General features: G+C 44.8%; 2 protein-coding genes across 2 annotated transcripts; one reads left to right on the forward strand and one right to left on the reverse strand.

Moving 5' to 3' along the window:
* The first annotated feature begins 13,388 nt into the window (after positions 1–13,388).
* On the forward strand, positions 13,389–40,768 carry LOC131295008 (RING finger protein nhl-1). The gene is made up of 10 exons (XM_058323068.1): positions 13,389–13,523; positions 16,539–16,674; positions 16,745–18,174; positions 21,003–21,757; positions 21,881–22,123; positions 22,953–23,678; positions 23,762–23,921; positions 25,098–25,238; positions 25,787–25,863; positions 40,555–40,768. The coding sequence occupies exons 1-10, from the start codon at positions 13,389–13,391 to the stop codon at positions 40,766–40,768; spliced, it is 4,017 nt and encodes a 1,338-aa protein (XP_058179051.1).
* A 7,283-nt stretch (positions 40,769–48,051) lies between these two features.
* On the reverse strand, positions 48,052–59,186 carry LOC131294455 (elongation of very long chain fatty acids protein 7-like). Its single transcript, XM_058322502.1, has 6 exons — positions 59,045–59,186; positions 50,731–50,921; positions 50,584–50,664; positions 50,338–50,500; positions 49,590–49,726; positions 48,052–48,609 (listed from the first exon to the last, which is right to left on the reverse strand). Exons 1-6 carry the CDS (start codon positions 59,184–59,186, stop codon positions 48,052–48,054), a joined length of 1,272 nt encoding a protein of 423 aa, XP_058178485.1.
* Positions 59,187–69,990: the final 10,804 nt, after the last annotated feature.

Consider the following 69,990-nt stretch of genomic DNA (forward strand, 5'->3'; position numbering starts at 1 on the left):
GGTGATAAAACCCGATTACACAGCCAGCGCACCATTTATCACAAACCTTTACGTACTGTTTCTCTTGCTGGTTGTTGTTATTTTATTTTGTTTCTATCTTCCCGAACGTGTGTTCTGTCTCTCGCTCACTCTTTCCTTTAGTTCTCTCTATCTCCCACTTGGTTGACACATCGTTCAATTGAAATTGATCGCCTTCGTTACGGCACTTGGCTGATGGTTTTTCCGTATCGATTCGTCTCCCATAAATCGTCTTGCTTTCCCGGGGATGGTACCGGGGTGCGGTTTTCGGGCATGTGTGTGCATGTGTGCCGTCGGTGGCGTGAAGAAAAATCGAAATTTACTTCAACCTTCACCTTAATCGTTAATGGCATCGCAGCTGGGGGCCGTCGGCGTATGTTTCAAGCGGGAGTTCCGGCACTGGAATGGCCAAACAGCAAATTCATCCACACACGCACATGCCTTTCGGGTCAAACGCTCGGGGTTTTGGGGTGACTTTTCCCTTCCCCTTGTCCGTGGTGGTCATCCGTGGGAGGGGGGAGGGTAAACGGGATTGGTGTTTGTTCGGTGAAATGTTTCCCGCCGAGCGCCAACGTAACGATAGACTTCGGTCAGCACGGTGACAGTTAATCGATTCGATTCATCTTCTTAATTGTTGTTGTTATCGTTGTCACCGGTCTTCCATGATTTTGTTTTTTTGCTTTATATTCACTCCCGCCCACAATACACACATACAGTCACACCCAATAGTGGAGTGGAAGCACGAAAGATTGAATAGGTGCGCGGTTAGATTTAGTGTGCGGCCATAGACAAACAGACACTAACGACACTCCACCATCGATATCCGGTGTCCTGCGTTCGTCGTGTCCGGGACGTCCATCGGGTTGTTCCGGCGTGTGACATCGATGGTGTGGCTTATCGATGGCTTCCAATCACGGTGCGGCATACAAAAGAGACTCCCGCTGAACAAAAGGGAACCCGTCCGCCCTCGGTTAGGGCCGCACTTTACCGCAATCTTCATGCGCCCAGTTCTGCCTGCATATCCCTATGCTAATGTAATTCTCATGGTATGTTTTATTTTCCACTTCCCCCAACACACGTGAACATGGAACGTACAAAAGCATAAACGGATTCCATCACGTCCTTGGCGCGGGAACGGGTGAATCGAAAAGACAGATGTGCATTGCAACCTCTCTCTAACACACACATCAACCAACATTTTTTACGACCTCAATGTGGTTGTGTTCAAGTCCTTCGGCGTGCTTCACGGTGTGAAAAATAATTGTGAAAAAGGAAAAGGAAAAAAGCGCATCCAAAAATCAACGAACTGAATTTTCATCGAAATAAAATCAACCCCAGGACAGCCCATGTAAAGGAACGCTGACAGAATATGGAAAACGGGACAAAAGGGGATCTAGGGAGGGTGTGGAAAGCCCCTTCCTCTTCCGGGTTAAGTGTTGGCAACACTTTGATAGAGACGATAAACGGTAACCGATTGTGATGAGCGAATGTGTCCATCGCGTTGATGGATGACTCGGGGACAGGTTGTATGTATGCAATGTGTGTGACGATGTGGGTGCGTGTGTGTGTTGTCGCAAAATGATTGAAGGCTGACCTTCATGGTCCATCATCATTACCATAATGTTTAACGACGGCAACCTGTCCCGTATGCGTCTGTGTGTGCGGGTGTGATGGTTGTGGCATGTTATGTTTTGAATCGATTAAAATTTGTGCTTTTTTAACATTAAGTAAAAAAGTTAACAAAAAGAGGAAAATTTATTGCAATCTTTTTTAACCTTTTCCATCAAAATGTTGAATTCATTCTTTTTTTTTTATTCTTGTTAAATCGGACACATTAAGCCTTCGGTATTGGTTGCTACAAAATTATTTGCAGCTCAAACAAACCAATAAAGTTTACATACTTAAACCATGCTTCCTGACCCCCCGTTGCGACAGTTTCCGCTCCATTCCTGCCGCTCCGATGGACACAATAACGATAAAAACAATTTATGGCGCAAAGTTTATTGCATGTTGGACTTAAAATTGGCCACAATCAGCTTGTAGTTGGGCGTAAATGTCAGCTCGTGAACATTGATTCAATCATGCTAAACATCGGGCTCCTTCGCCAGTTGGAAATTCATTTTACGACCGCCTCGGGGCGCGACTGGCATGCCACGTTGTCTGATTTGCTCCACACGCCAACCACTTCCATTCCATTCCAAGCGTTTGGCACTACAGAAAACTCCCAAACCCGAGATCCGCAGGTGTTCGGCGCAATCGTTCGTCGTCGAATTATCCGGAATCCGGATCGAATAATCGATTTTCCACACGCACACGCAAAGTTTCCGATTTGGTTGATTTATCGGCCATGCCGGTCTGCAGACCCGACAGCCTGGAGTGTGCAGGGCTTTCACTTTTTTACGGCCACACCAATTGGCATTGGCAGCAGTGGAAAAGTTTTCCGGTTCGGCGACAAAAATACGGAGCGAAAAATCCGAGGAAAACCATCCGCCAAAGTAAACCGTCGACGTCAACAAAGAATTTTACGATCGTGGCTGTAATTACATGGCTTCTTTAAACGGTCGAACGTGGTTTGCAATGAAGCATGGCCTTTTTCGGGCTCGAATCACGGGGTTCCTGATCGTTTTTTTTTGTCTTGGCGAAGAACCGTGTTTTCGCCGGAGAATCCATTCTGGATCGCTACGGTGACTACGGAAAGTGCAAAACTACCACCGAAACGAGCCGAACCAGTCGCGAAATGGCAGTCAGGCGGAATGTACAAAGTTTGCCGTTTTATATGCGCAATTATCCTTCGGCGCAAAGCGTCTCCATTAAATGACTTTTCTTCGACTTTAATGGGGCGCAGCAATGGGCGGACCGAACGGGGGTCGAGGCACGGAATCGAAGCAGGAATGCAAACAACCAAAAAAAGAAACAAAACCCCATAGGACAACCTTCCTCCACTGGGAGCTTTACCGAACAAAGGTTTTAGCGATCTTGGTTCTCGGCGAAGCTTCGAAAGCGCGGAGCCATGAAGGCGGGGGGGCCGTTTGTTTGGGCGAACAAAGTTGTCTTTTTCTGTACCTCCTTTCATGTGCACCCCCCCCCCCCCTCCCTGCTCCACCTTCTCAGTATCCCAGACAACAAGCAGGAACGAAAGAGAACATGCTTTCTATAATGCTCAAATATATTCGTGAATGAAATGGATCCGGTGAGGATTCAGATTTGCACGCTTCCCTTGCAGCGCAAGCCATAAAGTAAGAGAAAACATTGCTTCGATGTTTTATGCTAGAGATAATAATATAGGGAAGAAAATGCTATAGAAACCGAATGTTCGACGAGTGCATCGAACGATGGGAGACTATTTTCCTCAGTAGCAGGAAAGTATGTTAAGCCAAGAAAAACAAACCTTCCGCTTGCTGGCTTGGTTTGCAACACTTTTATTTGCACAAGAAAATATTTGGATCAAACGGAGCAAGCAACTCAAAACCGTCTGTTCCCGTGGATCTTTAGTAATTTATTCAGTTCATTCGAAATACTCCTTCACACTGGCTAACAGCTCTTCTTGTAATCATTTGTGTTGCTAAGTTTCCTTTATCGAAGAACGCATTACGTGCGATGCACAAACCATGGCGAAAACAATCCTGCTGTACCAATCCTTGGCTGCTAAAACCATAGCATCAAACCAAGAGAGGAAAACGCCGTCTGGCGCTTGATCAATCCCGATGGACACGGCGTCTGCTTCACATACTCCAGACTCTGCTCAAGGTCTTCTTTTGGATGCTTTTCGCTACATACCACGCGGCAACGACACGTGGAAAACCCGTGCAAAAGAGTGCGTGCTCGATCGGGGAACTGTACCACACCGAAACATTCCCATGTGGGAAAAGGCAAAGGGCAAAGAGGGGAGCACAAAATGTGTGACGAGATGGTAGGACGACACGATCCTGCGCTCCGTTCGTTCCGGCCCGCATTGGCAGAAAAACAAAGTCATAAATTTTTATCGTCATAAATAATAATGTATCACATTTCGTAGACGCGGCAAACAAGCCCAAGCTCAGGGCAATGTGAGGAGCCGGAGAGAGCTAGGAGGGAGTGGAGTAGAACGGGTTCGGCACGTAACGAACGCAACCTGACTGCTGGAGGGAAACAGGATTCCAACACATCCCACGTTCACTCGACCAGCTAAAGTAAACGGTAAAAATCAAAACCGAACTGGCGAAAGGAAAAAAAGGTCGACGTTCCCGACCGTGGCGCAATACTTTTGGCAAACGGAAACGGCAACATACGTGAAAAGTTCCGCGGGAAAAGAAGGAAAGCCGTCGTCCCTGGAAACAAAAAATAAACATCAAGCACACACACACGCATCGCACACGAGATCTGTCGGACCGTATTGACGTTCGTTCCATCTGGAGAGTGGTTTTTTCCACCTTGGTCGAGTGATGAAGTGGCTTTTCCCTACGTCCGTGGGTTTGAAGCGTGGCGCACGTGAGGCGCATCTTTTCCGCCACAGTGGGTGAGATCAGCGTTTGCCAGGTGTGCCACGCGGGAAGTTCTCGGAACAGCGGGCGCCTAAAATAAGAATCGGTAGCGGAAATGGACGCCAACTTTGTTGGCCGATGTGACATACTTTATTTATTTTATTGTCGTTCCAGCCAGCTCATGTCAAGGGTGCGCAGGAAGACACAGACAGGAACTTCGTTTGTTGGTGGAGTTCGGTTCAAATGAATTCGTTTGCTTGCTTGGTGTTGTCATCTAGTAGTCTTCTCATTTTTTGAAGTGTTTTTAAAACGTTAGCTTCGTTTGTAGCCCGTTTGTGCTGTGATTATTTCAGTAGGGTCAGTGAGGGTATTTAGGCCCATGTATGTAATTTTCGCCCACTAGAAAGTAAATCAATTGTTACAATGATTTCAAATAAAAATGTGCCCTAAAATTTTATTTAGTATTGAAGTCAATTTATTCTAGTTAAATAACACATTTAGGGGCGATAGAAACAATATTTTTCGAGAAAATCGCTTAAAATTACGAAGCTGTCGCTTTTTCAAAAAATCATGCTGTAGGCACTTTGAGATATAAGCAACCACTGCGTAAAAAAATCGGAAGTAATGGTTTTCTTAAGTTTTGAGTGGTTTTAGGGATTATCAAAACGTTACTTGAATTTTTTGAGCACGAGAAATAATTTTAATTACAATATAAAGGTGGGCCAAAAGAGATGCCAGCCCGGTTGACGAAAAATGTCAGCTCATCCTGGTTTTGGGTCCCCGCATCCAAAAATCTGTACTTCTCCCCCCCTCAACTCTATGATTAGAAATGAGAATGTGTGCGTTGGTCGTTTTGTTAGGGAGAGAGAGAGTGCGAATGCTTCCTATGCATATTCTATCCTTTGCAACCATGCAACGCTAAACTATCCCCAATATGCTTACTGCAGTAATCATGTGTCGTTATTAGCGTATACGCACGTACTAACGTACGAAACCTATTTGAGATATGTGAGTGTGTTCCTTGTTGGAGCAACTACAGCATCATGTATTTGCGCAGTCTAGTCGTAGCAATTTCAGAGTGCAGGCGCAAGTGCATTGAGCAGCAAGTGTTATTATTGTGCCATTAAAACTGTTTTAACTTACTAAAAGGTAAGTAAAAACTAATAAACTTATGAAAATGATGGAAATCTTGGTAATTTAAATCAGTAACATTCTAACTTTTTTTACTTTTAAGAATGAAAAGCAAAGCTAAAGAATGCGTCGAATGATGCATGAGGTGGATCGCATATTCTAATAAGAATTGGATCTTTCTGAGACGGCAAGTCCAATGCAGAGGCTGGATCTCTACACTGGTAAGTCAGAAAACAGCATGATCGCAAATATCCGAATAATAAACTTCCGATGACTTAATTCTCAAAAAGCAAATGTTTTGATTTCACCGCAGCATTCTGCGGGTAGAAGAAAATATCACATTCATAGAATATACCATACACACACACCTACACGCGAGCTAGCCTCACGCACACCACCAAGCAAACCAATGCTAATGTGTGCGGCAATACATGGGCGATCCGTCAAATTTTGACTTGCTGGGAGGTTGCTGGGACTCTTGCTGGAACTACATGACAGCAGCAGAAAATTTGAATTTCCGTCAACCGGGAGGAAATCTGGTTTCGATTGAAATAAAATTTGTATGCATTTTGACACTGACAGCTGGCTGTCAAAAATTGTCTAAACGAAAATCTGATCATCCTGCAAAAAAGTGGAAATTAAAATATCAAACTAAACATTTAATCTCACTAATTTAATAAAGGTTAAAGCAAATAGCAGCTTTTCAATTATTTTAGAGATTATTAAAACCATAAAACACATAAAATAGGCATTCTTCCATGTGGGCGAAAACTGGTTTATTTTGTTTTGAAGCGTGTTTACATGTTAGGGTTAAGAGCTTAGTGATTAGAGGCGATTTTTCATATCGTTATCAATAAGTTACCCTCGCACTATCAGAAGCTCAGTTTTCTATCGTCGTTGGATTTATGTTAGTGTGCGTAATGAGGCCACCGATACGGATAAGCATTTTAAATCTCTCTCTTCTTCGTCAGCTCCCGCGTTGGTAGGACGTTACAAGGTTCGGTTGTTCGTTCTGCAATGTAACTAAAATTTATGCACTTAATGATAAAATAAAAATAAGTCACGATTAATAAAAAAGACATAACGTAGGGATATTTCTTCAACAAACTGTTTGAAAGCAGGGTTTATTTTTAGAGTGGATGTTTGTTTCCTCTAAATATTTTCCCCTTATCGTGTAATTTTCAACCAATCTCAGAGCTTCCACAAACATTAACTGCACGATGGCGCGCTCCAGTCTAATCGCAGCCAAACGTTGTACCGATTGTCAACTTCCGATAAGTAAAGTGAAAAGTTAAGCATTCGATTTCTGACAGGCAGAGGCTTTGTTCGGGAACCTACAATACCATCCAATATTAACTGCTGACGAGCGGGTTTTCCGATTCATGCCTAAGTTATCTGCTTTCCGATCGGGGCCAGCCTACCCGCGGTCAAAAGACGACATCGTTGCTGCAAGCTTTAGTTTCCTCCCCTGGCCACTTTCCTCCCCTCCCCATCCCTTCGGGGGAAGAAAAGTGACACAATGCGTACCCACTCTCCGAGGCACCGGGAAAATCAGCACGCCGTCTAATCGAACGGATCGGAGGCCGGTAAAAGTTTGTCTATCGAGGGACGAGTTCCGATCGCCGAGCCCGACGTTGGCTACCCGTTCGCGCCAGTGTAGGCACTGTCGATAGTCTCCGATGGCAAACTTTGTACCACAATGGCCGTTTGTTTTATCAGTTCCTTTCGAGCTTCATTACGTTCTTTGGCGGTGTGATTAAATCCTGCAACGATTGCTTCCCTCGCTCGGGGAGATTAATGATGCATCAATTATGGATCGTTGGTGTGATCAAGCAAGCCGACACAAATTGGAATGTCATTGAAAAAGGAACACTGTATTACACTACCCAACATTCGGTATTAATGATGGCTGAATACTTTCCTGTTTATTCTGTAGAATAAAAATTTGTTCTTTTTTGGGATGCTCTGATGATGATACCTCTTCATCGTTTCCCCAACATTGGTAGGTAATACTCTGCCGGTTAGCAATCACCTTCAGCACAGCTCATTCCAGTTGATTACAGTAATGGGCTCATCATCGGAAACGTTCATTCCTTGATGCTAAATTATGCAACTCTTCAACGTTCATTCATCTCAACTATTCCAAACGGATTTCATAAAAAGAACATCAAAGAAAAAATTTCCCCGATGCATAAGCAGGTAAGTGCATGGTTCTCCAGGCGATCAGTCAGCATTTCCTCGCTATACGCAAAGTCTAACTTCGAACCGGTCTCGGTATGTGAAATAGTTTTTCCCAACTCGTTCCGTTCGTGCCGGTTTCAGGCACGGCTGGACGTTTGGTTGTGATATGAAATGACATTTATCGTGCAGTTATCGTTTGAAATTTTAATGTCACATCTCCGTCGGCGAATGCGAAAGTTGTGACGCAAACGGCGTGCTCCGTCGCTAATCACCCGGTGGAAAGCAGCCGGTCGCCCTTTGATGTATGCGAGCTGAATCGCGCCCCGTGTCATTTCCTCTTCTTCGGGCAGACCATGATGATGATGACGATAATGATGGTGAACGGAACGCAAAGGAGGAGGGAGAGGTTGCGATGCATATGATATTTTTACTTCCATCCTCTCCGCGTGCCGTGTCGTGGCAACGCGAGTGGGGGAGGCGGGTTCGTGCTCAAGGAAAACGAAGCGAAACGGAAAAAGGGTCTCAGCATCTGCATCTTCATCATCTCTCGGCCGACCACGCCGTTGGGAGGTGCATCTGAACAAACAACACGAAACCAACGGCACGGCACCAGCTCGGCCGCTCGGCTACAGGAAGCGCACTCGTCGGCTGAAGCGAATGACCTAATTCTCTGATGAGCCCGGTCAATCAACCACGTACGAGTATGTGCCTCGCGGTAAAGGGGATAGAAAGAAAAACCCCCCATTTTCCCGTTCAAATCACACCCGAGTGGATTATGTGATTAGAAGAAGTGCCCGTTGGTGGGAAATCAATCAGCAGATATGACGTTTTGCCGATCGTAACGTTACAGGAGCGTTACGAGGCGTTACTGGGCAGCGTAAGAACGTGGCATTCTCGGTGGAAAACTACTCAAACCGCAACGGGCACTCGCTTGAGGCAACAAAGACACAACGGTTAAGGGTGGGAAAAAAAATGTCAATCAACTCCCATGCAGATCAGCCCACCCTAACCCACACGAACGTGCTCGTGCGTGGTGGTCAGTCCAAAATGTACGTCGTCCCGTATCGCGCACCGTGCGATGCTATTAATACCCAAACGGTGCTGGTTGGGAGGCACAAACTGGGTGGATGGGGGTGCGGGTGGGGCTCTCTACGCCCCATTGAACCCGGCTCCGCTCAACCTACTTCCACAAGGGGAGGGAGAAGGAGGTTGGAATTTGTAGTGTACTATTTATAAAACCCGGCGCACTCGGGTCTACTACTGCCAGGCCGATGGAGAGCGTTAAAGCCGCGGAGAGTCTGGCTGCCAAACGGCTGGCAAACTCCGGTTGTAGAATGATCTCGGCTGCCTCGGTGTTGCCCTAGGCGATGGCAACGCGGGCGCATTTGGAGCATCCTTCCCGAGAGCTACATCCTTAGCTGCTTGAGTTTGAGGAATCGAACCCAAGAGAGAGAGAGACAAAGAGTGCTGCAAAATTGGATACCGAAACCGACGATCGCCGGAGACCGGAGTACCAACACCACCGGGAGAACGGTCCCTGTATATGTGTGGGTGTCTATGCGATCGCGGAAAATCCCGATCTCGGCGCTTGGAGCTCACCGGTGGGCCAGTTGATCTTAGTCCGCGCACGGCTGCCGATCGGGAAGGAAAAATTCGGGAAAAGAAGCGTTGCACAATTGCCAAATTTTTCACACAGCGAATGCAGCTTAACTCCTCTGCCCATTCCATTCAGTGGTCGTAGAGCTGAGTGTGAAAGTTTAGCGATTACAAAGTTTACAGCCCCTCAAGTGACTGCATACAACGAAGCCGAAGTGGATTATTTTCCACCACATACCGTGGGCGTGGAAACCCCGAAAGAAAAAAAAATCCGACCAACTACAAGTACGTTCCATTCGTTCGCCGTGGAGGGTGATGATGAGGCAGGAATCGGAGCGGTTCGGTGCTTGAGTGTGGAGTGTATATTAATCGAAAAACCATCACCAAACGCTGTGTAGTACAATTTAAAACATACCATCACCAGTTTGTGCTTGCCGTAGAGTGTGTAATGTTAACTGAGTGTTTGCTTCGCAAGTGTTGCTTTCAACATTCATCGTGCTGGTGTTCTTGCTGCTACCGCCGCTTCCTGTCGTGATAGTTGTGGCCCCAGAGTGGTGCTTCTGCCAGGAGTGTCTTTTGCGTACCCCGTTTCGAAGCGAAAAAACAATCCGAACTTTGAGCGAAGCAGAAACGAACATCTTTGCATCGCGCAAAAAAAAAGAAAGTGGAAAATCGGATCGGAAAACTACACCAACACACGCGCGCTCTTCACTTAGTGCCACGGCACTCGCTGCTGCTTTTTGCTGTTTCTTTTTTTTTTTTTGTTCCTTTTCCACAACCCACAAAGTACTATTACACTGTGCAGGTACGTCTTGGTGCATCTTGGCAAACGGGGTGCAGTGAAGGATCTTCCGGTTTTTTATTTCCCGGGAGATTGTCGGCCTGGGTTCCTCATACCATCCCCCCGAGGTTCGGCAGGAGCGCATACAGCAGATACTAACTCTTGATTGTCCCACCAACCACCGCTTCATATTCTATTCAAACGAATTTCTTCCTCATTGTGGTGAAAAGAAAACGTTTGAACGGAGTGTTTGAATATGGCTTCCACGCGAAGACGTACTTCTATCGTTCCGCTTCTGAGTAAGGGCTGAAGTTTCCGATATGAAAGCAGTGCCTCATCGCTTTGATGTCACTGTACAGGTACCTTTGTTTAATTTCAGTGGGTTTCGATTCACTTTTTCATGCTTACGGCTAACGACATATCGTCTTAACACACACACACACATACACCGGTCGCTCGAGCAAAAGTGTCGACGATTTATTCGAAAGCGTGACTAATGCTTACCGTTTGCTATTAATAGTGCCGGTGCTCAGCAGTCGTGGAGTGTCGTTTTAGGTGTCTCTTTCAAATAAACAACATCCAAACGAAGCAGAACCTGTGGCCATGGTGCTAAGGTGACTTATGACGTTTGTCTTTTAGGACGGAACTGGCTATTGATTTGTTTTGCGTTGTGTTTAATTCGTCGTTCGTTCTTCAATTTATTACTTCTACATAATTGTTTTCCACTTCTTTAGTATACATATCCATACACGTTAGCCATCTTCAATTTCTTCACTTACTGCAAGCAAAGAGACCGCTAGATCTCGTTTTGAAATCTGTCATTCTGGTTGGCAACCTTCACCCGGTTGTACATAAAATCTTCGTTGACGGCTCTCTTTTCGGCGCAGCTTCCTACCTTGAACCCAATCCACGAATCCTTGTGCAAAATCAGCAGCTCAAACCCACAACACCCAGCGGGCAGGGGGGGCACGTGGGCCAGGGCACGTCGAAACCAAAAACAATCAACCCGAACGGAAATATATCGCACCGTTTCGAACGGAAATAGTTCAAAGACCTTCGCCCGAAAGGAAAAATAAAAAAAAACCCCGGTGTACCGAGCGCGAACGCGATATTGTCAAACTTTGTTTCACATTCGATGTTTGCCACGGGTTTGTTTGCCACCGTGGAAAAGAAAAAGGTCGAGGAAAGGCAAAGGCGTCCGGAAAAAAAGCGCAAAATGGAACCGCGCTCTTGAAATCTCGAGGCAGTGACGCATGCGGCGGGCGGAAAATGACCGCTTTTCGGGTTTATTTTCACGCCGGATCCGCACGACGCTCGGTTTGGAGTTCGGTTTGCGCCGATACCGCGTTTGACCGTGAACGTCATCGATCTCGATTGGGAATTATTTATAGAACACACCAGATGCGTGCAACGCTCGCCAAATGTACGGTCCAGTCAATATCGTAAAATTGCCAAGAACATCCCCTCCCCGACCCTGGTGGAGCTGGTTGCACTTTTCTTCCCGAAAACTCCCGATCGAAAAATGTCCGCTCCGTGCTCGGGATGCGATCAACCAGCGCCAGCCTGGAGCGTCCTTGTCCGGCGAAATGATAGCAACGGGTTGGGTTTGTATTCCGGACACGCTTTCCGTTACGATGCATGATGCATGCAGAAACGTGCATCTGCGCGTGCACTCGGTGGGAAAAATTCGATTGCAAATGACGGTACTGGCTGGGAAAGGCGGGGAAAAAAAACAGAGAAAACCCAACTACAATCTCTTTCCATTCCGGCGTCAGCGATGCACATGTGCATCCAACGATGCACTTCCACTTTTGGCCGCCTACGTTCAACCGAATGGAAGGCCCGATTCTGGGATGTGCAGCTGCATATGACAGAGCTAATCATATCAGAACTTTCCAGTCGGCAGGAAATAAGAAAAATGGAACCCTCCACCACCAGATTCTTCTTTCACCAAGCACGAAACAAAGCCGACGAATGGAGAACGCAAGCTTTCGACTGACGAAAGTTAAGGGACGTGAACTAGTTCTAGTTCTAGTTACGCGGGAAAGCTCGAGGAAATCAAATTTGTCAGAATGAAAATCTTACGAAGAGCGTTACTTCTTACACAGCGTTGCCGTGGTTGCCGATGTTGGTGAGGCAGTTTGCGAAAGGAAATTGCAATTTGAATGCACCTTCCCATCTGCGCATAATAACTCCCGCATCGCAGTTGGCGTAGGTAGTTTACTTGATTAACAACTTAAAACACAAACTTTCCACATTTGGATCTTATTGTCTCATCAATTGAGTTTTCGTCCCTGCAAATGGGGAAAACCCGTTGACGTGAGCTACTCTCTCTCTGCCTTTTTCTCTCCTTTGGCAGATCATTCTCGGGATCGTCATGGCTATATTTATTTCCCGCTATTTTGGGTGAAATTGTTGAATGAATGAATGAATATTTGACGTAGGTTCGTGTTTTCGCGGTGTGAAGGGAGGGGATTCTGTGCTCGTGGGAGAAGTTGTTTTCGTTAAAGAGAAATTCGAAACAGTCGAGCTGCGTCGAGATTCACCATCGTATCGGAATGAGTATGACGCATTCATTGGAATATAAAACATCTTCTTTTCAGCGCAAACGGCTTTATTTAAAACTTTCCGATGAAAGCTGCAAGTAAAATTAACCTTTCGTAGGTTCAAAAAAACAGGCAGATAAAATGCTATCTCCTGTCAGCGTAATGCTGTGAAACGGAATCGTTATACTTACGTAGTATTTGGCAGTAAATGGAGCCACGACCTAGCTTCATCCCACGCAGATGAGATTCAAATTTCAAATGAGGTTACACTGACGTTTGACAGTCTCCTGTTCCGGCCGAAATGGTTGTTTTTTTTTTCCTTTTGGAATTCCAATTAGTAAACGACCTTCAGCTGCTGCTCGTTAGATATCCTCTTGTCAGTGATATTCTGTTCCACAGGTTGGGAAAATGTAGATGAAAGAAAAACTGCCTATTGATTGAAACGTTGGACGAACTAAAGCATTATCCACTTTGGAGTTCTCTTAAGCTGAACTAAACTGGAAGTTTTTGCTAGTTGAAGAGTGTGTGTGAGTGTTTGTTCAAGTGTTACTATTTATATAAATATCTCCCCCATGAATTAACTAGAAACGGTTTATTTTCCATCGCTCCGTGTGTGTGTGTTTTTCCTCCTACCTTAATCCGTGTTTTCCTTCTTCTGCTTCGTTTCAGTGAAAAATGGAGCAATTTGAGCAACTACTGACGTGTTGCGTGTGTCTCGATCGATACCGCAACCCGAAGCTGCTGCCATGTCAGCATTCGTTCTGCATGGAGCCGTGCATGGACGGCCTGATCGACTACGTCAAGCGACAGGTGAGTTGGCAAGCTGTCAGTCCGGAATTGTTCGCTTGCCGCTTCTGGGTCCTCTTTTCTCCGTGCTTTGCTCGAAGTAATAATATCACTCAATCTTTAATGTTAACCAAAGGTCTATTAGGTATTTAAATCAGATTTCTAATTCCAAAAGCATAGTCTTATTATTCTTATACATTTGATTATGCACTCTTTTTATTCTGTTCAGTTTCTTATTTTATGAATTCAAAAACATCTAAAATCCAGTTTTTCGAGTAAATATGTGTATTCTTTTGTTGCACTGCCTTTTATTTATGAAAAATTTGTACACGACGTTCAAGTTCCTTGCAATTCACCATCTGCCGTGGACGTGCGTGCCGCTGTTGGAAACGTTTACGGAGTGTGCCTTCTCAAGAGCCGGAATCCAATTTAAACCTTCAGTGCCTTTGTCGGCAGCAGACCATCGTACATCGATATATATTATACCGAAGTTGCGGTATGGTTTTCTCACCAGTTTTGCCTGCTGGGTCACACATTTGTGGCTCGCACCGATGCCTTTTTCCCCGAGCGCAAGAGCGTGCAACCCGGCAGTTGGCGTGTAGTGGCGTTCGATTTCCGTCCGGATCCTTGCCTGCCGAAATCCGTGAAAAGAATCTCGGTACAAAGACGGCGAGGTCCCTGAGAAGCAACACATTCTTCTCCACGTTCGGTTCGAGAAGGGAAGAAAAATGCTTTGCCAAAGTGAATTGTATGCGGGTTTGATAAATTTGATTTTTCCTCCTGCTGTCGTACGCTGGCCCCGGAAAATCAACCCGGTTTGTTGGTGGCCGGGAGGTTTTGTGAAGAACACTGTACCGATGCATACGTTCATCGAAGCACTCGAGATATACACTGCGTCCCAAAATGATAGCCTCACCCAGTTTTTTCGCTCATATGCTATTTTAAATGATCGCAAAGTAAAATAAACGACAGAAACATATTCCTTAATCTAAAAGAAATGTGTTTCACTTCTAATTTATCAGAAAGAAAAATTAATTATAACATTTTGGTCAAAAATTTAAAAAATGGAGTGTCCCATAATGATAGCCTCACTTCAAAAATCATTCAAATTAACAAAGCAACCCAGTTCCTAGCTACGTTATCAGTTGCCAGAAGTAATTTTTGAGTTCTCTTACTTAAATTTGTAATTAAATTTGAACATTGGAAGCAGAAAACAACTATAGGAACGAGAAAAAAGTCAAATTGATGCTTATCGCTTTAATGGCAAGTCAAATCATGAGATTGTTGTGCTAATAAATAGATTCACAAACGTCATTAACGATTATGTAAAAGATTCCAGTTAATATGGGCTTCAGAAGTCTCCTGGTCGTCTTCAAAATCTTTCCTCGCGTGATAATCGGAGGATTTTTTAAGTTGCTTTCAATGCAACCAAAGGTTGCCATAGGACAAAAAACGATTTCTGGTTGAATGTGCACAAAAATGGTGTGTTGCGAGCTTTGAATTCATGTTCTGATATTGTAAGAGAGTCCATGAAGAAAGTTTCTGCCCTCAAACTTCACCAAAAAGTCGCTAGATTGGAGTTTGCTACAGAACATATGACATGGAAGAATGAGTGGAGAAACGTAAGTTGTCACTTTGTAGTCTTGTTCAAATTTTAAATTATTAATTCATGTTAGGTGGATTATATTGATGGAAAAAAGTTAAATATTGATGGATCGGATGGTAACATCCATTACCGGCGAGATTTGAGACGAAAGCACGATTTTTCTACCGTCGCAATTTTGAAGGTGAATCAGTCATGATTTGGGCTGCGTTCAGCGGTCTTAGTAGAAGTGAATTGGCCATTATACCAACACGTATGAACAGCGATATGTTTATCGACATCCTGGACAATCATTTAAAGCCTTATCTGGAAAATCACAACACTCAACAGCTCATTTTTGAGTAAGAAAATGCTGCCGTGCACGCAAGCAAGACAACAAGAACTCACCATGCACGATCTAGTATCGAAACAATGTCTTAGCCAGCCTCTTCCCCAGACCTTAATCCAATAGAGAATGTTTGTGGAACGCTAGTTCAAGAGATTTATGAAGATGGGAGACATTACGAGACCCTAAAGGACCTTAAACTTGCTATCCGAAATGCTTGGCGTTCCTTATCAGTAAATACGTTAGAAAAATTATCGGAGAGCATACCATCAAGCATTTTCCAAGCAATAAATCGTAACGGAGAACCAACTGATAACTAAATCATGACTTTTTAATCCATTTATGCTATTTTTGTTGATAATTCGATCAAAATCCTAAGTGAGGCTATCATTTTGGGACACCACTGATTTTAGTTTTTTGGACCGAAAGGGATTGTTCATTCGTTTTTTTCAACAATATTTATGCAAAGTAGTCGTTTTATACTTACAAATATTTGTGAATTTTTTGGAAAAATTTATATGCTCGGTATTCGCCCTGCACAGAAAAAACTAGGTGAGGCTATCATTTTGGGACGCAGTGTAGATGAAGCGCATTTCCATTTTGATGGCTGCTAGTGGCAGCCGAGGAGAAAGTTTACGCTCTCGAAGCGTAGCTGGTCATAAAAGTACGTCCATCAGTATTCAGTATGGTGAAGCCTTATTTGATTGCTGGCAAGCAGAAATAGTGCTCGATATCGATGTACAAATTTGCAGGCATGATTTAGGGAGACAAATCTGGGCAAGTTCCGTTTTAGTATATTCAATTACACTGAACGATTCTATGAAGTGGTCTCGTGGTTTAGAAGAACGTCCCCAGGGCGCATTTTATCACGTCGTTTATGTTCGTGAAAGTTTGAAGTGAACCCGATCGATAGTAATTTATTTGACAAGCCAAGCCCAAGGGAAAAACCACCGTAGAACAAAGTTAATTTAACGGGATTGACTAAATTGGCTCAGGAATCCCACCGAAACCGCCCGTAAGGCGAAATGTTTATGGCCTCCGTGTTTTGTGTTGTTTGGAAACTAAAATTAATTCTCTCTCTGGTCGCTTCTCCCGCCCGTTCACCCCGCAGGTAAAGTGTCCAGAATGCCGCGCCGAACACCGAATACCGTACCAGGGCGTGCAGGGATTCCCGACCAACGTCACGCTGCAGCGGTTCCTCGAGCTGCACATCGAAATCACTGGCGAGCTGCCAGACCCGACGTCCGGTAGGTAGCAACCCGGGTTTGTGTGTTTGTGGTCGATGTTTGATGGTTTTTTTGCGTTCACCCCGCACAGGTCAGGTGATGGAACGCTGCAACGTGTGCTCGGAGAAGTCGTACTGTGCCCTGTGCGTGCACTGCGACAAAAAGATCTGCCCGGACTGTAAGGGCGCCCACATGGACATCCTGCGGCGGGAGATCAGCCGCATCAACAACCAGATCCGACGCGGGCTGCACCGCCTGAAAGAGGTGCTGGCGGTGGTGGAGAAGAACGCGTCCAACCTGCAGAACAACTGCACGAGCGTGTCGGAGGAGATCGACGAGATCTACCGCCGGCTGCAGAAGGCGCTCAAGGACCGCACCGACCACCTGCGCCACGAGATGGACAAGTACATGTCGACCGAGCTGAAGAACGTGATCGCGATGAAGGACAACCTGGAGCAGGAGATCGCCAACATCCAGAGCAACGCGGACCTGGCCGAGAAGTACATGAACGACTCGGTCGAGTGGGACGACTGCGAGCTGATGGACACGAAGGAGATCTTCCTGCGCACGGTCGACTTCATCCGCAACTTCGACTGCGAAACGATGGACTACAGCCGCAAGGTGCGCTTCATCATGAACATCGACCCGAACAAGCTGATCAACGAGGTGTCCTCGTACGGCGACCTGAACCTCCCGAACCACGGTGGGGCCGCGACGAGCCAGAGCCAGGGCTTGCTGCAGCCGCCGCCCGGGCCGGGCCTGATGCGCTCGAAGAGCGACCACCGGCTGGCGGCTCAGTTCCGCCAGCAGCAGGACACCCAAGCCTGGAACGCCGACGAGGAGCCGCTGCTCGGTGGCCGCAAGTTCGGCGAGCGCCCGGTCAAGCCCGTCACGCAGGAGAAGGAGCGGTACGGGGCCGAGTCGCGGTACGGGCGCGGCGCGGCCGACTACGACTACGATGACGATACGACCTCGTCGAGCCGCGCGGATAAGGGCCGCTTCCGGTCGCGCTTTGCCCGCAGCCACCAGCTCGACAACGACTCGGACAACGAGTCGAAGGCGCCCACGAAGACGCCGGCCGAGCTGGAGAAGGAGCGCAACAAGGTGACCAGCACGGAGGACTGCGCCAAGGGTCCGCTCAGCGGCATCTTCCGCCTGATGGACTCGCCGCGCGTCATGAAGCGCCTGCAGGAGCAGGAGAAGGGCAAGAAAAAGCCGGCCGCACCGACCACCCCGCCCGCCCTGGCCAAACCGTCGCCGCTCGGCGTGAAGCCGAAGGCCGGGGCACCCACGGCCACCGCCCGCCAGCTCTCCGAGGACGACGAGATAGCGAAGATCAAGCGCCAAAACAAGGGAGCCTCCAGCTCGACCGCGCCGGCGACGGCGCTGGCCGCGGCAGAACCGGAGCGACCGACGGCCGATCGCGTCTCGGCGCTGAAGGCCGGCCGAACCGCGACACCCACCAGCGATGACAGTGACAGCCCGTCGTCGCCGGCCCGTCGCTCATCGCCCCACGTCGAGGTGAGATCCGATGAAGAGTAACACCGCCCGTAACGGTTTCCTCCTTGTAGCGACCACACGCACACACACACACACCTGCCCGGCAATCCCCCTCTTCTCCCTCTCTCTCTCTCTTTCTCCCTCGATCTCTCTTTGTGACACACACACACCGTCAGAGTGACAACATGCCCAATCAGAGTACAAACAAGGACCGTGGGTTATGGAGTTCCCTGAAGAACGAAACTTAAAGCGTCTAATGAAGCCCCGCTAGAGAGCAGCTACATTGGATCGGTTACAGTATTTAACGAGCTCCACGAGGGAAATAGCAAAGAAAAAAAGTAGTCAAATGTATTATTAAGCCTTATGGCGTCTACGCAGTACCTAACCTCTTCTAGCAACTATTTAACGCCCACCGCGATTAAGCTACGAATAGATATTCCAAAAATCGTCTATGCGCACGGATGCAGTCGTCTCCCGAACCAATGTCTGTCTGGATGAAAGTAGTCTCTTGTGTCGCCTCCACCGAAGTACTGTTCCGTTACAACCCAGAACCGAAGGGGAGAATCCAACATGGAGGATTAAAACACGCCACACCAAAATTTGCACCCAAAACCACAAGAGATCGATGTTCAACGGCCGGGGGGAGCTAATCGAGTCCTATGGCAACGATCAATAGTTCAACTTCGCGACGGTTGCCGAACGTAAACAAGAGCGCTAAGAGTGACTTATCAACAAGCATGACACGTTGCGGAAAGCTACAACCCGCTGGATACACGTCGAGGAGGCCGCAAAAATTACGATTGCTTTCGCATTGGACCACACCCAGCTATAACAACGCCACAAGAACATACACACACACACGCGCGCGCGAACACATATACGATGAAACAATCATCGATTGGAGTCGCGGAGCGAAGCGAAAAACAATGTCAGCTCGGTGGTCAGCAGCATCCGCTCCATCCAGGCGAACGCTGTCAACGCTGTGCGGTTTCTAGTTCGTTAAACCCTAATCCAACACCCCGGACCGACGGAGGAGGATGCGGAGAGCGGAAGAGCCCCACACACCCCCCACGGGGGGTCCCGGATGCGCGCCGTGACGGTTGGTGTGTGTTTTTTTCTGGTTTGGCAATTCGATTTTGAGAGACAATCAGAATCAGAACGAAACGATACGGACGGGGCGCGGGGGAACGGAGGATGGAGGGTCGCCAAAGGTTGACCTGGTTTTGGTTTTTCCCCTCACCACCCCACCCCATACCCGTACCCGATCGGTGGGGATTTCAAAACCAAACCTACCCATCGTTTGTGGTAGCGATTTTTCCCTCTCGAAAGGTGGCCTGTAATCAATTAACAACACGCGCACTAGCATCCATCCGGCGTGGCATTACAATTAAACAAACGCATCCAGGGGCAGACAGGGAACTCACAATGCAAACATAAGCTTCACTGGATCATTTTAATGAGGATATGGGCAGCCTTTGAAGGGTCTACTTACATCGGCATTGGAATTAAAAAGGGAACACTACTCACTCGACGTAGTTGGAACGTAATTTTTCACCAAACAGTTACTTTATTAATTAGCTAGCAACGAGTTTATTTCACTATACGCACTCTTACACTGTTTCCATACCCCTCTTCATACTCAAAACCACTCTGATCCAGTTAACACAGTATCTAAATAATGTAAATACACTGTTTTCAGGGCCATTTCGTTCGCATCAAGCTGCTCTTTGCCAGTAGTAGGCAGTGAATTGCACGCGCAAGGTTTTTGTTTGGCATCGTTAGGAACCAGTTTGGGTTTGTTAAGTTTAACTTTGCCGTTATCGGTAGCAACATTGGCGCGACGAGAAAAGGTCGCGTTGTTGTCGCGCCAATGTTGCTACCGATAACGGCAAAGTTAAACTTAACAAACCCAAACTGGTTCCTAACGATGCCAAACAAAAACCTTGCGTGTGCAATTCACTGCCTACTACTGGCAAAGAGCAGCTTGATGAGGACGAACTGGCCCTGAAAACAGTGTAAGACCCAGAGTTATCGATATGATTTACAAACTAGAAGGTGGTTCGAAAAATCGTCAGTAAACTTGAAACCACAGAAGAAATAAAAGCAAATCTCCACTGTTACGAGTAATGCAACTTGTTTAAGTTTAAATAACATCAGTAAACTGCTCAATTTAAAATGTTTATGTCATAAGGATTTGAGGAAAATGGATGTTTTCATCTTCAACACCTCAAGCGTATCAAACGGGCAAATTAAAGTCATCATTCATTTCATTGAATTCATCCACAAATCCACGAGTAACTTGCTTGATAAGCGCTTAGTTGAGGTACTATTTTTAAGACAGCAGTACTGTTGACCTCGAAAATAAGAACTGTGGAAAAACCGAATCGTGCCGAAAGTGTCGGGTCTTGCTTGGAACCATCAATCACTCGACATGCTAATAATGGGGTGGTGTATCATCAATCTGATCGTTTTCCCCCTAACGAATAACCTCTCACTCACTGCAGCCATAAAATCGTTTACACACGATAGCCCTGCTCAGGAAGTCCTTGAAGGTGTCATTTGAAATTGGACAAAAGTATTGGGTTTTTTTCTCTCTCTCTCTCTCTCTCGTCTTGAAGTATTGCCCATCTTCAGTGATCGACTGGCACGCACCATTCATAATCAATGTATTGTTTCTTTCTCTCGCTCTCTTTCTCTCACTCTATGTTTCCTTTCCTTCGCTGTTTTTGGATGTTCATTCACGTTTGGATCGTTCATCATCCCGTCGAACCCATCGAACAACGTGTCACTCATCGTCATTCGTGTCGCGTGCGAAATTGAAATCCGGAAAATGGCTTCTCCCGAGCCAGGCTGACAGCGATCACGACGAGTCGGAATTGGCCCGCCGCAACTCGCGCCAGTCGTCGGCCGGCGGAAAGCCGGGAACGGGCGCGACCCAGAAGAAACCGGCGGCCCGCTCGGCGAGCAGCGAGTCGAACGAATCGTCCAGCGAGAGCTCGCGAGCCTCGCCAGCTCCCCGCACCACCGTCGAACCGCCGCAGGAAGTGAAACCGAAGACGATCCTGAAGAACGCGAACGAGAACGCCCAGCGCAATGGGACGGCGGTTTCCGGGTCGGTGACCACCGGAACCACGGACGCCGCCAAGAAGCCCTTCCAGAGTCGCTTCTTACCGCAGACGCAGCAGGCAGCCACGGCAACTCCCGCCGCCGCGGCCGAGAAGAAGGAGGAATCGGAGAGCAGCTCCGAGGAAGAGTCATCCTCGGAGGAGGAGTCCGAGGAGGAGGAAGAGGAGGAGGAGGAGAAGCCGGCGGTGGTCGCACCGGCTCCGGTGGCGCCCAGCTCGCCGGTGTCGACGCGCTCCGCGCACGACACGCCCAGCAGCCCCCTGTTTGGGCGCGTCTCGCGCCAGGACTCGTCGGAGAACTCGCGCAAAACCTCGAGCGGATACTCGAGCCCGACGAGCTACCGGAGCTCGCAGAACCACTACGAGCGGGACGAGAGCCCCAAGTACGGATCGGGGAGCTCCGGCTCGTCGGCGTTGCGCTCGCGCACCACGAGCCACGCGCCGGAACCGGAGGACAACAAGTATGGCGCCGGGTCCGGGTAAATGTTTCCGCCTTTCGTGCCAATCGCTTGCCTGAAAGTCGCTTTCGCTCTTTTTTCCCCCTTCGCTCCCGCTTTCGTTTCCGTTCGTTTTGGTTTGTAGGACACGTTCCGTTCTTTCAGGTATACTAGCCGCTTCCTGAACAAGAGCAAGAGCACGGCGGTGGTGGCGCCCGAGGACGAGGCGACGGATGATTCGGACAGCCGGCATGGCGCAGGAGGGCGCAGTCGCTTCAGTGCGCTGGCGGATCGGCGCACCCGACTCGCCCGCTCTCGCTCCTCGCACAACTTCGGCAACGACGAGGAGGAGGACGAACCGGTCTCACCGACTACCACCAACTCACCCTCGGCTTATCTCGCCTCGAGGTAAGACGTCGTCGTCGGGAAGCTCTAAAGCGAAATGGAATAGAGTTGAATCCGATGAATCTTTGAACGCGAATCCATCATTGTGAATCTTTTATGAAAGAATTATTCAGAGTGATTCAAGAAGCTATTGGGACTCATGAGTTCTAGATGAGATTAATGAATCTTTTTAGATTCATACTACTTTCGACATTTACGAATCCTCTGCGAACCGCGAAACTTTAAAGACTAAATTTGTGTAAATCAGATTCAGATGATTCTTGGAATTTAAAAAATTCTTGAATCTTTTGATGAGAAACTCATCCATCCCAAAGATACATCAACCGATAAAAAGTGATTTTTGTTTGTCGCATGATCAACGCCAATGAAAGATTCATGAAGATTCATTAAGGTTTCGAAAGATTCATAAATGTTTGAAGATTCGAGTCCCATAAGATTTTTTGAATCCATCTGAATTAATCTTAGATGAAAGATTCATATGAAAAAACATAAGAAGAATCTTAGATAAAAGATTCATAAGTTTCAAAACTGCTAAAGACTCATGATTCATGAATCTCTAAATACTATAGTCACACTACGAGAGTTTGCCCGAAAATGACGAAATCTAAATAATTATTGACTTTGATGATTCACAGAAGATGCATGAACATTGATGGATCTCGAAAGACTCATAAATCTTGATGAATCCTGAAAGATTCATTAATCTTTATGAACCTTTCCGATCAATATTTAGTTTCATGAACTTGGATGCATGGATCTGAATCTAAGATACACAACTCTAGTCAACTCGGAGTTAACCCTACTCTTTCCTCCAATGGTGGCCACTTTGCAGGTACGGAGCCTCATCATCGTTAGCCTCGCAACCGTCGGACCTGTCCCGCAGCCGCTCAACGCACGCCCTCAAGTCCCGCGAGCCCTCGCCCGAACGTGGCGGTGGCTCGAGTGGAACCGACAAGGATGGCGCCGCGCTCAGCTCGTGGGCGCGCTACCTCAAGAACAAGTACGGCAATCGGTCGACGAAGGACGGCAAGGACACACCGTCGTCGTCGACGTCCAGCTACTCGTCCGGCATCGGGTCGTCGTCGCACACGACGCCGTCGGCGAGCGCCTCGAGCAGGTCGGCGTCGGCTTCGGCCGCCGCCCGGCGCCTCAGCCTCGGTCTGCCCCTGCGCCAGACCGATCTGCTCAGCTCGGATGACGATTCAAAAAACGGGGTAGGCTCCCCTACCTCTCCTACGGCAGCAGCGGCGGCAGCAGCCGCTATACCCGGAGCAGCAGGTATGTCCCCTAGGACGCAGTACCTGCAGAAGCGCCGGCAGCTGTTCCAGATAGGAGGTCGGGGGAGCGAACCAGGTTCCTTCACGTGGCCGCGCGGCATCGCCGTCGGGCCGGACAACAGCGTCGTCGTGGCGGACTCGTCGAACCACCGCGTGCAGGTGTTCGACGCCAACGGCATCTTCGTCAAGGAGTTCGGCCAGTACGGCAACGGCGACGGCGAGTTCGACTGTTTGGCCGGCGTCGCGGTCAATCGTATCGGGCAGTTCATCATAGCCGATAGGTGAGATAGCGAGCGGTTCCGCGCGCACACACACACACACACACGCACCACTCTCGCTATAACCCCTCCCCCTTCCCTTGCAGATACAATCATCGTATACAGGTGCTCGATCCGGCCGGTCGCTTTTTGCGATCGTTCGGCTCGCAGGGCACCACCGATGGAAAATTCAACTACCCCTGGGGCATCACCACCGATGCCCTCGGGTTCATCTACGTTTGCGATAAGGAAAATCACAGAATTCAGGTAAGGCACCAGGCGCCTCCATGGCCGCCGCAATAAGAAGAAACAAAATTAGATTAAAACTTTTTCCCTTCCCTTGATTGGGTCGATTCGTTTTGAATTCGATGCTATCACGTTTTATTTTATAGGATTTTCTTAGGATTGCAAACCGATTTGCTTTTTTTCAACAATGTTACATTCAATCGAACAACAAATCAGTTGCGATTTTATTAAATCAACATATTTTTTTAAGAGATCAAAACCATGAAGCTTTCGTTAGATCTTCATTATATTGTTTTTAATGCATCTTGCTCGGTAATATTAACGCATTTTACTTAAAAGAATAAATTTGTGACAGTTTTCTACATTTTTTGTATCACATTGGTCAGTTAACTAATTCACTTTAATTTAAAGGAAAAGAAATAATTCTAACACCGCTTTCGTTATACCAAAATAACCGTTACATTTGTTTATTTTGAATTTGCATCAATACACATAAATCAGATCGTTTAGTTAGAGGATTTTCTTTAATTTTTATAAAATTTTTTGGTAATGCTTTTGTGAATGTTTAGTACACTTTGCTTCAAACTTTAGATTGGCTAGTAAACGAAGGCAAAGCCGTAATAAACATAACAAAATATATTCTCTGTAGGGAATAAATATAATTAACTTCAAGGAAACCAACATTAATCGTGATGAAAAAGGGAAATGCTTTCCATAAAAAATGCTATGGTTTACGAGTTCATAATGAACTTTTGGATTCCTCTTCAGCTAATTCCAACTGCTAAGAATGGAATGAAACATTAATCAGGATTTTGTTACCAAAGTTTAGGATCTTTTCATCATGAAATAATAATCAACTGTGATATGTTCTGGCCATTTTTACCTTTTTTTTAAATTGTTCATAAATTATGCTGCCACGTAACGAATTGCGTTTCCAAGGAAGGAAAGATGGATGCTTGCTAACAGACCAAATTTATCCGTACATCACCTTCATCCCCAGCCGATAACACATGCCGTAGGCATAGGGGGAATTTTTCCTTCTTTTCCATATGAGGCACAGGTGACCCAGTTTATCGAAGCGGAATAATGATCCATGGGCAACCGTGGGCGATGCCGTCAAAAAAGAAAAAAAAAATAACAAGGAAAAGCACACATCTAACGCACCGTATGTTTTCTCCTCCCCCCTCGCCAATCAAGGTATTCCAATCCGATGGATCATTTATTGGCAAGTTTGGCACCTGTGGCAAGGAAAAAGGTCAGCTCGAGCACCCGCACTACATCGCCGTCTCGAACACGAACCGCGTCATCGTTTCCGACTCCAACAACCATCGAGTGCAGGTAAGCGTGGCACTGATTAGCATTCCAACTCCACGGCAACGAGCGGGTGGGACGGGGGGGGGGGGGGGGGGGGGATGTGGATGACGGCCAGCTGCGGGGCGGAAACGAAATTGTCCATCACACCGGACGACCCTCATCAGGCCGGCGGGAGTCCGCGCCCCGAATCGCAATCTCGCGCCGAACCGGAAGGAGGTTGGCCATGTAATATGTAATTTCCGGCCCCCGGAACCAGGGTTCCCCCCGTCACCCTCCGTTATCATGGGAGTTGTTTTTTTTTGTGTTCATTCGGTTTCATTGCTGTAATTTTCACGAACCAGTTCCCGTGCGCCCGGGAAAACTAAAGCACCCCGAAACCGGATGCCGTTCGGGTGTGAACAGGCAGAATCTGCTCATTTGAATTTCCGGTCTGCGCTGACAGCTGCCCGTCAACGGCATCCCCGTCATCTACCGCGACCTCCCCCCCTGCGGGCCTGAAAAACTCACCGAAAATTCGTGTGCCTTCTCACCACGTTTCGTTTTTCTTTTTCCTCCTTCCCCACATTTCCTAGATATTTGACGTTAACGGTCGCGTCCTGACGACGTTCGGTGGCGAGGGATCGGAGGAAGGTCAATTTAAATTCCCAAGGTAAGTCCCCCAAACCTCCTGCCAACACGGTACGTTCCCCCAAGGCGGGCCCTTCATGCGGACCACCGGAAGTGAAATTTTGTAGTTCGCTTTTTTTCCATCCTCCACCCCCTTATTGCTGCCACCATTCCCTCACCGCTTCTTCACCATGGTTTCCGGTGGCGTAGGAACGATATCGCCGAATCGGATGATGATATCTAGTTCCCGTTTTACGCCCCGCGTCTTGCATGTGATGCCCGTTTCGATATCGTTCGAGGTTCATATGAGGTTTTTTGTTGGTTGGCGAACGAACGGTCTTCCACCGCATTCAAGCTCATCTGCGAAACCTGCCAGGCGGTGTTAGCATAGCTGCCTGCAATCGGACCTGTCTTCGGCTATCAGCTATCTGAGAAAATAGGACACGTTCCACGTTTTCCTAGAGTAAAAAAAACTACGAGAAAACTGAAAAGTATCTAGAGACATTCTCACGAGGATTTGCAATCGGCCAACAAACCGGAGGAGGAGTTACGCCAACCGAACGAGTCGAGTGGCTTCGTAGGGCGAACCGGAACGAGTCTTGTTGGCCGTGGCGAAAATGTCGGAACATTTTGTTCAAACTTTACCTTCATCTTCAGCGCTGTAACATTTGCACAGTCGAACGAGCCTGATCACATTTCCGTGCCGTCTATTTGCATTTGCTTAACTCGAGCTGGGGCCACTGGTGGATGCAGCGGATCATTTTTCCTGCTTGCCGTTGAATGGCGCAACGGATATCCGGTCCGAGTGCAGGCCTTACAATACTAGCAAAAGGTTAATTAAATGGAGAAAAATGAGAGTTTTCCTTTGCTCGTTAAATTATAAGGACATTCAATTAAAAACATGCCTCCCTGGTTGATATGAGTGTCTTTGAGTGATTCAATCCGACGTCCAATGTTCATAAGCATAACCGTAGTTTTGCGCGTATCACGACCACCTGTTTGGTGTGATACCTGGGAATCAGTTTTAACAGTAGTTAATTATAATTTTCTACGGAAGTTTCGTTTCAATGTACTAAAAAATTGTGCTAAAACGCTTGGTACGCAACGTGTTAATTAAAATTTGTTTACAAAATGTAAAGGCTTAGCTTGCCAAAGAATTAAAATATGTTGCATTTTCATTTTTCATCAAAAATGATAGCCATCGCTGTCAACGTGTCAAAGCGCCAACCAAGCACGAAATGTTTGCGAAAAAAAAGTTTAAAAGTGTGCTAAAAAGTAAAAAAAAAGTGCAATCAATCGCTCAATGGATCGGAAGTAAATTATTGGGTAAATTTTTCCAATTAAGGGAAATTGACTGTAGCGTAATTGAAATCAACGGAATAGAATTGTAAGAACTGCATACATAGGTTAAAATGAGCGAGATGTACAAAAGTGAAATTAAATACTAGAAAATGCGGCTTATTTTGGGTAAAATTGTTTTTTTTTTACTTTAAATAATCTCTTCTAGGGAAAACTGGGATCGTCTTTACAAGGTTCCTTTTGAAAACGCATCTTTACCTTTATTTTTGTTAGCAAATTTCCCACTGCCATTTTTTTTAATTTGTACACAAACACATTTTGTACATAGAGATTATCGCATTGGCTTTATGATGATAATGGCTTGATGCTGAGAAAGGAATAAACCAGCGAGAAATCATGTATAACGCTTGAATAATTTGCAGGCACTGCAATTGAGCACGTTGGACGAATCCGTTTGAGGTTTTCCTCGGATAGCATAACGGCATCCCAAACCGAGCAGGCTATTGATTGTGTACTTGTGTACACCCGATTGTTGTTGAAATGGCTAGGTCTTTCCAACCCACCCGGTTGCTCGCTGACTAATTATCTTTCCCTGCTGCAGGTGGAAAATTCCATCGAGCACAGTCGTTCGTAAAGGCGTTTTATTTTCACAAAGCTACCGAATGGAACACACGCGTGCATGCGCTGACAGTTCCCACGGAGTGCAGCTAGTCGGGTGGAAAAGCATAGTCAAGTTTTCCCTGAACGAGTACGTACACATACACAAACACACACACGCACACATTACGCACGTACAGAACGAGGAGGAATAGGGTCAATGAAACCAGGGAACGCAATCCTAGCAGGAAGCTTCATGACGGTAGGCAAAGGAAAAGGCAAAAATATGTATCAGAACGCCACGTATGTTTGTGCCCCCCCTCCCCCCACCCCCCGGGGGAGAAAGTGTCAACCGCACGCTTGGCGGAACAGGAAACGGAACCGAACGGATGGAAGACCCCGCCCGCACCGTACGCTTTATGAGGCTTGTCGGGGCATTCGGTCCATCATTCATTTCCGCTTCCCGCTTCCGCTCGATGATCGATGCTGACAAAGCCCGATGCTTCTTCATCCAGTCCTCCAGTGGCTCTTGTGTCTCGCTATCCCCTGAGAGTTCTGTAGTTCCACGCAGGCACGCGTTTTTTTCTTTTTGTCATTCACTTTCTAAGGAAACTCGACCCGAGGGGATGAGACAGAGAAACGATCGCGCAGTGGAAATAAACCCGAACGCACAGTTCCACTCGCTTTTTGCTGTGATCACAGCGAGTTTTTGTGACTTGCTGCAGCGATTGATGATATCTGGATGGATTTAAGATGTCTGGGGTAAATGTGAGGGATTTGTAACGGAATGGAAAACATCACAAAGCTTTAGAATGCGCTAGGCCGGCGACATGCTCAGTGGTTTCGATACCTTTGTTTGTGGGCTTCTACGAAGAACTTCGTATGCATTTTAACCTTCACGATAAGCTCGTTCGAAAAATCTTAAACGTTGTGAATCAATTGTGAAACATGTTTCTTCATAAACAGTACATGCGAACAGTATGCCCACAGAAAATCAATAATCAAGAATAGAGTTCCTCCGTTGAACAACTTGAATTTAGTCTCGGGAGCTTTTGCATTTTTTCTAAAGATTTTTAATTAACAAATTGACACAAATAGCAAAGAAGTAGGAAAACCGTCAATCAATCCATTCCGGCATACGAACGGGGGTCATTAAGAGGGATTGATTTTCCATGACTCTTCATTTGCTATAAAAGCTGTCTTTCCAGCCCCATCCTGTTATCTCTTGGGAAAATGAACCAATTGTTACATCTTCTAGCACGATTTGAAGAAAACCGTACATCCGGAGTATGAGTGCCGGAGAATCACAAGGCAGTTGAATACGTATATTGAACAAATTCCAAGGAGACTTTGAAGCCACGCTTCAATACGTACGGTGAACCTTTTCTTTTGTTTTCCGGAAAACAATACTCTTATACGCTAGACCGTAAGAAGGAGGAGTCCTAACTCTACAAAATGAAATCGTGTTTTCCACCTCGCTTTCGATAGAAATGTATTCCAATTTTACTTTTACCTTGCGTACCATATTGCTTTCGCACCTTTTTTTGTTTTGTATCTCTCAACTCGTCGGAAGAGCAGTAACACCTTTTAGTCGAATCGCCTGATATTGCTTTGCTAAGAGCAACGGGTGATTGTCTTTATTTAGTTATTCATTTATTTCTTTTCCACCCCCGTTTCACACGTGCTCCAGTAGATTTTCAACCCGCAATGGAAGGCCCCCTTTTTTTCCGAGGGTAAGCTTTAAGCACGGGATCCCGCTTTCGGTCCGTTTCCACCGATTGACGGGTGTGCTATGCTGAGTGATTTTATTTTCTCTGGTTCTGGAACACAATTTCCCTTCACCTGCACGTTGCTTCTCAGGCGTCGGGCGGGAGCTAGTCCTTCTGCGCCGTGGCGTACCCTTTTTTCGGCACCGCCCGGAGCCCGGCTGGGAAATTTTCAAAACCACTGCAACCGCAAGCTGTTACCACTTCTGAAGCCGAACGAGCGCCATCATGTGGAACGGTTTCACGTACGTTCAGCCTCGCGATCCCATGTTTTTGATTTATGAAGCAAAATGTTAGGCCCATGGGGCTCCCTCCGGGAGGAAAATCCTCCCCCCACGAGGGCGAGGGAAGGCGGGAAACAAAAGAGGAAACCGTTCCCCCAATGCTAACCTCGACCTTCGGAGCTCTCTAAGGTCCGATCCCTTGGGTCGATGGAAAAAAAGGGCGGAATGAAGGGGGAGGGATGGCGAAAAACAAGACGCTGCCGTGAGCCGTGGAAATCGTTGTTATCACGTCCCGCTAGAATGTGTTTCCTTTATTTTCCCAATACACCCTTCGCCCGGGCCCTTTCGCATTCGCCGCAGTTGCTCAACACGTCGTACGTCAACCGCATCTCGTAACAACGTCTCGGTACATGACACGCCACGCCAATGGTCTATTAAGATACTCGTTGACATGGCCGGTAACCGGGGGTTTTGCTACGCGCATTTTGCGAAAATGAAGTTTTAATCATGTCCCAGCGCGATGATGGCGCAGAAAGAACCTTCCCATCTGTCGGTGTGTTTTGTCTAACATAAATTTCATTTTTACTTTCCTTCCCTGTAAGGGTGCAAACGACGTGGGAAAACTTTGTTTGCCGTTAAGAAAAGATAAAAAAAAACAAGAACTCATCTGGGGAAAAACGGTATTTGGAAAATTCAGTATCTTAAAAATTAAATGACAGGAATATTCTTTCCTCCTCGCCTGATTTGAGTGATGTGGGGCACGCACAGAGGTTCAGAGTCCGGTCTTTTGGTTTGACATTTCATGAAACTAATTTTCAAAATCTTTCTTCTATATGAAAAAAGAATAGGTTAATAAGAAATTTCCAGAATATTACTAATTATAAAGCACAATTGCGAGAGATATCGCCCGTGAAAGTTGCACAAAGAGTGGAAAATCAAGTTCTCTCGCAAATATTTGCATCATTTTGCATATTTAATTCAGATTATTCATAAAATGTTTTCTCACACTTGTTATAGATTGTTGAAAAGGAAATTTTGTTGGCTTTCTTATAAAGGTATAAAAAATTAAAAAGTTTATCAAAATATAATGTTATTTTTTTTTAATAAATGAAAAACTCACACAACATTTTTGATTTATAATGTTTCATAAGCCAGTCCTTTTTTGGAACTAAACGGAACTCTACGAGATCATAACAGGGCATAAATATAACATCTTAAGAAGGTATGCTGAAAAACATGGCTGCGACTATTTGAGACTCTGGAAGTTATAGGTATTTATAGTTGCAGGTATTTAAATCTCCCACTTCAACAGTGTTCTTGCATACAAAGCATTACTGTATGTTATGGAATGTTTTACGGGTGCAGAATTGATGCAGAAAGGTAGATGAAAAAAATATTGTCAAGTGGATGTAGTAATGGACAGCCGGATCGCCGCTCAAGCTGAACCACTGTAGCACGTTGGAAAAGAGTGATGTTAGATAAACCATATAAATTGATTAAAGATAATGGTGAAAAGCTGTTTCACATTAAGGTACTTCTTCGAAACAGATGAAAGGTACGTTGTTTGATGGCTCGCCACTCCATTTATCACATCATCGTATCAGTTTTTAATTTAATTACACTTGCAATGCTTTTAAGCCTAAGCTATACAACGTTCGACCGAATGGGGCCCGGCTTTTAGTTTCCCAATTAGTCAATCTGCTTTTATTTCTCCTGTGACGTTTTATCGAAAGCTCATTCCATTACCCCACAGAGTGTTGAAACGATAGAAAAAAAAAGTTGCCGTCCCGAATCGGAGTCTAATCTGCAACTCAGAGCGAAAGTCTCAACCCGAAAGTCCCAGTTGTGACCGGAGGGCATTTTGTCACCGAACGACCAAAAAGGTGATTTTACACACCCCCTTGTTCGTCACTCTCGCTCCTTGCTTTCCTCACTCTCTCTCTCCCTTCTGTATGTCATCACGTTTAGTAAGCAAAGATGCCGTAGATAACACTCTGCTTCCTTAGCACTCACTTCCGTTGTTTAACAAACGAGCGGCCGGTTCCTGTTCATGGACGCAACGGAGACACATGGCCAACGCCGAACATCAAAGGCATTGGGGCAGGAGCATGCTTTTTTCGATGGGGAAAGGTCCGGAAAATGCCTACGGGGGGATGGAAACTGTTGTGTCCGGTGTATGTTAAATGTTTTTCTTTCCACTGACCATCAGATGCCATTCCCAGGGCTGGGCACGTTTAATGTGACCGGAGGGTAGCTCGCACTCGAACCGGTTGTTGATGGCGGGAAGCGGAGGCTTCACTCCGATTACATGCTTCAAGGACGGGAATGTTCGTTTCGGAGAAGGAAATGCCTTTCTTTTTCGCCTGCAGGCGAAACAGGATGCAACGACGTCGGTGCACATGACGTCGTCGCCCGGTCCATCCGGGAAGTTCCGGGCGGTCTGGGAGTTGCCGTCGCATGTTGAATGTTGGCATTCTTTGCCTCGGTATCCCTCGGTGAACTCATCTCTTCCTCCATGTCCATAAGACTCTATTCCCCAGCGATCCTGTTCGGGTTCGTCGCAATTTGTGTGCCATTACTTTACGTGGTTCCAGCCACGGAGGATGGTACTGCGAGAGGGCTCGGTCCACAGGTGTTCCAAGGACTTTCCCGGGAAATGGAGCTACCGATGTGGCTTAGGGAAAAGCAAACGAAATCCCTTTTTGGGAAAAAACGATCGGACACAGAACGGTTCTCACATCGTCTGTTTCAAGGACGTGACGAGCTTACGACAACGTGGCACCCCAAATTGTCGTTTCGTGACGTTCGCCATCGGATTAGTCTTAGCGGGGGCTGGCTAGCCGGTCACGAAAGATTTATTTGAAACAATCTTTAAGTGACATGTTTGTGACTGCCGAAAAGTCGGTCAGTAGGGATTCTGCCAGTTTGACGCCATCATCGTCACCAAGGGAGCCGTTGTCTGGAAACGTAGCAAGCAAAAGAATGCTGGTATGTGATTCTCCAGCATCGTCGCTTCCATTGGTCTATCATTCCAACGAGTCCTTTGGCCGCACACTCTATCCCGCAACGTTTCGGTTACAGACGGTGTTGGACAAACTGGAAACATCAACTGAAAACATCACACGGTGGAACCACCCTCCAGGTAAAATGTAGAAAGGATGAAAATGAGACTCTTTGACTAGAAGTACACAGTAAAAAATCACAAACACACCGCGTTGAAGCTGCCGTAGGGTCGTCTTTGTTACATTCACACGATTTAACAAGCGTACGTAGCGTAAAATGAGATAAAGATCATGTGTCACGTGACACCTTGGAAGGAAAAATACTCGCTTCGAGCGGCTCGTTCGATTTCGCTCCTGAGGGCTACATCCCATCGGTTTTGATCCTTTGCCTTCGATATTATGATGTTCGATAGCTCAACAGGAAATGGTTTTGTTTCTTGGCTCTTCTCACCATTTTTTTTGTCATAATTCATCCAAACCAACCGGATACAAAAGATTTTACTTGTCTTTTTTTGTTTTCTCTCGTAACTCGTTTTATCGGCAAAACCACCAATCATAAATTACTCAAACGAGCTTAGGCTTGATTCTTTTCACTATCATTTCATTTATTTCTGTGCTTAATTTCCGTACCCTTTGTTGGCTCGCAGAGTCATCACTCTTTCCGAGAAAATTAAATGAGATTTAATTAAGTACCTAAGTTGAGATTCGGATTTTCTATACTTTAATCTAAATTCCACACAATCCAATAACTGCGTCGAAATAAGTTAAGCCTACGCAATATGAATTAAAATTACGAACTTAAAGGTTTTGGAGCATTTTTTATTAGAAATCGCTTTGTTAGCAATTGGCGTTATGTTAAATGTGTGGCACTTTCCGATAATAAGCTTATTTTAATAAAAGCTTTTTCATTCAAAATAGTTAAGTTTGACTTTTATCAAACCATAAGCGAAACGTTTAATAATATTAATCAGTTGAATTTACATTACTGTTGAATGATTTCCTATAATTTCCCTTGGGGATTTAATGATAGCAAACAAATAACACAGCAAACAAGTGAACTATTACACATTCAGAGAACAAGAAACTTATGGAAACACCATTTTCTAACTTTTAGTATCGCGCTACAAAAACTGTTTTCGATGGACAACGATTTGATGTATATTTGGATAATGCTATGCGCCTTCTGGCACTTTATTTTCGTGAAGCAATTGTTCCTCTTGTTCATCGTATTACCTGACTGCCCAGCCTGTCAATCATGTCGAACGCTGAAGAACAGCAACGATATACCGGAGTACGGAGCAGTCAAATGACGGGAAAACACCGGAAACAACTTTCCCCGGAAAGCTTTGATCATCGCTCTCTCTCCCTCTCTCTGTTCCATTCAAACGGCACACAATTCTGCCCATCCACCTCGCCCCTAGCTGGAAGGTATTTGCCACGGGGTTGAGAAATTTGCTGAATGATTACAAACATTCCACCCACCGGGAGCGGTACTCCGGTGCGCCCGACAGTTCCGACCGGGTTTTTCGTGCACCCGCCCGGAATTCCAACGTCGGCCGAAATGTATGTAGTTGAAAATAGGCACCCCGAAGGGTACGTAGCTGTCAATCCACCGAATCCTGCCACCCACGGCACGCCGGATGGCCAGCGATGTGGCGCCATCCCAAAGCAAAGCACCATCGCTTGATTGCGGGTAAACTTGCCGGATTGCGACCCCTTTTTTCCTCTTTTCCTGGAAGCCACGATAAGATTTATAGCCGCGCGTCTCGTTAGCGACACGGTGCTACGGTCGATCGATTCGATAATACTGCGGCGTTCCGTGCCGTCCGGGCGGGCCTCGAGGAGCTCGGGAAATTAGTTCCAAGAAGAATGTTGTCCGTGCCACCACCGCCGAGCTCTTTATTTTCCCGATGCCTAAAGCTCACTGGTGCCACCGGTCGCCTCCGTGAAGGTCACGCTAGAGTGCCACCGGGGGCAAGACGGATCACCTTTCGGGAAAATTACTGTCATTACGTTGTTGATGGTGTGGCGATGGGCGATTTTCCCAGTCCTGTAACCGGCGGAACTTGTGAATTTCGCGTGAAAAAACAACGGAAACCAACGACCTGGCACTCAACCCAACAAGCTGGCCAGAAGCGATTTTAATTGCTTTGATTTTGTTGCCCGCGTCGGTTCGATGGAATTTGTTGATCGAGTAGTTTCGTACAGCTTCCAGCGAAAGGGACAGAGAGTCGAGTTTCAGGACAGAGATCCTTTCTCTCATAATTGGAATTGTTCATAATGCCAATCAAAGGGTTTTAATGTTTACATCGTTCGTAAATCCTTGGCTCTATAAACAGTTGTATAAACTCGTTTCTGTTTGCATGTTAGATTAGTTTTCCAACAGCCCATTTCATTATGCTGTTCGTGGTATTTATTTGTTGTTTAAATTATGCCCTATTTTCGCTGAAATAAAAGCCAAATTTGGTCCAATTAGCACGTTCCGTACCGCGTCACCCAAATATGGGTGACAGCAGTTCTAGTTCTAAAAAGTTGTTGACCCATAAATAAATGAAAATGCAACGTAAAAATGATTGTATTATTTTATATAAATTTTTGGGAAGCTCAGTTTTTGCTTGGTCTTCGAAAACAATCGGTTTAACAAATATTATAAACAAATTGTAATTAAAAAAATTGTACTAAAAATAGTCCTAAAACGCTTGGTACGCAACGTGTTAAATACATTTTCCTGAAAATAGTTCATTATGACCACTTCGCTTAAACAGTTAATTCATTCAATGAACCGCTCACGAAACATATTTCATATCCTGGCACAACAATTTTCCCCATCTCAAGGATATTAGTACCTTCCCGATGGAATGTTGAAGAAAAACCACACCCAACCGTAGCACACCAGCTGGTAGGGGCTGTTGTTTATTAATTTTCCGCCAAATTGCAACACATGTTCCCATATTTTCCCACCCAACCCCCTCCCCAAAAACCACGCACCAAACCGCACCGGTGTACCGGTAACTTTTCCGAACGCTCCGACCGACTTTGGCAGAAGCGGGCACACCAAGCAAACACAAAAAACAAACCGAAGGAAAGACAAGAGGCGTCCCGAAATAAATCCCAGCAAGGCGCATCGCAGGGGAAACGCATGACAAACGGCATTATGTGGGAAAAACTTTGGTCGGCCTTTTTTTTTTCGCCCGGAATGTCCTTAAACTGTCCTCGTGAACGTGGCCGGACGTAATTTCTTCGCCGGGACGAGAAGAAAATGGGAAGTGGAAGAAATGTTACAACTAACACAAATGGTCCGCGCGAATGGGCTCCACTCGGACAATCGGTGGAAAAACGATAAACAATAGCATAAAAAAACGCCCGGAAAACCCGGTAACGAACCCCGAGAGGGACACCCGGATTTGAGGGTCAAGGCCCATTTACATTGGGAGGGGTAGGGGGTGCTAGGGCCGAGGATTTCGGTGGAATCTCATTAGGCGCTGGACAAACTTTGGCATTCCGGTTTTGGGGTTGGGCGAAAAGGGAAAAAAAGCCATTTCCCGAACAAAACGGCACAGATCGATCATTTCAGTATTCCAATTATTTACGATTCCGTCCGTCCGTTCGGAGCGAGTCCGAGGATGGTTGGTTTTTTTTTGGTTGAATGTTTCCTGTAGGAGATAGAGAAAAACCCGGGGATCAGCAACAGGCCAGTGGAGCTCCTATGTGTGTGTGACAGTTCGTGAAACGTTGGCATTTGATGGAACTGTCCCGTTGCGCAGCTCAATTTTACCAATTTTTGATGGATTATTGTGGAATGGCGTTTTTCGCTCTTTATGTTGTCGCTTTGAAACTCTGCCATTAGGGCGGATCGGGAAGGGGGGGAAAACTTTCACCCAAATGGAAATATTAAGGAATTGATTTTGAGGGAAAAACATCAAATATGGATTTAGCTTTTTCCCTTCCTGTGGCCGAAACATAAATCTTCTTATTTGATTTGTGAGAAAACGCTAGCTTAATCAGGGAAAAGAAAAATAAATCCTAGCAAATGCAACAATCCGTTGGAGTTTAAATCATTCCATCAAAGTGATCTGGTGAAAACAGCATTATTGTTGGAAACAGGAGTTTCTACGAAGATTCGAGAGTGATTCGATCAGTTCGTTCCGATCGACAAGCCGCACAACCGAACGAAAAGGCAAAACGATCAGCAATCAGTCCATTGGCGCGTACAGAATGATAAATTTCCGGTTGGAAAGGTTCACTCTACTGCACTTCGTTATCCTTTTCTTGAAACGAGTAGATGCAGTAGAGCCCCAGGCGAATGCGAAGAATAAATTGCAGCCATCAAATTCCTAACGAGTTGCGAAAAGCTCACCGAAGCGTCAGCTCCGAGCTGCTCATTTAATTGCTGACTGGCCGCGAGTTGCCTGAAACCGGAGAACGGAAGGAAATACGGGGGGGACCGGACAGATAATGTCACTCAGCATCCACGCCCCCTCCCCCCTCCCCCCTCCTTCTTCACCACCAAAATGGTTCTTCCCGCTGACGCGCACCCGGCATGATTGTTCCGGAAAGTTTTACAATTACACCCGCATCGAATTACGAATTACACTCGACCACGGGCTGGGCCTGGTGAAAAGCTGGAAATCCATCAAGTTTTGCGCTAGCTTTCCCTTCTGTCAGCTTCTATTAGACCACCGCGTGGCCACGAAATGGCAGCCGGTATCCTGTTTGTGCCATTCGTTCGTCATCGCGCTGGACGTTCTTGGTTCGCTACCGAGCATCAGCCGGCGGGATGAATGATTTATTAAATTTCGTAAATAATTCGATCAATCTCCATTTCGGATTGGCAAGATCAAAGCGAGGGCGGGTGAGATGGCGTGCACCAAAAGCCATCGCTAGAACGCCGGCTGCCGAATACCTTCCGTGCCGGGCGGAGGAAATGTATCTAATATTGGATGGAATTGATGAAAACTTGTCCAGGAAAAACGAGCAACCATTCCCGGGGCCGTGCATTCTATCGTTCCAGTTTCATTTCAACCGTTTGCCATCCGTTGAACATATCTCGTCACGGAAGCGAGTTTTTTTAAGGATGGAAATAGGGTCTCAAACCGTCACGTTGAAAACTGGGAGCTCCTTGTATTCTGATGTCATAAAACAAGAGACAAAAACAGGAAAACAGTCTCTTCATTGTCAAGCTTAACAAATCAAGAATCCGGTAAACCAGTCTCGAAAGCTAAAGAACCTAACCAATGTTTTTTTTTTTTTTTTGATAGTATCTTTGGGGATGATTGTCATCTCTGATTAATCTGGTTTATATTTTACAATCTTATATACCAACACGGCAACTTTAATGTTATGAGTTTGAAGCAACATGTTTCGTAAAGTTAATATTTGAAAACATTAGGTTGAACTAACCAATTTTCTGGCAAATTACACTTTTAAAACAGTTTTTCTGCAACGTACAACCATGTTCAACCATATTCCGAGAGTTTGCAAATATTTAAGTGACACTAGTGGCAAAGGTAAATAAATTTCTTTCGCTAGGTAAATATTTCTGCCCGAGAAAACCGAGAAAAATGCTCGACTTTAACAAGGTATCGATCGGCGAAATGCAAAAGAAAAACGATGCACACACCTTCGCTCCACGGTTCCGGCACATTTGATGAGCTTTCCGAAGAAAAAGCCAACCTACGTTCCACCCTCCGGGCCCCCTCCAACCGAGCCCATCGAATAGCCGCCCTTTTGTTGGATGACAGATTACATCAGAATGTCGCGCCAAGTGCTTCCTGGCGTGTGCAGAGTTCTTTTTCGCTTCGTGATTTCCCACTCACATCAACCTTCCCCCTGCCAAGTGGTTCGTGGTAAATGCGGGAAATGATTGATGGTTGTCATTGGCGTTTAATTTCATTAATCGTTATTCGCACGAACTCGCCCCGTCCACGTTGCGTTCGTGCTATTTGCGTGTCGGCGAGAAACACTTTGCTGCGATTCGCTGTAATATGATTGCGAAAAGAAGGGAAGGAAAATGAGCCGTGAATACCAGTGACAAAACAATCTTACCTCTAAGAATGTTGCCACGGGGGCGAATGCAAATATAACATCAAACAACGAATAATCAAAGGTCCTTGCAAAACGATGGGAGAAGCTAACAGCACGTGTCGATGGGCGTATAAGAATTGCACCCACCTCATCCGTTCCTCAGCTTTCCCCCTCGGGGGAGCACGCATCATGGCTTTTAGCTAATTTAAGTCAAGAATTTTGTTAGCCCGGGAAATGAGCTCCCGAGCCTCTATCCTATGCCCTGGACCTAGAAAATGTCATCCCTTGAGATTGAAAAAGCTTTTTCCGGCGGGAGGAAAAAAAACGCCACCTCCCCATGGTGTTTGCATCCGGACGGGCAAACGTTACGGTGCCCTCGGGGCGTCCAACCATTTTCACCCGCCAGCCAGCTTGATCCAATTTGTTGCGGTAATTGAATTTTTCCTCTTAAAATTATTTTCGCGCGACACGCGATCCGCCACGAAACACAAAGTAACGTCGGTCGGTTCCGCCGATGGGGTTCCCCCTCACCCCCACCCTCACCGGTATGCTGCCCAAGATGGTGCCGCACGCTGTGACGACGTTTGGTGGTGCATAAATCAGCGAGCCTCTCGGGCAGAAGCCGGACGGACGCCAATCGGATCTGTACCCCCGGTGGGCACGATTGTTCGGATGAAAAGATCCCTTCGATTGACACTAATCCAACACCGGCTGAGGATGACGATGATGATGACGATGATGTTGCTGACGCTGATGTTAATAATGGGAATATTGGCCAGCCTCTGGCTCACTGGTGTCGGTTGCCATCGCGCTTCGATTACAAGTTCACCCGAACACCCTGGAGGCGCTGGGAAGGGCTTTACCGAGTCATCGATTACAATATTTCATTCTGATTAAAAACGGCACCTGTTTGTTGGCCTCATAAATCTTCCATTGACTGATCGACTGGACTTTATCCAATAATGTATAACAATAAACTCTGTAAGATGGGGGGGAATTATGCCATTCTTCAACACAAACTATAGTTCATCCGTTGCTTTACAGTTTTTTACACATACACCATTTTTGAGCCTAAATTAATATTGTTCAGTTGCATCTGAACATTGTTTAACCGTAAGTAAACATTTGACGCCCAACTAAAATGCTGTTGCCTACATATCTGTCCATGGTTCAAACGTAAGTGAATGTAGTTCAAACCCAGCTAAACATTTGACATCCCCAATGTCAATGCACGTTTATGTTGCCCAGGTTCGTTTCTTGTCATGTTATCGCTTATGACACTCGATGATAAACAATAATTGAGCGGAAAGTCTTAAAGTAAATCCCACCCCGAAATCCATGAACACTTAAAACGACTTCCAACAAAGATCGAGAATTATTTTTAACGCAATATGCTGTTTATTATAAAATTTTAATGTGTCTGGATTATAAATTATGATTATTTTCAATCTAATGGTCTTTGCAAACGAAAGCAATAAAGCGAAACAAAACCTATATCATGTAAACGTTTCAGCTTGGCGGTGTTCAATGTTTAGTTGCGTTTGAACTATATACATTTGCGTTTGAACCATATATAGAAAAGCAACAGCATTTTTATTGAATGTCAATGTTTGCTTACAGTTGAACAGTGCATAGATGCAGCTGAATAATGTTTACCTTCGAACGGTGTATTTCATCGAACTTCAAATCCCGTTCAACTTCATTATTTCCATCGCAAATCAAATCAATCCAATTTCGCTGTGATTGATCAACAATCAACATCAAATTTCCATAACTTAATCGGCATATTATTAATACTTGTTTTACTTTTCTCTCCCATCAGGGGCGTCGCGGTGGACGATCAAGGCTACATCTGCGTCGCCGACTCCGGCAACAACCGGATCCAGATCTTCCACCCGGACGGAAGCTTCCTGCGCGCCTTCGGCTCCTGGGGATCGGGTGACGCCGAGTTCAAGGGGCTGGAGGGCGTCGCCATCATGTCGAACGGCAACATTTTGGTGTGCGATCGCGAGAACCATCGCGTGCAGGTGTTCTAATTGTGCTGCTTTCACGGTGAGTTCATTTCCCTTGGTGTGATCTATTGCGCGAGGCAAGAATGTGGAACACTTTGGTAATTGTTTTAAATGATTTTTCACGTTCTTTCCACAGACTCCTTTTCGAACTCTTTCCTCACCAGCAGGGAGCAGACGGATGGGTTCCAGTTGGTTTTTTTTTTCTTTCTTTTTGTTACCTCCTTTCTTTAAATTCCATTAAACAAGCCACATTGCTTCCTCATCCCAGAAACATTAGTGAAAAATTCCCTGAAGATAAGTTTTCACTTCCTACGCCAAATCAGGGAAAAAACTTTTAAGCAGAAAATTAAAAAAAAAGAATCACAATCAAACTCGTGCTAGCTTAGTGCGCTATTTATGAGGGAAATGTAATATGTAACACCATTATTCCTACTTCGGCAGACGTTTAGTGTACCGTTAGCGGATCGTCTGCTCTACATATGAAACGATATAGAAGAAGAAATCGATTAAATAGTAACTAACGCAAACAGGTGAACAAACACGGCTAGATTGCCACGTGTGAAAGATAACGATACTGCAGCATAATTGTGGTGGTTTTAGCTAGACAATTTATTGGAATAAAGTTTTTCGTGAGTTTTTACTACGTTTGAGACCAACCATTGGGGGAGTTCTTTTCGAATGGGGTGGGGAAGTTGAAATTATTGTTCCGGTATCCGAACTGTTGCTGATTCCGACTGTGCCGATGTTCGACTGTCAGTCACGTATCGTTTCAAGTTTGATTGATCTGCCGGCCGTGACGGAATTTCTCATAACGGACCAATTATTTGCTTCCAACGTGTCCAAAATTACTTTACCATGCAGCGGCAAACCGAGCCAAACGCAAACAAATAACCCGATGCGGGTCCGTGGTGTGGAGGTTTTCAAACAGACTTTTAATACTACACGCCAGTCGATGTCCGAAACTTGCGGCTAAAGCATTCACCCAACATCGGTGGTCATTTGTGTTTCAATTTCGGTGTAACATATTGGTGCATTTTAATATTTAGCTCGTCGGCTCGCTCTACTTTTTGGAGAGATTTTAAATAAAGCACCCATATCATGCACACACACAGACACACGGACCTCTCTTGCAAACAACATCCTCAAATATGTGAAAAGTCAGGCGGAAAAGTGTGTGTGTGTGTGTTCTCGTGGGGGCCCTTTTGATTAAAAGCTCCAAAATGAAACATTCAATCGGAACGCGGCATCGGTGTGTTTGCTCGAAATCGTGCCCGAACCCCGAATGCCGGTTATTTGTTCCCGTCCTTGGCATTGTGCTGCTGCTCCTTCCGATACGTCCCCCCCTCCCTCCCCCGCTGCCTGCTCTGGATGTCACCGGCGTCAGGGTGCTTGCGTCGCCGCAAGCAACGTTCACAATTTCGAACATTCAAAAAAGAAAAAACCGTTGCGCTTCGGCAGCTTCCATCAAGCGGCCCGCGCCGGTGGACCGAGCGTTCAATCAACCAAAATTGTATTTTTCTCCCACGGTGTGCACAAGGTTGGTGGAAAACCTCGGCTGAGGGGGGAAAATCGACGGAGCCAGTAACGCAAACGAACGAAATTGATCCCCGTCAGAACGAAGGCGAAAGGGATGAGATGCATGAGATGGAATGCGTATAGCTTTTTTTTAATGCTTGTTTCCCATTCTTGTTTTGTATTGGATCTGTGGGGTAGTGGGGGAAATGGTGGTAGTGTGCGTCGCTTACCGAAAGGTGAGTTTAATTTTGAAAAGTGCAACATTCATGTCGTCCACTCAGCAAAGATGCAAACTTTCGCACAGTATCGACTCGGCAGGAACGGTATGAGTTTCATTTTATTCTACCTTTCTGCTATTCTTCGAAGGAGATAGAGAAAGAGAGAGAGAGGGCAACGAGAGGACGTTTCCAATTCATTCTATCTGGCTGCGACGAGGAAACAACTGGATTCCTTTCGATCCCGTAGTAAGTCGACCTCGGTATTGTTGCTTGCGCAAGTTGGTTCTACCTGGTTCGTAGTGAAATTGAAAAGCAAATCTTGTGGTTTCGGCACGCGGATGAAGGAAACAATCTCATTCGTTGTCATTCCCTGAGGCTGACAGGTTGGGGATCCTTGGAGTTGGCTCCCATTGTCGATCGTCTTGCTCTGCTTTTAGTCAAATCGTTTTTCGATCTTTACCACAAAAAAGGACTCCGTTATTAGTGGGCAAGGAAATTACAAACGTCAAACGTAATGGGATTACATACGTGACCCGATTGGCTTCGTAACAAAAAAAGTTGCCTTATCTGTAATTTTAACGGTGTGACACCAAGAAAAACATTACTTGTGATAAGCAATTGGAAATCAGTAATAAAAATAATACTCCCACTCAAGATCGGTGAAAAAAGAGGTCGAAGCATTCCGTGTAAAGGGCCTAAAATCGAGTGGAAATATGTTTGACAATTGGTTTGAATTTTATTTACCTTTCATGAGCGCCTTGAAATGTTTCTGTATAGACAATTTCGCATATTTCACTAACTAAACAAGTAATTGAGGTGTTTGGTGGGAAGTCGCACGTAAGCAATGTTTTCGCACTTGGATGTGGCTCTTCCATGAGGACCAATAGGATCCATATCCCATGACTTCGCCCTGGGGAGCACGTTCGACTACTCTGGATATTATTTTACGACACTAATCGCGAGGCCATGTGTCGTAATTGAAACACGGTGATACAGACTTTTCGGTTACCTATTTCGTGCAAGAGACTCTTACAAAGATACTCTACATAATGCAAGAATGTTTGTTGAACACTTTTCAAACTAACTATCAAAACAATGGCGGTGAAGAAAAACGATTTGCATCGACCTCTCTTTTTACCGATCTTGTTTCTACTTTACTGCTTCTTTAAAACACCGTGTGTGTATATACCAAAAATCTTAAACATATTAATTGCTACAAAATGTTTTTTCCTTCTTTCAATAACGATCTACTTCGTCCCCTTAAGGATATTATTTTATATTTGTTCTGCCATGTCAAAAGGACTATTTGTTCACTATGTCCCTCTAATGAGAGGATCAAATCTGATGGAACTTGTTTAGAAAAGCTTCAATACTTACAGGGATCCATGTCTAACTACCATTTTTATATACAACTAGCTGACCCGTTTGATGTTGTTAAAAATTGGTTTAACGGTCACATTATATTTCTTAAGTACATTAATTTCATTGTATTTACACTTTTTACGTCGTAAAAAGCTTATAGTGAGGCTGCTAATGATTATCATCCTTATTTTGTTATTAATCAAGCAGACCAATTGAATGAACGATGTTTTATGTACGCCTGGTAAGCCATGTATGACGTACATATTAGTTTTCTAAATTGGGTTTCTATTAGAGCTTTTTAAGAATCTGCTAAGGTGTATTGCCGATGTCTAATAACTGTTTGGAGAAAGTAAAAGCTGATGGATCATGTAGCATTTGGACGTGCCTGTTTATGCTTAGTTAAAGTTTTTCAATATTGCTCCACAACACCGATGAGTAAGGCAAGTTCAGGTGATCTTATCAGCATAGGTGGATCGTGGCACTACGGGAAGAGTTTGCCTGAAATCACCTGAGAGGAGAAACACAGTACAGTTGGTCTCCGCAGTACGCGAATGTTTGGGACCGAACGCAATAGCGTATATCGATTCGCGTATTGGGGATTTCCTCTGCCATATAGTTTATACTTCATATTGAAGAGTTGACACTGAGAGGGAACCGCTTATTTAACATATCTTTTATCCAAATAACTAATAAGTGTTCCATTTTTTCCATTGTTTCATTATATCTCTGTTAAAAAGTGCATATTAAAAACTTCATTCTACCAAAACAAAGTAAAACTGACTAATAGAAGTCGAGCAACCCTATGGGCTGTCAGTTGTAAAAAATTGCGTATTGCGAATTCGCGTATATCGAGAATAGCGTACTGCAGGGATCTACTGTATTACTGGAACAATCTTTATTACACTTCACGTCTTTGAGTGTTCTGTACAGCGCCTCAAGAGAATGCTTCTTTGCCATGGTGCATTCTTCCCAGATAATTATTTTTCACTGTTGCATGACCTAGGCCATGAGTGATTGATTTTTGTTGTTTCATACGGCTTTTGTGTTCCTATTGATGTTTCGAAGTAGCCTAAATGATGAATGCGTCGTTCTACCTCCATTTCCAGCTACAATTCCAGATGAAGCAACTGGTATTGCAATGTCATTGTTTGCTCGTATTTTGGAAAGCAAGAGCGATATGAGAAATGTTTTGCCAGTTCGGACTGGGGCATCCAAAAAAAGATACCACTTTGTCCCGTTGATACTGCCATGATAATGCTTTCGTAAACATATGCTTGTTCATCAGTCAACATTGATACGTTGTGAGAAACGATATCCAACATGACTGCAATATTATGCTGCAGTTCACGACTTATTTCAGTGTCCATCAAATTAAATGCACTTCGATTCGGCGAACCTAAAACATAACAATAACTTAGCGGTAAATTTTTAATTACCATGCAACGATCCTCGATACTAATCATAGCTTGTCGGACTAAATTCAGCGACATTAATGTTTGAACACACGTTTTGTTCTATCATGACTATGCGCCGCATTTTGTCCTGGTAACAGTAAAACTTACGCCACGTTGGATTGCATGTAAACGTGACGAATAAGCATGCTCGTCCCTACTCGCGAGTTCATAGCCTCGCTGTAGTAACTATACTGAAATTCGTTTTCACAACACTGGTAAATGAGAAGGTTTTCTCACTGCTCTAAGCAACAATAATTTGAACACATATTCTACTACCACCAATTAACAACATTAGTTATTATTACCAAAAATTAACAAAGATTTTACTATCGTCACTTATATGAAACGACTTGTTTGAATTAAATTCACCACTTTTGTATTAAACTCACCACCACAGTATGTCAAAAGGCATGTTGCTGTGTCCGTTTATACTTGTTGTAGTTCACTTTATGTGTCATTGCTGAATGTAAACAAAACAAACAAACCAATGTATGACGATAGAAAATTGTAATTAATTAAAAAAGTATAAAATTTACAGATATGAGACATAGTTAAAAACCTATTCTCATACCTAAGGAACGTGTGTGCAAAGTTTGAGTTTAAATGGTTCAGTCGTTTAGGAGGAGTTTGAACACTAACACCGTGACACAAGAATTTTATAGATATAGATTTCTAAGGCAACAGATGAATAATAAAAGATGGAAATCCAAATTGTTGAACTTTCTTAATTCATCAAGATCTCTGTTAGAAAATACCAGGTTTACTTTAGTCAAGCGATACCACAAAATCTCACGTCAAAGGAAGAAAGAAACGTAAGATAAAATTCTACTCAGAAGCGGTTGTTCCCAAGCTATTCCTACATCCCGAGTGCATCTGTCAGTATTCCTACCGTCGAATGGAATTATTCAATCACTCACCGTTCCACTCGGAACGGCTTGTGGCCCTATACTTTATCCTGCATTTCTCATCCCTCTCCTGTATTGTTGTAAACGACTGACGATGGCGAAAAATCCTCCACTGCAGCGTACTCCTTCCGCTTTTGTGTGCGCTCGCGCTTCAAATGACAGACGAGAAAAAGTAGAAAAAGAAAATCCCCTCGGCAGCACAAGTGAATGCTTAATCGCGCCGCTCGCAAAAGTGGGGCGGAAAAACAGGAAAACAGAAACGTTAAAATGCAGCATCGTTACCATCATTAATGCTGGCCACTTGGCCACGACGCTGACTAACTAGCTTCCCAAGAACTCCCTCGCTTACCCTCCCCCCGAAATGGCCCCGAATGGATAAGTGGTTCGATCGATGTGTCTTTCCATCGACGGAAACGAGAAATAAATGTGTGTTTCGCGGAAAAGCAGAAAAGCTACCCGGCTCTCCCGGGGAAGAGTAGAACGTACCTTTCCTCTCCCGCCGACCGCTGGCCCATTGAGGACAGACCACTTCTAAGGAAGCGCACGCAGATGGAAAAGAAAATTGCATACGCTACTCGGCACGCGGTACGGATGGGTTAAGTGGTATGGACAGGGAAAACCACGCCAAAGTCGACTACAACGGATCTTAGGTAGGTTTTTTTTTATTCCAGGAGATAAATACCTCAACGTGTATTGGTGTGTGTGTGTGTCATTTCATTTTATTTTCGTTCGTTCCACTCTACACCACAAAAGCCGGAAGAAGCTTTCTGGAGAGTGAAAATGTTCGGAAAAATAAAACGACCAAGTACAAATAGGCACTCGAAAGTGGGATGGAAAAGTTTAACCCTTCTTACAACGGAACGGGGGAAAAATGTGCGGAAGCAAACGATGCACGATGAACCAATGGGGAAAATGGACGGTCGAAGCAACACTCGGAAGGGATAGAGACGGCTGTTTCCAGGGCCGTATTTTCCTCGATCCCACGATGGAAAAGGGGGGGGTGAAGAGGACGAAGGGAGGTCGGAAAATAGTGCGTCTGTTGGTGCCATTCACCGGTTTGGTTCGGTATTTTCCCGTCAACAGAGGATAGAGTGGTCGCAAGAAGAGGAAGGCCAAAGGGAAAAAAGCAGCATTTCTGCTGCCCGGAAAATGGATCTCGGAGATAAATTGAACGGGAATCGATTGCCGTCCGGGTTTCCTCCGTTTGGGGGGTTTTTTCACCACCCCCGTTTGTAAACCGTTGGTGGATCTAGAAAGGAGGAAAGAAAGAAAGCAAAATGCCAGCACAAAAATAAATAGAACGTGGTTTGTCCAAGAAAACTAACGCTTCGTTGCGATGTGTATTGCATTTTCGTAATATTATATATTCCTAGCCTTCGCCGCCTTACCCCCCCTATGTTCAACGATATTCTCTGCGCTCGTTGCCTTGTCGGTACACGACCCGGCTGGCATCCTCATAAAGGACATTCGTGTCGGTGCGGTTGAGGCGTTTGCGTACGGTTTAGTTTCGTTTTTCTTCAGTGCGATCCAAGGCCTCCCGATGTAAGTCGCTCGACCGCTCGACTAACTGACTGACTCCTGTAACCGACCTACTAACCGGACTTACTAACTGACTGACTGACTGAGTGACTGAGTGACCACTACGGAAGGGACGGAGAGTGCACCGGCTCCAAATGCATCGGATGCAACGCCTTACAAACGGCTCCGCTGGACCAACCCGCCGTGGCGGTTGAAGGCACACATAAACTCACACACACACATACATAAACACACGCACGCACACACGCACACACATACAGGCACACGCTCACAATGGTTCACTCGCGGGCATACTATTTCAACCGAGGACTGCGTCAACCGCTTGCTAGTTCCACGATGATCTGCGGTGTCGTTCGGCTATCGGAGCTGGCGTGCTCCGTCGGGACGACTATCCGCTGCCGGATGCCGGAGGTCTCCAGGGCATCCTCCTCATCCTCATCCCCCGACCCAACCGCGCAGCTCTCGGGAAGGACCTCCGCCAGTGGTTTGCTTTCGGCCACGAATCCCTTACCCCCGACCTCCACCATCGGTCGATTGTTGTTGATGTCCTCCGAGGGTTTCTGCGCGTCCACGGTGGCGGTTTCCGTCGCCGGCGTTTCGTCCCGCGGGAGCTCCTGCACACCCGAATGTTTTGCCACCTCCTCCTCCTCCACCGGCGGGAGGCTCGTGGTCGGTGCGTGACCGGCGGCGGTCAGTGGCGTGGCCGACTGTAACGCCTTCCCCTTGCGCTTGTAGCTTTCGATGTAGAAGTTCATGAACAGCGCCAGGAAGATGGTGGCGTTGATGAGCAGCAGCGTGGAGATGAAGCGCGGGAACGGGCAGCCGGTCACGAGGGCATTGATGCAGTGCGCGATGCAGATGATGAATTGTATCTGCAACGAAGGGAACGAAGCGGTCAGATATCAGATAATGACGCCCAACGGATTGGTGCGTATGCGAGAGCCGCAAGTGGGCTGGATTAATGGTTGTGTGCAATCGAATTTACGGCCACGCTGCAGCAAATGCTCGAATTTTATTTACATCTGGTAGGGAATGTAAAACAGTACCAATGAAAAATTTCCCCGCAAACTCGTTGATTTGCGTTCAATAAATAATAAACTTCAAACTCGGTAAAGTGAATTAGCCTAATTGCACTACATCCGTTTGCTAATAAATATAATCAAAAGAATGTGTTATTCCAGCGATATTATCTACTCATAAATGTGATCAAAAGAATGAGTTATTCCAGCGATATTATCTACTTATGATTTAACACAATTCACGGCGTTGTTGAGCCGTGATTGTCACTACCATTTGGTTTGTTCCATCAATCGAAAGGTGTACTTTCGAATTTTGTTTCCTACTTTGTAGAGTTTTAACTTTTAGCGAAAATATTAAATTTTAGCTCTTTTTCTACTTTTACTTATATGCTTAAGGTTCACCGCGTGTCCAACAATTTGAAAACGCACTAGATATGATGTTGCTGTTTTTTTTTTATTTAGTTATTCTAACAGCTATTTGATCATTATTTGAATTTTTATCACCAGGTGGAAGGATTGTTCCTATTTAAATGAAAACTAAATGTTATGATAAAAAGCACGGTTGTTTTAAACCTTTGGTTTCAGGGTTATAGATAATCTAATAACGACTTTTTGATTTTTTCGTTTGAAAAAATCAATGAACTTCTAGTTTGAATAGTGCACAAGTTCATTATGCCAGTAAATTATCTATTCGTCATTAGTTTTTGCGCAACAAAAATAAATACGTGGCTCCAAATTATAACACGGCGGTAAAACCAATCAAATATTTTTTCCGGAAAATTATACCTTCCACAACCAATCGAGAGAGGGGGGAGAAAAGCATTGCAACTTACAATTTGCACCTCCGTCATGTACTTCTTCCACCAAAGGTACTTCTGGTAGCGCGGGCCCATCGCTGACAGCATGTAGTAGAAGTACATCAGCACGTGCACAAAGTTGTTAATCACGTTCGGGAGCGTCGCATTTCCACCTGGAGAAGAAAAAAGGACGAAAGACAAACGGAGGGTGGGAAATAAAAATCGACTCTGCAAATTACTCGCCCTCCCCCGCCCTCCAGTTCAATTCACAGACGATTTATCAGCGATTTTCTTTTTTTTATGTTTGTCTTCCATCCTCTGTCACTTGGTTATTTTGCTCCTTTTGCCCTTGCGGGGGTTGTTTAAATCGTGTTGAAACCTGATGTCGTCGATACGGCCGGGAGACCGGGGAGCTTTAATTCGCTTTTGAGTTATTGATTGCGTTTGACACGCGGATGTGTGAAACCGTTTGTGGTTTGCTTTCCTTCTTTATATTTTTTTCCTTTTACTCCTCTACCTTGTAACCTCCTGCCGAACTGCCCTTTTCTCTTCACGAACACGACAACGTTCGGTTACGCCCCTCAATCGGTAAATCGTGCGTGATGATGGATTTGTAATTATTAAATCGATGGAATGATACATTTTACACCTCACCGCACCTTTTCAGCGGCATCAGGGTGTGATGCCGTTTATCTTCGATTTCTTTGCGAATCGGAGTCGCCTCTCTTTTTTTTTGTAATTTCTGAAATGGCACGGACTTTGAGTCCATAGGGGATAAGCTTACCGGCAATGAATTTTGTCAAGATCCACGCCTCCATCGGTGTGAGCGAGTGATGGTAGACGTGCAGGTCGGTAATTTGCGACTGTTTTTTGCGCAGCACAAAGAACACCGTGTCGGCGAATTCGGTCAGCTTCGAGAGGTAGTACACGTAGCAGAGGTTGAACATCTGGGAGAAAAGAAGTGACATGGTTTGTTACTTATCAATTGATTGAGAGATTCGGAGTTTGTACTGAGGGTACAATTACCTACCCTTCGTGAGAGAGGACTGTCGGAGTAGTCCACTGTTTGGCACGTGAAACTGTAGCCCCGCAACCAACCGGCCATCAGGTGCTGGAAGGAACAAGCACGGTCAGTGGAAAGTGAAACACCGGAACGAAACGCGTCTACGCCACTTACCTCGTAGAACATGTACCCACTGAGGAGCACCTGGAACAGGTTGTAGAAGATGATCACTCGTCGCAAGTCCATCGGCTTCCGGTCCCGCATGTACATCGGACCGATCAGGAGAACCCACAAGAGGTAGATGGTGATCATTCCGAGCGTCGGCAGTGGATTGTCCATGAAGGGCAGCTGTTTCGCTCTGGGATCTGTAACGCAGATAATGAAAAGATACTAAATTAGATAACAAGAAAAAGGACTCATTTTTCACAAAAATACGTTTAACATTTCAAAACAATTTGCTTTTCTATCAATCCATCTGTTGGCAAATTTAGGAACCTTCTGGCGTAAAGTTTCCTGTGCTACTGAAATATTTCATGAAATATTTCGACAAAATGTTCAAAAGTGAGAATTTACTGAGATTTGTTTGGTTCAACTATTTTTACAAATAAAGGCCGATTTTAAAAGACTTTAAAACATTTAGTTTAGCTACATTTAGTAGCTTTAAAACTTTTTCTTAGATATCAAAACTCAAAAACAGAATTAATTTATGTCTTCTGCAGATAGTTTGTGGTGAAACACATCCATTATCCAGTCAAGTTTTGTTAGTCGTAGGAATGAAACGAAAAACAAGTGAAGGTAAAATGTCTGCTCATCCCAAAAGCAACTCTATATGGTGATTCATCCTTCAGCTTGGTGAACAGAAAATCGATTCCGTCGATTGTTCGAACGGCTGCCTTGACTCTGCCCTTACGATCGAACCGTGCAGAAAACACACAATCCAGTCCAATCACTTTTCGAAGCCGTTTCATCATTCTCTGATAGCATTGGACAAAGAATGGTAGAAGCTGATGGAGTGTGTTTTTGATTGAAATCGCACAGACTCACAAGAGCACGCTTAGTTGCCGCGGCGAAGTAGTCGAGCGGTTTCGAGAAGAATTTAAAACAGACACCTGCTGTCACGCAGCCCTCGCTTAGTCGCTCCTAAGTCCTTCACCTAACTCCACCCCGTCATTAATCATCGGAGGTCCCTTCGATCCATCGCGTTGTGATCGCTTCGATACCAACCGGCAATGAGTTCCACCAGCGCGCGCCACCAGTGAGCAATCAGCGACGAGATGGAGCTTCCTCGAGTGTAGTCATCCATCGTCAGCAACACCTCGGACTTGATCATGTCCACCGGGGCGTGCCAATCGATGTTGGTTCTCAGCGCGGACGCCATCGTCGCCGGCGTCACCATTGTAAACCGTTCCCTTTGCCTTTGTCAGCGAATTCCGAAGAGCGTTTCGAAATCGGATCAAACAAACAAAAAACCCAAAACGCGAAAAAACACTTTTCTAGTACGACACTTTGCGCTGACACTGCACTGAGCGGTTGCCGAGTTGATTGTTTGTAGAAAATGACACCAAACACCGACGGGCACGATGGTCTTCGATGCGTTTGCCTGAACCACTCCGCCTGACCAAGAACGATGCACTGGATCCTTAAGCCGTGCTGGCAAGGGTTATTATATCAGCACCGACGCTGGCCGGCCGATAAGAACCGAACCATCCATCGGCACACCGGCCGGAAAAACAAACGCATTGCGTAACCGGCTAGAAAACGATCGAGCAGCGATGGATCGCCGGGTGGCTTCGGCTTGGGAAAACGGCATCCTCGCCCTACCGACGGGGGCTTCCCCGGGAGGCCACTAGGCGGTTTGGAAGCTTTCGCAAGCTTTCTACCTTGTACCAGTGCCAGCTGACGGTAGACTTGAACTTGGGTCGAGCGGCGTGCACTTCAAGTACGTGCTGCACCGTTCGTGTGCATCGTCACTCGTGCGTGAGAACCGGACGGATGGGTATCGTCGTTCGAGCAGCAAAATGGAAAACATTCTGCTAACATTTATTGGTGTTTGTGTGAGTATGCTAATCGCGCCATTAGAACGCTAAAGAACGGACTTGGTCGAGGTGAGGAACCGAAAACGGTGAAACCTAACCCCGTTCTTTGCGACGGTAGCAAAACTATTGCGCAACGCGTCATCTGGCGAAGGGCGTGCATCACGGTAACCATAAGCGGCTGGCCATAAGCCCCGGGTCCGAGTTTATTCGGTTGTTGACGGTGTAACAAGCGAGGCACGGTTTTATTTGAGGCAATTAAACAATCGTAGTTTATAGTTCAGTCAGTTTAATAGACCCATACAGTTGGTTATAAATCGTAAGTTTTAAATTGAACCGATTTGGGTCACATCTGACCTTAAACAAGGTAAGTGTGATTAAATAAAAAAAGTGTTTATAATCTAAATGCAGAATCTTTCACCGATTTAATTTGAGGATCTGATAAACGCCGCTTTTCAGCCGTTAACTTGTTTAATTATTTATTAATTTTCGATGTGAATGATTGGTTGCGTGTAACTGAGTAGTTCTCTACTCTTTCGCATATATTTTTAAGACCGTGCTTGCTAAAGATTCCACGTTCCTCTTATTTCGTAATAAGAGACCATTTTCTTTAAAAGGTATATTTTTCTTATTTATTCTGAACTTTAGTGCTTCCTACAAAACACCCATCTAAGTTTTTATTTTTTCACGATGTCAGGTTTGCTTTTATCCCAAAAATGAAGATTAAAATGGCATAACGGTGTTCCTGTTATATGTTGGAGAAAAAAAAATCATCTAAAATAAGTATGAACATATTTTTGAAAAATTTGCGATAACATTTTGAATATTTTATCTTCTGCCACTTTTTAATGTAACTATTTAGATTTGAAAATTAAATTACCGTTCAAGGTATTAAGCCCTTCCTTTCAGTTTCCTTTTCAATCATCTGGCCCTTTTTAGTAAATGTATGCCGACCCCTGGATTAGAGCCTCAAAAACTACTTAGTAACCAAAAGCTTCAAAAGGGAGAAAGATTTTTTTTTATAGGGGATTCATATTTATTGAGGATCTTCGTTCAATGTTTATTTATCTTACGTTTCAAATTTTCTTTTCCTTATCACCTTGTAAACTTTTCTTTGAATTTTAATGATTACGAGACAGTCTCTCTTTGGTGTATGAAGTCTGGAGTTTTATTTTGGTAAAATGTAGAAAAATAAATTAAATCAAACAAGGAAAGTAATTTAGTTTGTGAGTTAAACCACCTTGTATTCTTTATTGTTGGTTCGTTCCAAAATTGGCAAATTATTTGTTCGCATGTGAAACCCGCAGATACGCTTAGAGTTTTCCTAAAGAGATAATTTTAGAGATGAATCGGCATCTTTTCAACATCGTGCACTATTGATTCCGTCTCATAGTCAATCAAGCACTGGTCGATTTCTTAAGTGGCCGCCGCCTAGATCGGTTGGCAAGCCGGAGATCCATAACCCGGTTGTTTAGTGTCGATGGGCTCATCGTCCGTAACGAATCGTTCACTTCTAGGAAGCATTGTGTTGGATGCGTTTGGTTGTTATTGGTTCCGCCGATTACTTACGCTAAAGATTTTGTTAAACACTAACATGTCGGAAGATGCTACCTTGATTTTCAATCAAAATTGGGTTGTTTAATGAATTTTTGATGAACCATTTCCTTGTTAGCTCACAAATCGTCACACAGGAAGGATCGCTGGCGAGATTCGGTGGAATGTTAAATAAATTTAGAAAAACTACCGGTCGTATCTTCCGCCGTTCAACATGGTAGAGCATCCAAAGAACGTTTGAAAAAAAGATGGTTGGTGTATCCACCGGTTTACCGTTGGTGTCCGCCACCAGGAAGCGTACCATCGCAAACAACGCCGCCGACTCAAGAGCACGTGCTCGGTACACATTAACCGCTTCGTTACCGTGCGTTCGTCGTCGACGTCAGTGAAACGCCTTCAGCGTGCGAGGGGGTTTTATCGGAAAGCGCACCCGTAATTGACCCGCACGGGGTGGTAATGATCATGAAAACCGAGAGTGCAGCCGTGGGGAAGCAAGCCGAACGCCACGCGGGGCCACTAGTGTTTGAAGAGCGAAAAAACCGGATTGTCGGTGGTACGTCTGTTATTAGCATGGATCACTTTTTTTTTTCTTCTCTCATCCTCCCGACATTCACGTACGGTTCAAGTGCAAACTCATCGGGTAATGTGTATTCCGAGCCGGTGAGGTGGGAGGCAGTTGTGCAATTGACCAGCGACTTTACGTGTTTTTCCTTGGTCGTGAAGTTGTCGTTTGGTTTGTTGTTCTCTCCAACCCGTGGAGGGGTTTATGCTACAGTGTGTCAGCAAACCATTCGGCGTTCGTAATCCGACGGTAGATCAGTTTTACTTTCATTCATCTCAACGTCGGCTCGCAGTAGGCACTGGACGAAACAGGCAAAACGGAGAAAACGAACGTGGCGGGTTGCGAAGGAGCGCGTGAAGGGGAAAGTAAACGTCTCGAAAGGGATGCATAGTTGGAAAGACGGTGGCCCAGTGAACGGTGTACACACACCGAGCGGCCGACCAGCGCCATGCGTAGGCCTCGTTGCGCAACGGCACAATCAATCGACACATGAAAGACTCGACACAGATCGAAAGACTTCAACGCTAGCGACGAACCCCCTCTCATTCGCTCCGAAACGAACGAAACCGTTAGCGCGTGGCGTCGTTGCTGTTGGTCGTGAAAAATTATGCTCCGCGTCTTGCCGTTGGACACTCGACATCGGTAAAAAGGGGGGCAGGTGGTGGTAAAGAGACAGCAAGTGCGATGTACTTACACGTGGTTGAATGGTCGGCGCTATGATGGCGCTTCAAGTGCACGTCAACAAGTGCATACCGGAGTGAAGGTCATGTACATTCAGCTGATGAGGCATCAGCATTTTGGCAGCCACCGTCTGCCAGCTGGCCTTCTATCTCGACCACTCCCGAGGCGTCAGATGGGCGAGTTCAAGGCTCACACATCGACATGGAGGTACAATTTTCTTCGGCCGAATAGTTTTCGCAAAACCTACAAGCGATCTCAATTTAATTGCACAACTCTTTAAACGCGTTTTTTTCTTCTCTCGAACAGATTGATTTTTGGTTTTCTTTCTGAGCCACCCAGCGCGTGTTTAGTTTTCCTGTTTGCCAATTTCCCTAATAGCAGTTTATCGGTCGAATGATTACGTTTGCGCCGGTTGTTGCGCCGAAACTGGGCCACTTTGCTCTGGGGGAGGTAGGTTTGGGAAAGAAAAAAATCGTTACCGATCAAACACGAACGCCGGTTGTTGTGATGGATTCGTTCGCCCACCCAACCCGGAGCCTAAAAACTTGTCAAAACTCTCCGGGGTAAAGTTGAGGCGTGAAAGGGGGAAATGGGATTTCAAGTTTTGTTAAATTGGGTCGCACACAGGTTTTATTTTTATTTTATTTGAACATAGCAAATAGTGAAAGTATGTTTGACTTGGAATTAAAATATATACCCCCTTTTTTTTAAACCCTTTTTACTGAAAAGGTTAAGGTTTTTTTATTTGGTTGATCGGGAAAAAATCTCGTGCGAACTGTTCAAGCCATTTAATTCCACTCAAGTCGGTTACGAAAAATGAAATAACTCCCTCCCCTGAGGCTAGGCACCATCTGTGGCGCGATAAGCAAAGAAACAATTTCCATAAGTTCAATGGCAGGGCGCATCACCCTTCAAAGCGAGAGCGGAGCTTTAAAATGGGTTGAATATTTACGCCGATGAGGTCAAACGGCGAGGAAACGGTCTCCGAAATCAGGCGCCTTGAAAACATCGATCGATCTTATTAGCCAAAGAATAATAAAAGAGAAGTGCTTCAAAGAGGAAGTCAGGTGGGAGAAAAGGAGTTTTGTTTTAAAAATCGAACGTAAGACGATTTAATTCTTAAAACTGAATAAGAAGGGAGACAAAAATAGCTATTATTAAAAACAAACACCTATTTCCCGAACACTGCTGCTTGTTGTCTCACACAGATGTGTCAACGGCATCTATGATGAGCAGCATTAACATATTTATTTATGCACCGACCAAGGCAGGGTTTACCCAAACGAGCCTCAGCCGATGTCCTGAAGCGGATCCTCATCCACCTTAGGACCTTTAAACCGATCTGTGGTGCATTTCAGGTTTATCAACATGTTTCACACGGGCCACCCTTGTTCCCTTTCATCCACTTTTACCCAAATTTAAACATATTCCAACCCTTCGAAATTCGATCGTACGTTCGGTTAAGGTGTTCCTATTGCGTCGAGTTAAAAAGGCACGCATGTTTACAAATCTGCTCCCCCGAAGCGGGTGGCCAGACAAGCCGCGACATTCCACTGCATTTGAATACCGCATCCTGGGGCAGTCCCCCCTCCCACACCACTCCTCCGTACGACGGAGACTTGCAGCATCCGGACCAACGCGTCACGCAACCGAACCCAACCCCACGGCTCGCTGTTGATCATTTTCCTTTCTGGGTGAAGGTCGGGTGAGATAACGATGTTCGGCGGCTCTGGGGGGATAGTGACCTAATCCGTGACAGTGTATGTGTCTGTGTAAATGTGTGTAAAAAAGGGCAGCACGTCAAGGTGTACGAGAAGAGAAAGAAAGCCAATCAGTGCGCCACGTTCGGCTTCGATTGCTTCCTGGTGGCGATCGTTGGCGTGGCGATCTACTGGCTTTTTATCGCCTGAATACATTGATTAGTTAAGCCGCGCGCGCGTGTGTGTGTGCGTGTATGGGTTGAGCATAAATTATAGTAGATATTGCAGACCACCGTCGGGTTCGTCGATTGCCGATGGAGTACGCTCGGAAGGGCTCGCTGAAGGTAAGCCATAGCTCAACAGCATTTACTGGTAGGTTTTTAAATTCCGTATTACAATGTATAAGATTGTGAAAGATGTTATTTCTTTGTGGTAAAATTATGAACATTTATTTATAAAAAGAATACCCTAAATTGCCGAGACATCAACAAGGCATGAATATATTTTTGAAACATAGACTAAATACTTGATAAACATCTTGGACTAAAGATTAAACCACCAATGTTCATGGTACATATTTTATAGCACCCCGCCGTATTGTTTATAGATCTGGTGATAAAATAAATTTATCAAGATCCTAACCATCGAGTGAACAATAAACAACTCGATTAAATGTTTTTTGTTGGCCCGATCGATCGCGATCATAAACCCACGGTTTAGGAGCTCACTTTAACGCATCGGCGACCGAAAAGGCCGCATCACATAAGAAGTAGACGCCTCCAAAAAAAAACAACAAGCCCTCGTACGCTTGGCTGCTTTGAGCGATTTCTACCGCTTTGCCGTGATTTCACCCATCCAACTCCGAAGGAAGTTCGGGGCCCTTTCGGATGGATCAAGGGGGAGTTTTTTAGTTGTTTTCTGCGTCCTTGGTCAGCTGGAGTGGAGTTTCCGTGTTCACTTGGCTGCCGGAACACGGTGGAAGTTTTCATCGGAATTGGATCGAAATTGTGAACATTCCCAAACGCATGTTAGGCGTAAGTGTTTGTTGTTCTAAGGGCATCGAAAAGTAGGTCAAGTGCACGTTCCAAGTTTTCCTTTGCTGTTTAATAAAAGGTCAAAACGGTAAGGTTTGGAAAAGTTAGCACTGAAACGGGTCAAGTATAAATTTTAGTTTCTTTTATAAAAAAAAAATTGGAAGATATTTTTAATTGAACAATTTGCAGACCTTTCATAATAAATAAATATCAATGAACCCATAAATCAATGACCTCACCTTCGCGATTGAAAAAACATCACCCGAAGTTTACTCCATTCAAACAAATTCGTTGCTCGTGCTAATCAGAAAGACATTTCCGTAACGATCCGGTTCTAAACACGCCAAACTGGTTTCTTTTTTTTTGTTGCTTTCGCGCTTTGGATGAAATGGCAAGCGGCATTTCTTCTGTATCTGCCTGTTTTACAAGCCGGATGGAAACAAAGCGCCCATCAGGTGCGTTCGAGACAAGTTTGTGATTTCGATTCGATTCTGATCTTGTACCGAAGCGTACGACAAAAAAAGAGGAAAAAGAAAAGCCAAATCAAATATGCAACCACTTCGAACCGTTGCCTGGGTCGCAGTCGGATCGATCGCAGTTGGTAGAATCGAACACGTTTTTCCCACCCAAGGTTGGGCGTTGCGAAAGATGGAAAGGTTCAAAGTACGCCCCGGGAGTGGACAAGTGTCTGCTTTTTACCACCTTTTAATAGCTCCAAGTGAAGGCGATGAGAGCCGATGGTGAGGGACGGGGAGGCGGGTAACCTTCGGGGGCCATTTCTTGCTACACGATTAGCGTGCGAACACTATAATTTTCTCGACCACCACTTGACCCGATGGCGGCCACTGCTTCCTCATCAAAGCATGTGGCGTTCGAGTGCGGGTTGGTCAGGCGAGAGGTTAGAGCGCAAGGATCCTTACTTACCGGCGATCAGCTCCTCCACGATCAGCCAGTAGCGGTCGATCAGGCCGGTCCAGTTGCGTTCGCTGTGGTACTCGTCCACCGCCATCCGGAATACGAACGACGAGCCGGAGTAGAAGTCGGTGAAGTTGTCCGCGACGCTCATTTTGATGCTGGACGGGTTTAACTTTTTCCTTTGGTTTCTAAGGCGGCGACCAGGCGACGGAACTTCTCTCTCGGAAATAACTGGAAAAACTGCACTATTTGGGATGTGTTTTCCTCTCCGCTCCACGCTGGAAGGGTTCGTCGTTGGACACGAACACACTCACACCCGCACGCACGCAGTCACAAAACAGTCCCCCAAACCCGAAAAAAAGTGCTTCCAGGTTGGGCCACGTCTCGCAGTCCCGTTTTTCGCTTCGGTTCCTCCGTTCGCTGTAAATCAATCCAATTTAAATTACGCCGTTGACACCGTTACATCATCGAAGCCCGATTTCGCATTCTTTCGAGACACTTTGGGGCGATTTGGGCCGCGCATTGGGACGCGTCGTTCGATGACCGAGATTGTGAACACCACGATTGTTCACGCGGTGGAGTTTGCGGAAATGGTTGAATTTTCGCTAGGACACGAATCCAAGGAAGGACTCCTCCGGCAATGTCCTGTTAGATTTCTTTCTGTTTTTTTTTTCCACACAAGTTTAAAGCACTATCGATCGTCCACCAACCGTTGGGCAACACCGAAAAAAGCGACACCGCGCGACCGACCCACACGACACAACGCCAGCGACTGACGGGACGTTGACGGGACAAAATTGCAGACCAGCGAAATAACTTTGAAAAAAAAATGATCGAGTGAAAAACTCCACCACACACACACGCACAAACCCAGGTGGTCGAGTTGGAAATTTTTTGGCAGCCCAGACGTGGAGACGTCCGCGAACGGATGCCGTAACCGAGACGCACGGTGAAGATCTTGCAAAAGGCAGTCGATGGCAACACGCGCACGACACGAAGCCGAACCCCGTCGGAGTCTGCTCACTCATTCACTCCCTCCACCAGCGCCTCGTCGGTGTGGCAGTGTGACGACAAAGCCCGCCATCTAACACACACACACACACACACGCACGCATATACACTGTCTAAGACGCTTGGTAGGGGACGCGATCTTCGCGATCGATCTCGCGGCGAGATGCAGCCCACGGCGCACGCACGGTGATCGGAGAACGACCGAGCGTGCAACCTTCCCGCCTCTCAAGTTCAGCGATGTCCTTCGGAGACGGTGGGGGTGGGGGGAGATGATGGACACGGCGAGGGGGAGCTAGGCCAACCAAACCACCTGGCCGGGGTTGGGTACCGTTTGCGGCCGTTAGGCAATCGGCGGATCTCGCAGCGTTGTGGTCACCACACGCAAAGTGCTGATGCTGATCGTGCCCAGCACTTTCCTTCCTTTAGAGGCGCACTGGCCCTATATTGACCGCGGACTGCTGGGATTGATAAGTTCGTAGAACACGTTGTTGCGAACCCCAACTACAAGGTCCAATGTAGTAAAAACGTATCTCACAGCCGTTTGGATAAACGATCGATAGAAGCAAAATTAAATCCGTTCAAAGATCTTACAACATGTTTACTCGATCTTTTTTAAGAGCGTATGATAAGTTGTTACTGCTCAAAATTTATTTCAATACTAAGTTCAAAATCCAGGATTAAAGCCTGTTCATCTTACATTTTAATATCAATGTTATACACTCTGTCCAGTATGCTATGCTTAAACGATAGTTTTTACCAGATTTTCACTAAAAAATTATTGAGTTCAAGCTAATTTATAAAAATCATGAATTCTTCTTCTTGTTCTTCTTCTTCTTCTTATTCTTGTCTTTATTCTTGGCGTAATGGCCGTCTTCGGTCATACCTACCCTTCAAGCGCTTATTAGACTTTGTCTCTATGTGTACGTGGATAGTCAGTCCTCTGATACAGCGGAGCGTACGGTCTCGGTCGGGATTCAAACCCACGCCGTCGAGGCGGCGAGTCCCGACGCTCATGGGTCGATTTTCTAACCGGCACTACCACTCGGCTGCCGTGAACCCCCGTTATTAGAAAATAATTACGTGAAATTACGTTTGGAAACCCAATTTTATCTTACAGGAAACATTCGAGAATCAGTTAAATTAAACGAGAAGAAAACATAATCATAAAAACTCTTATCAAATTTCTTCAATGTAAATATTAGTGAAAGAACTTTAATTATTTGAAACTAGATCTAATTAAAGTTTATTTCCAGAGTAAATACTTGCTAATACTTGATCGAACTAAAATTTTAAGAAGTACACATATAATGTTAAAGAAGCTGCGAATAAATTATTTCAAATTTGCTATACTATTTTATTTTGTACAGCATCAATTGCTACAGTATCAAGCAAATTTCAGCATGCTAGGTGTACATAAAATAGAGAGGCAGATACCATTCCGGGTTCAAGAGGTTTCTAATTATTTTTCATAGGCATTTGGTTTTTAACATAACTTTACATGTAAAGCACTTTAAATATTTCTTCAAATACTTCTGTTTCATTGCAGTAAGATGTATTTGATAGCTTGGTAGTATATACCCTAAAATGTAATTATCTAAATCCAATTTAATACATCCAAAAATCATATTTCTATTACTTTGGTATGAAGATTTCAATTTAATATAGGTAGCGTCAATTCCATCAAAACATTAAAAAATTTAATTAAAAAAAATATTTTTTTTAAGAAACGATCTACAAAAGAACTTATCAATTCACTGCTAACTAGATTGAAAACTCAAATAGGGTTCCGCTTCTTTTTTTCCCGATCGCTTCTTCTCTCTTTTGCCAAGAACGGAGTCGGTGCCGTTTCGATTGCACTAATTTTCCCGCCAGATCAGCACGTTTGGTCATGCGTTTTTATTTTCCTTGTCTTCCATAATGCTTCGATGAACTATTTGTCACCTTTTTCACCATCGCCAGCAACATTCGATCGATAAGGGAGGATTTGCACCTTCGGAGTTCGGTTCGGACGCAAACAAACAACAATAATCGCTGGGGTCTTCACAAACTAGGCCAACTGTTGGCGTGGTCAGGCCACACACAGAAAATCAACCCCGCGCACAAACGAGGGTAAGTAAACCGAAAACATTGGCTTCGGGGCTCGAATGGGCAACAATTCTGGCCCATCCCGGAACGAGAACGCGTCCACACCGCAGTCAGCAGTTTTTGTCCCTTCGCCGGGTTCGATTGAGGGTCCATCGCGATGAAGACCCCCTCCAACACCTCCTCGTCACCTCCGCCGTGTCGGGAAAAGCCAACGCGAATGATGAGCTGAGGAGAAGCGTCCACGTGTAACCGACGCGCTCGTTGTGACGCTCGTTCGTGGACGGTTCGTGCGCAGATAGCTTCGGTCGAAGAATAGAACTTCCTCGCGGACCAATTTGTTCCGGCACTTCCACCCTTTGCCGCTCCCCTTGGAGTAGGGGTTTTTCCCAGCAATGCCGGTAACGTTCCGTTCGCTAATTAATCCGGCTGGCGCACAATTCGATCTGGATTAAGGAAAGCGGGAAGTTAATGGGCTCCGCGGTTTCTGCCGTGTCATGCTGGTGATTTCTGCCAGGTGCGAGGAAACGCAAACGGGTGCGGCGAACCTTCGCGCTTTATCGCGCTCGGGGGCTGAGTTGGCGGAAAGTGTTGGCCCAAGGATGCCATTGACCGACCGCCCGGAGGCCCTGATCTGGACGAGCCGAATTAAATGCTGGATATGCATGCGGCATATTGTGAGAGAGCGCTTAAGTTGGCGACACAAGAAGTCGGCCCGAGCAGAAACGCGATTGCGAGACAACGAGAAGGTCGTCCATTCGGGGGGTCGGTCTAAAGGTTGCCACCGTGATGGATTGGATTTGCAAGGCAAACACAAGAAAATGTCTTCTTCGGATTGAAATGCTCTAAAACGTATTAAAAGTATACCGCTTTTTCCTCATTTGTTTTTCGGTTTTATTTTTAATTTTTTTAAGTTCTACCATATTCATTATTAAACACAGTATCTCTCATGCTAAAATTTGTGGAGAGCAACGTTCAAGGTTTTACTTCCGTCTCGAAACCTTCAAGACTGATTTCTACAACCACAAGCCATCGTCATCCTTCGACTTGACACCCTTCGAAAAGACAACGGAATATTAACAATTTAAAACCTACCAGCATCGTTCACGTGTGCATGTGCGCGTGTGTGTTAGATATTTAAATAAAAATATTTGATGTTGTCCTTCGTCCGGTATGCATCTATGCACGGCTGATCAATTCAATCACCGTGCGCTATCGATCGTCTTGCCCAATGGTGCGACGACGTTAGGGCTAGATTTGATTTCTTTTTTCTTGTTAACGACATCTTGCATTAAAACGAACCTTCCAACGCCCAACCCAAACATTCAAACACTTCTCATTTATGTTGTGGGTTGTCGCCGCTTCTCCTCAAATATATTGGGCATATTTTTTCAAATCTTCGAAGCGGTTCATTTTTCTTTCGTTCGGCTACCAGTTTCGACTCGACAGGTTTTATGTTTAAAATGTAGCAGATGCCCGACGAAATCGAGGGCTGATTTATAACACGTGGCAAGTGGAACCTTACCGCAGCCCACACACGTTTATTAGCAGAGCCCTTTATGTTCCAGCAAGGTCGATATTGGTACACCCCTGATCCTCTATCTTGGGCACATCGATTAATATTCGTAAGCCTTCCGACGGAATTCCCACCTCGGCATCGTCATCCAACGCTGGGAGGATGCAAAGTGCAACGATGCATCTTGAAGGGCACACAAACGATGTTATTATCGGGCCGTACTGTTGAAAATCATTTCAACTCACATCTGACGCACCTGCAAGTTTCATTGTTACAAATAAATTACATCCCCATTTGGCTCATAAATCACGCCGTTATTGCTCGATTTGTCGGCCGAAACTAACTTAAATTGTTTTATTGTGCAGTGTGATCGTTGCAGGAAAGGCGGTTTCCTTAAATGAAGCCAACCATTAAATGAGGATAATACAACGGTCGAAACGATGATTGAACAACCGATGTCAATGGTTACTGCAATAATTGAAAGCAAAGAAAAACATTTTACAACAAGATATCAAAAGATCAGCAAGGCACTAATATTAAATCAAGCTAAACCCCCTTCACTTTAAACCTTTCGTAGGCTTGTTGTTATTAAAAGAAGAGATTGGCGTTACCACATTAATCTACCACAGTGAAGTGTCGAAAGCTCAAGGCACGTTGCTATGGTAATCCGAAAACAAACGCCTGTTATCGATTAATGTTGTAGTTTGCTGAGATTGTTCTCCAATGTGCCTAAAAACATAGAAAAGCATCTTGATTGGGGCGATCCACTACGAAGATTGAAGACAATTTTTATACATTTTCGGACCAATGTAAAATAGTTGAAACTTACCTTAAAAGCGGTTGAACATAATTAAACAGTTTAATTTAAGAGAAAAATTATTTTAAAATAAAAATCAAACCAAATAAACCAACTCACGGTATCGTTAATTTTCAATTTGTTTTATTTTTGAAATCGTTAAAATTGTTGTAATTGTGTTGGTTGTTGTTGTTGTTGTTTTTTTTGTTCACATTTTTTCAGTTTTTTCCCTCCATTTTTTTTTCGCTCGGCAGCAGCGATAAATAAAACAATCTAGTAGAGTTAAGTTTAATGTTAATTCACAGTAGTCGTAAGGTAGTGATAATCATAAATCGTAGCAATGATAATCGATCATAATAATAATAATAATAATAACTATAATAAGTACCGTACCTCGCTAGCGTCAAATGTGTTAATTTTTCCTCTACTCGGCTTAGTTTTTCTCTCCAGATTCATATCACGCGAAGGTATAGGTGCAGTGCGAAAGCTTTATAATACAATGGAAATGGTTGATTATAAATAAGTTTCGGCCTTCTTTCCGGTTCCGCAACTGCACTGGATCGTCAGGTCCAACGCATCCTGCCTTGATTAGTCATTCTCTGAATGTGTGTTCTATCTGTGTGTGTGTTATATATGCAACTTTTTACAAGTTCTGAGACGACCACGGTTTCGTAACAGCAGGTCAACTAATGTTAATTGCACGCGTGTCATTATGCTCACGCCGTATCCTTCGCAAAACATGGCCGAATCACGGCCCTCCACAGAGTGGACAGAGTGAAAAGGGATATGCTTCTCGTTTATTTCGTACGGCTCCGGTACGTTGCCTTGTGTGGTTCAATGTCGTGTTTTCCGTTTTTTTTTTTAATTAGATTATTCACTGAACACCACGTTCCTTTTCGCGGTGCATTTCCTTGGACATTTGGGGCCAGGCCCTCGCGAACACAAATGGACCACTAGTCAACGATAAAGGAAAACTTACGAGCCATTTCTGTCGTTATCGATAAGTAATCTTTCGTTATTTAAATCTGTATTGGCTGGCAAAGAATAAACAATACTTTAACATATAACAAAAATAGTGTACTACAATTGATCCTAACAAAAGAGTGATCCAATTATTGCTATTTTGAAATATCTTACAATAATTAAGCATTTCCAAACCAAGCTTTTTCATATCTGGGGCTCTTTACCGACAGACTTTAGTCATTTTTCGATGCTTCGTTAGTTTTTTTCTTATTTTTACAGCTTGTGTGTAGGAGGAAGCATCCTCAATATGTCCTTTTTTATAATTTCTTTTCAATTTCTCTTTGCCACTCCGCGTGTTTTTGATTGACGCCCGCAATCACTCAAACATTAAGTGGTGTCTGTCGGTTTTATTATACTTTAAGTTTCACCTGAAAAATGAAAATGAACAACAACTTATATTGTTTCATACAGGGTTAGTTTAAAAACCTAGAATGTTTCTAACTCTCCCAACTGTCCAATCGTCCGAACGTTCGACGAAGCCCGACCATATGCGAACAATTCTTACTATCGAAAGATCGGGCAGCTTGTGTGTAGGCGCGAAGCACAAGTTCCAAAACTGTACCAACCCGCTTCTTATACTTAATCATTCGCTAGCGTTTGCTGTAGTTTTAGATTGGTGTTGTATTTTCTGTTTCTGTTAAGTTTTGGTACTATCCGTTCGCTATATAGGTTTGCTCTTGCTTTAGGTTGGTTTGAGATGGTGCGGTTTGATTTTTAACGGTGCTTTAGTTTAATAGTCGCATTTCAAGTGGGTTGTTTGTCTTCCTTACTTAACTCTCCATTCGTTCGACAAAACTTGTTAATACCTGCACTGACGGTTTCGTCACTAGCCAAGCGTTGGGCTTTGTTCTAAGTGCTTAAATTCATCCCTAAACTTAGCAGTAAGGTAGTGAATATTAAGAAACTGTTTCTTGTGAAAGCGTTTTCATGAACTTGTTAAATAGAATAGATTTGGGTTTGTTAATGATTTCGATGAACTTTCTACAGTCCCGACCGTTTTCATCATGTTGTTCACTTAAATTAGATGGAGTAGAATAAGTTTGTTTTTCACCCTTCTTTTCCGTACGCCTTCACCCTCGCGCAAGAAGCATGTTTCCTTCCCTAAATCTCGTCCTTATCGCATATGTTTTCGACCGCCCCATCCACTAGTTGGCCAGCTGCTTTGTCGAGTGTTTGTTTGTAAACCTCTGTGCTAAATGCCATTTGTTTGGCGTAGTGTGTATGAGCTTTCAAGTTTGTTGTGTTTTGCTTTCTTTCATATGTCTTTTTGTTTTTTCTTTTCTTTTCTTTTTGGCGGCTACTAAGATCCAAGGAAGCAAGGAAGCAAACTGCGCGCCTGCTTCGATGCCTTTCGGCTTCCACTTCGTGGCGTGTAAGCCCGTGACTTAAATGTCCCTTAAAGCTATGCGTTTAAAGACTTTTTGTGTGTTTCTTTTCATTGAACGCGTAGATAGGTTTATTGTTGTTCTTTTTTATGTAAGTTATTTGCTTTGGAAGAGAGAGAAAAAAGTCTATCTAGTCGTTTGAACGAGAACACGAGAACTCTGGTGCTACTCTTGGTTTGTTGTAAGTTGAACGTGTCTATATGCAGGCTTGCTTCTCTTTAAACGTGTTAGGAAAGAATGGTTGCAATAGAACAATGCTTCCCTTTTGCACGAGGAAGAAATATTTTACACACTAGAAGAATAGTTTATCTTCCACCCTCAGCTACAAACGAAAAAAAACCTTCAATAAACCAAAAACGCAACCAACAATTCAACAACCGAAATTTAAATCGTTCCCTTTTGCCTCAAATCATGTCCCCGAATGAGCACAGTGTACTAGTTTGGTTCGTGTTGTTGATATATTTGCTTGGGTTTGTGTGTTTTTGATTTTTTTTATCTTCTTCAAACCACACAAATAGCGGACTGAAAATGTCAGACTTTTCTCCAAATTCTCTCCGGTGATTTCTGGGTTCTGGCTTCACTCAGAATTTATCAGCACCATTTTCACTACATCGTTGACTGTTGCACAGCGGACTGTTTTATCTCATTGCGAACAAACGGAAGCTACGGGACGCTTTCTGAGGGAATACAATATTCAATCGAATCAGCTCTATAGTTGCATGTAACAAGAAAAAACTAAAACTGTCAGATAAACAAGTCAAGGAACCAATGCAAAATTTGATAAAGTAAATAAAGACAACCATGCTCGTGTAAATTAGAATAGTTTTGGCTTCCTGTTTCTCAACTTCTTCATTCATGAATCTTCGGTCTGAAACGGTGCTCTCTTTTTTGTAACATTTCGATTAGGTTTCACTTTTGTTTGGTGTTTTTTTTCATCAACCTTCTCACCTTTCAGCTTTTCACTACACTTTTCCTGATCCATTTTCCTAGCTCCCACTCGCTTTCGGTTCAAAAATATCTGTGAACAGTTCGACAGTGTTTTCAAGTGTTTCTTTTTTGTTTTAATGCTTGCAGCTGAATGTACCGCAGCGATACACCCGTTAGTATGTATGTTAAAGCTTGTTTTTTATTTTATAATCTTGTTCTCGTGTGTTTATTTTCACGCATTTTTGTTTAACAATCTTAATACCTACTATGTGTACATGTTTGCTTGTTTGTGTTCCGTTGCATTTTTTTCTCGTTTTTACGGCCACTTCACATTCCATTTTCCTCTTCTTTTCTCTTTATTGAACAATCTTTTATAAGTACTTTTCGTAGCCTTACTCGCAAAAGGGTTTCTTATGTGTGATTAACTCTGTGTTTAGACTGTCTCTGGATGTGGATGTGTTTGTTTATATAATCCAATGTTTCCAATGTGCGTTTTCCGTTTGGAAAGATACCTTAGGTAGGTGTTTGCTGAATAAATTTGTCTAAATCCTTTATCCCTACAAACTTTTGCTGAGGCTCTGCGTTACGTTCGTTCCATTAATTGCTATACCGTATGTGGATGTTTGTGTGTGTGTATCTGTGTGTGTGTGTATGAAAGAGAGTAATGTTAACTCACTTAATCTAGAAGGGTAGAAAAAATAGCTCCCTAGCATCTATTTATCCTAGCGATAATACTGAACGGGAAAAGAGTTACGCAGGAAGGGGGGGGAGGCCGCCGTGTCGATTAAAGATCGGAATCGGAAAAAACGAACGACACGACGGAAGCTTTCCTTGACCCGCTGCTTTGTTTTCTTCTCATCCTTCTCCTCCTCCTCCTCGATGATCGTGCATGATTAACTTTATCGAAAGCATTTCACTCGACCCACCGAGTACAGGGGTGGGGGTAGTAACCCCCGGGGGTTTTTTTTTCCTAAACGGACGAATCAAACGGCGATCAACTTGCGATCACTAACGATCACTCACTCTTCCGGTAGTGCTACAGTAAAGTCGGAATGAAAGAACGGTTTCCGCGATTGTTATGTTCCCATCGTCCATTCACACGTTGTGTGAAGGATGTTTCTATCGTTTTTGCTGTTTACCATCCCGTTGCTGTGCCTTCCCCCAGGACGCAACCAACCCCTCGCCATTAATCTTTGCACTATTTGTTTATATAAAAATATATATTCCATCCTGCCCTACAACGAGTTCGAGTTCGGCCATCTTAAGTGTTCTGCTTGAAAGGAGAGAAAAGAAGTCCGTCCCTTCTGAACGGGCTCAAGTGGGACGGGGGGGTGCAAAGGTGCGGAGATGTGGGGAAAAAACTGCTGCAGTTATTATTTTGCTAGTAACGTGTCCTACGTGTACGTACTCCTTCGACTATGTATAGCTTAATAAATGGATTTTTCTTCTGCCCTCCCACTAGCTAGATAAATTCATCAATTCGATCACTCTAGGGTTGCGCATGTTTCGGAAATATTAGGTAGATTAGGTAGATAACGTGCTATCTGTGTCCGGGTTCTAGTATTCAAAAACGTGTGTGTATGTGTGTGTTTGATTTTTTTTTGTTCACTGATTTTCAAACAACCTCCAACACGAAGTGGTACAGGGGTTTAGAAGGGTTTAGGTGTAGTATATAAGAAAAAAACTGGTATCTGGAAAGTGCTAGTATCATTTAACCGCACAACCGGTACTTGTCCACGGGCTACGATCACACTATTTGCTGGTTTGTTTGTTTTTTGTTTCCTTTTTTTTAGTAAATTGATTTTCTTTTGAGTTCGACTGTCGGCATTTTTTCCATTTTCCAATTGCCTGACTGTTTATTCGTGAATTCGTGAGAGTAGTTGTTTCGTATGCGTAAAGATTGTTTCTGGGAAATTGCCTCTAGTCAGTTTTAATGCGTGGGAAACTGTTTTAACACTCCCATGGACGTATGTTTGTTTTTATTCTTTTTTTCTTCTAGGTTGTTTTGTTTGTTTTAATGCAAGTATTTTCGTTTTTGTAGTTTACAAAAAGATTGCACTCAGCAGCGTGAATGTTTGATTCACCTCATCACGCACGCATCCTTTCTTCCCTGATATGGTACACTACTGCTGTGCAATACGTTGTAAGAAATGTTACACTAAACAAAATAATAAAAATAAAAACAAAACAAAACAAAAAACGAATTACAGAAACT

The sequence above is a fragment of the Anopheles ziemanni genome, chromosome 2, assembly GCF_943734765.1.
Source record: "Anopheles ziemanni chromosome 2, idAnoZiCoDA_A2_x.2, whole genome shotgun sequence".
NCBI lineage: Eukaryota > Metazoa > Arthropoda > Insecta > Diptera > Culicidae > Anopheles > Anopheles ziemanni.

Excerpts from the sequence above, each read along its gene's own strand:
- LOC131295008 (XM_058323068.1), top strand. The coding sequence starts at position 13,389 with ATGGAGCAATTTGAGCAACTACTGACGTGTTGCGTGTGTCTCGATCGA. Across the intron at positions 22,124-22,952 it reads TCGGCTTATCTCGCCTCGAG|GTACGGAGCCTCATCATCGT; the intron begins GTAAGACGTCGT and ends GCCACTTTGCAG. Across the intron at positions 23,679-23,761 it reads CAGTTCATCATAGCCGATAG|ATACAATCATCGTATACAGG; the intron begins GTGAGATAGCGA and ends CTTCCCTTGCAG.
- LOC131294455 (XM_058322502.1), bottom strand. The coding sequence starts at position 59,186 with ATGAGCGTCGCGGACAACTTCACCGACTTCTACTCCGGCTCGTCGTTC. Across the intron at positions 50,501-50,583 it reads ACAGTCCTCTCTCACGAAGG|ATGTTCAACCTCTGCTACGT; the intron begins GTAGGTAATTGT and ends CTTTTCTCCCAG. Across the intron at positions 49,727-50,337 it reads CTTGACAAAATTCATTGCCG|GTGGAAATGCGACGCTCCCG; the intron begins GTAAGCTTATCC and ends TTTCTTCTCCAG.